A 72,089-nucleotide genomic window follows, 5' to 3' on the forward strand; every position below is an offset into this window, starting at 1 on the left:
CCATGGGTTCAGGACCATGCACCACCACCTCATTGTAATGATTCATTTGAACTGATTAGCAATGGATCTTAAAAATGTATTTTTCTCTCTCCATTCAGTCCTGTTGATTTGACTTTAAGCCCCAAGTTCATCTTGCTCTCCGTTTCCCCGTCCCCATGCTTTATTATTTTGCCCTGATGCAGGCCGTGTCAATAAAAACACACTGCCATAAATCACCAAAGTCTGTACACTTAAATAACTCTCTCAGCCAGGCCAACTAGTCATTTGACACACACAAGGTCATCTGGGTTGTATTCATTAGGCACAAACAAGAAAAAAAACTCCCGAACGCTTAGGAACTGTCTGTCCAATAAGAAATGCTCGTTTTCATTTTCCATGATTATGAGCCTGCTGAGCACTGGGCCTATCTTGCTGCTCTGCTCGCAGCTCAGTGGAGAGGCGGGGTGAGGCAGGTAACCAAGGTGCAGAAAGAACATACACAGCACAGAAGCCAGACGTTTTATGAGTCGGTCTACCTAGCTTCACACTTCACACAGAGGGCTTCACAGTACAGTACATTAGCACCTGATGATTGATTGAGATGATGGACATAGCTCATGGTGAAATAATCTACATGGTGATTTTCAAAGGTTAACCTATAGCCTACAAGGTGTGGACGTGTAAGGACTAATTGCTCATGTGAGTAATACTCTTTACTCTGTGATATGTAGTGGCTGTGATGCATTGGCCTGTGTCCAATATGGAACATAGCCAAATATCTTTCACAATGCTGTGTAGACGAGAGGTGGTTAAATAATCATACTACTCAGAACAATGGACAAACAGTAAAATTATTTAATTTATAATTTTCAGGGAAGAATTCTTGTGAAACCTTGACTGCCTTCTTCTGCTCTGTATTCTATTCTGACCAATTGAATCTGTGCTGTTTTCCTTTCCCTCCATCTCTCTCTAGGGGATCGCTACATATCTCATTACCTGTATCATGGCCCTGAGAAATACCTCTGGAACTAAAGCGGTCCCCAGACTAGTTGTCAAGATCAACAAAAGATCAAAAAACAAAACTCCCTAAATTCTATCAGCATATCGATTGTGCTACCAGGGCTGGAAAAACCCTAGATCATTGTTATACTAATTTCCGCGACGCATATAAGGCCCTCCCCCGCCCCCATTTCGGAAAAGCTGACCACGACTCCATTTTGTTGATTCCAGCCTACAAACAGAAACTAAAACAACAAGCTCCCGCGCTCAGGTCTGTTCAACGCTGGTCCGACCAATCTGAATCCACGCTTCAAGACTGCTTCGATCACGCGGATTGGAATATGTTCCGCATTGCGTCCAACAACAATATTGACGAATATGCTGATTCGGTGAGCGAGTTCATTAGGAAGTGCATTGACGATGTCGTACCCACAGCAACGATTAAAACATTCCCAAACCAGAAACCGTGGATTGACGGCAGCATTCGCGTGAAACTGAAAGCGCGAACCACTGCTTTTAACCAGGGCAAGGTGACCGGAAGCATGACCGAATACAAACAGTGTAGCTATTCTCTCCGCAAGGCAATCAAACAGGCTAAGTCCCAGTACAGAGACAAAATCGAGTCGCAATTCAACAGCTCAGACACAAGAGGTATGTGGCAGGGTCTACAGTCAATCACGGATTACAAAAAGAAAACCAGCCCCGTCGCGGACCAGGATGTCTTGCTCCCAGACAGGCTAAACAACTTTTTTGCCCGCTTTGAGGACAATACAGTGCCACTGACACGGCCCCCTACCAAAACCTGCGGGCTCTCCTTCACTGCAGCCAAGGTGAGTAAAACATTTAAACGTGTTAACCCTCGCAAGGCTGCAGGCCCAGACGGCATTCCCAGCCGCGTCCTCAGAGCATGCGCAGACCAGCTGGCTGGTGTGTTTACGGACATATTCAATCAATCCTTATCCCAGTCTGCTGTTCCCACATGCTTCAAGAGGGCCACCATTGTTCCTGTTCCCAAGAAAGCTAAGGTAACTGAGCTAAACGACTACCGCCCCGTAGCACTCACTTCCGTCATCATGAAGTGCTTTGAGAGACTAGTCAAGGACCATATCACCTCCACCCTACCGGACACCCTAGACCCACTCCAATTTGCTTACCGACCCAATAGGTCCACAGACGACGCAATCGCAACCACACTGCACACTGCCCTAACCCATCTGGACAAGAGGAATACCCATGTGAGAATGCTGTTCATCGATTACAGCTCAGCATTTAACACCATAGTACCCTCCAAACTCGTCATCAAGCTCGAGACCCTGGGTCTCGACCCCGCCCTGTGCAACTGGGTCCTGGACTTCCTGACGGGCCGCCCCCAGGTGGTGAGGGTAGGTAACAACATCTCCACCCCGCTGATCCTCAACACTGGGGCCCCACAAGGGTGCGTTCTGAGCCCTCTCCTGTACTCCCTGTTCACCCACGACTGCGTGGCCATGCACGCCTCCAACTCAATCATCAAGTTTGCGGATGACACTACAGTGGTAGGCTTGATTACCAACAACGACGAGACGGCCTACAGGGAGGAGGTGAGGGCCCTCGGAGTGTGGTGTCAGGAAAATAACCTCACACTCAACGTCAACAAAACAAAGGAGATGATTGTGGACTTCAGGAAACAGCAGAGGGAGCACCCCCCTATCCACATCGACGGGTCAGTAGTGGAGAAGGTGGAAAGTTTTAAGTTCCTCGGTGTACACATCACGGACAAACTGAATTGGTCCACCCACACAGACAGCGTTGTGAAGAAGGCGCAGCAGCGCCTCTTCAACCTCAGGAGGCTGAAGAAATTCGGCTTGTCACCAAAAGCACTCACAAACTTCTACAGATGCACAATCGAGAGCATCCTGTCGGGCTGTATCACCGCCTGGTACGGCAACTGCTCCGCCCACAACCGTAAGGCTCTCCAGAGGGTAGTGAGGTCTGCAGAACGCATCACCGGGGGCAAACTACCTGCCCTCCAGGACACCTACACCACCCGATGTCACAGGAAGGCCATAAAGATCATCAAGGACAACAACCACCCAAGCCACTGCCTGTTCACCCCGCTATCATCCAGAAGGCGAGGTCAGTACAGGTGCATCAAAGCAGGGACCGAGAGACTGAAAAACAGCTTCTATCTCAAGGCCATCAGACTGTTAAACAGCCACCACTAACATTTAGCGGCCGCTGCCAACATACTGACTCAACTCCAGCCACTTTAAAAATGGGAATTGATGGAAATTATGTAAAAATGTACCACTAGCCACTTTAAACAATGCCACTTAATATAATGTTTACATACCCTACATTACCCATCTCATATGTATATACTGTACTCTATATCATCTACTGCATCTTGCCATCTTTATGTAATACATGTACCACTAGCCACTTTAAACTATGCCACTTTATGTTTACATACCCTACAGTACTCATCTCATATGTATATACCGTACTCTATACCATCTACTGCATCTTGCCATGCCGTTCTGTACCACCACTCATTCATATATCTTTATGTACATATTCTTTATCCCTTTACACTTGTGTGTGTGTATAAGGTAGTAGTTGTGGAATTGTTAGGTTAGATTACTTGTTGGTTATTACTGCATTGTCGGAACTAGAAGCACAAGCATTTCGCTACACTCGCATTAACATCTGCTAACCATGTGTATGTGACTAATAAAATTTGATTTGATTTGAAGATCATAGGCAGCAAACAGATCAAGTATTTCATCACAGAAGAGACAGACAAGTGAGTTGAATCAGGTCGATCAAAGATCAAGCTGTGTTCTAAGAATAGAAAATAATGGAATGGCATAAAATAGAATGGAATAGAATAACCTACAATAGAATGGAATAGAATAGAAAAACATAGAATACTATACAATAGAATGAATAGTTTACTTTTCATTCTTGTGAGAAACGGAAATCTCAAGTAAAGTAGCAGTAAAGTCTCAATGGTAATTCTGCTTCAAAACACTACATCTTACACTTGCTTATTACTGTGACTTAACTGGATCTCGATGCATATCTCTTTAACTTTGCACAAGGGTGAATGGAGCAGCTATTCCTCTGGCCGTTGTGGATAATGTGATGAAGGAACCACCAGAGAAACAGGACTCTATAGTAGCCAGATCACACAGACAACCTGAGGTTGAGGGGGATGTGGGGTCAGCTTTTCAGGCTGCGCTCCACAAGGTAAACCCTGAACCGTAATATAGTGGTTATACTTATGTTATTAAGTTATGTTATTATTATTATTATTATTTATTATCATGTAGCTTAGAAAAATATGTATATGTACATTATTTTAAAAATATAAAGGTATCTACCCTCTTTTATATGTCAAATAAAAAAAGAAAATATATAACAATAATACATAGTGAAAAAATGACATTGCATGAGTAGTATATTTCAAGATAGATAGACAAAGGTGACATACGGGATTACGGGATTTCATTGATGTATACAGTACATTGTGCACAGTGAGCTGTATCTTTCTAGTGGAGAGCTCAAAACACTGTGTGTTGGGTTCACTTGACAGGCCCCAAACAGACTGTGTGTGACAGCTCCCTCTGGTGACCGTTCCCTGTTCTACATCCATCAGAAGAACCCAGCTGTCATAAGAACTGAACTCAGAGTAGGAACAGCAGCAAGGGCATCTGAGGGGGAGAAGGTTAGTCCAAACTACGGCCTAACTGTGATCACTTGATTACATTTTTATTTTACTCAAACAAAACCGTGGTCTGCACAGTGATCCCCACTTTCATACATAAAACAGATGATACCACGCTTCATGAAGTTGTATGGCATTGTTTATTTCTACTGATTATCACGTCCTACTGGTGTGGAGCCCAACAAAGGCTTATTCTGATTCCCCACCATAGAAATAGAATCATTCTATATAAATACATTTCTATGTAGCCCACTAGTGGTTAGAGCGTTGGGCCAGTAACCGAAAGGTTGCTGGATCGAATCCCCGAGCTGACAAGGTAAAAATCATTAATTCTGCACCTAAGCAAGGCAGTTAACCCACTGTTCCCCCGGCACCGAAGACGTGGATGTCGATTATGGCAGCCCCCCGCACCTCTCTGATTCAGAAGGGTTGGGTTAAATGTGGAAGACACATTTCAATTGAATGCATTCAATTGTATAACTTACTAAGTATCCCCCTTTCCCCACATTCTCACAGAGAGATCTACCAGAGGAAGAACAGGAAGACTGTCTCTCATTGGCCATCAGTGAGCAGCTGGCTGACTGGCAGGCTTCTTCACCCCTGAGGACCATTCAGGAGGAAGTTGTTGCAATTGACCCTGCCCTCAAAGGGACCATCAGCCAATCACAGATCACTCAGGCGTTTCTGAGACATGAGGTTCCACTGAAATTACCAACATTCCGTCAGCTCCTCATAACGTTCTGTGATGCTGACCATCCAGATCAGGTAGGGTTGAAATTAAACATCACAAAGGAGTTTATTTAGGGTCTTGTTTTTTATAGGAAATACTTGTGGTTCACCACTTCAAGTATTACTGCAGCATGGCATTCAAGGTAGTGGCAAGCAGAAGGCCACAGTAAAATAAGTTGACTGTTACTACATTTTATAGTTTATAGTTGATATTTAATTCACATCAGTGCAACTGTATGAGAGCCTGAGACTTTAGTATCTATTGCATGACATTGTTCTCATACTTTAGGTGCATTACAAAGATCTTCTACAAATCCTCAGTGGTATTGTGTTACCCAAAGAGCTACAAGATGACATTAAGGTTCTCTATTCTCTACCATTTTCTTATTTTCTATAAAAATACATCTAGCCGTCTTTCTCAGCCCTTGCATCTCTATAGTTCTCTTCTGTAAATCTTGTTGAAAGTCCTCGTTGATATTTTGACAGGCAGAGTTTGGGCATGTGTCACACACATCAGAAGTCCCCAGGGGTTGCACTGAGCCCCCGCCAGCTTCTGTGTATCCCATGGAAACAGAAAGATGGCTCCAAAGGTTCCAGAGAATGGAGAGAGCCATGCACATATGTGACAGCCAGAACACTGGTACGGTTTTAAAAGTTGATAGGTCAAAATAATTCATAAGGGGCTGTTTTACCTGAAATATAGGGAACTATCATAACATAACTTGCAGTTACATGTACTAAATTCAAAAAAAAAAAAGTTTAATCACTGATATAATTCGGATGATAAATATAGATTTTCTAACTAAATGAATTGGGGATATTATTTAATGTACACTAAAAATTAATTTCAAAGAGACATCAGCACTAATGAGCTACACTACAAGTATATGACAGAATTGGGAATCTGTCTGCCATTTCAGGTTACATAGACCAGGACAAAGCCAGACGTCTGATTCAGGACTACAACCACATCTTCAACCTGAACCTGAGTCCCCTGAGGATCAGTGATGTCACCCATTATCATGGAGGGAGAAGACAGGGCAAAGTCCACCTGGACACAGCCCTACAGTACCTAAAGGAACTGTGATGAAGGTGTTTGGTGAGGACTTGAAATATGTGTGGGGTTTGGTGTGTGTTGAAGACTGTAGGTTTTTGTCTGTAAGTAAACATTGGCATTATCTTTGTAGTAGCTACTATGTAATGTGAGTCTTGTTTAGAAAGCTAAATTTGTGCAGATAATTAAATAAAAAAATCTCTATACACTTTCACTCGAATACTTCCAGTTCATTACTGTATTAATAATTTGGTGCTCTAGCTGTGAATCACATCGGACTAGTCAATCCATCCAGTGCAAGGGCTTGAAAATAACTGAAGCCTCAACCCAATGCCCATTGGTACCAGATCAGTCCCAGGTCCAGTTGCGTATTGATCATTTAGACATTTAGTGGCCCTTTTGGGTACTTTGGATTATCACAGGTGTCTGTAATTATCTCTGACTTATCACATGTAAAATATTTTACAAATAAAAATGTAATGATAATGCTGTAAAACATTATCTTAAATTTAAACCATTAACTTAGTTAATACCATTGGTGTTTAATATGAGGGTTTCAGCATGAAATGCATTTTATGTTTTTGTTTTACAATGTTAATATGTTTTGATGTCAATGTTTTGATGTCAAACTGGTGGCAGTTGTGAAAAAAGTAAACAGTTGGAAGAAATGCAGAGTTAAAAATAATTACATTGTTGATTAGATGCTTTTTTCATTAATTAGGCTATTTTCTGTTGAACCATTTGGTCTATCTACTAGAATCTCATGGACAATATGGACACAGTTATAAAACATATATACTATATATGAATACATGTTTTACAATTATCCAAGTATAACTTACCAAAGTTACCACAGGTTGCCATATATTTTCTGTTAATTACCAAAATTACTGAAGATTCTGGTAACTTTGGTAAATTACCGGTAGCTTTACAACCCTATATGAGACTCTGTACTAATACTAGCTGAAAGATAGTGGCTGTGGTCGCAATGAAGACTGGACAGGTGTAGAAACATTTATTCTGCAAGCAATGTTATCAAGTTGTATAATACTTATCCTGTCTCTTTTTGCATCTCACCTGCATTTCCTCACCAAGGCCTCACAGTTCTTCATGTTGTCCATCAGATAGTTGTGGTAGCCACGGAACTTCATGCCGTTGTCTAGGAAACGCTGGACCATCTCATCCTGGTCATCAAGGTGTCCTTTGTCCACTCTGTGGAGCATCTCCAGGTGGTTCAACTCCCGTCTGCCCAAAGACTTTCTTCACTATTTATACAACACATTTAGGTTTCCTTTGTGAACAGTGCATTCAATTGCAAATGACTGTGTTCCAGTTTCATGAAAATGTAAATAATAGTGCACCGACAGGCCTTCCATAAGACTCCTACAGCCTACCTGCTCTTGGTGCTGCAACCCACTCCAATAGGCGTGCACTGCTCCTGTTCCACATATCCTCAATGTCCCATATATATGAGTTCAGCCTTCCCGTCCACCCTACCCAACGCTCTCTGATGTGACCCATCATGGTCCTAACCAGACGCATCCTGTTGGCCCAGGTACAGAGAGACTACAGCCAGGACAGCCATCCCAAGCAGGGTGGATATGATCAGAGTGAGCAGAGACAGACCCTCCTGCAACCCTGTCCACACCTAAATAGAAGAGGCTATTTCAGCCACTCATGGAGGACAAAGTTGATTTTAAAATAAATATTTGTTTTGAAAAACCAATTTGTTTCAGCTTGTAGCCTTCATCTGGGTTTTACAGACAGAAGAGGACATTTGGGACATACTGTATAAAAAAATAGTATTTTCGTCAACACCTCCTATGGCTCTCCCCGTCAGGCTCCACAGCAGGTCAGGGGCTACCAGGACAGTCAGTATAGCCTGGGCTAACAGCCACAGCATCAGTCTCACCAGATTCAGCACACACCACTGGGCCCACCGAAGCATTGTATCTGGATAGAATAGGTCCTAAGGGTGGTCAATATAGTGGCATCAATACAATGATCCTATTGAATTATTTTGATCCTATGTGGAATTCTCTGTGCATCAATGTGGGGTGAAAACAGAGAAAATGAAGCAGAACATGAAGGTGTTATGAATAGTGTCTTATCTTTTGTCCACTCACCTTGCTATCTTGAAATAAAACTGTGCCTGATGTTGTTGTTGTTGTGATTTTCCGAACATTGTGCTCTAGAATTCAGAGGGAATTTAGAACGTCGGGTGGCTGGTTCATTCTACTCCTATGTGTTCAAGCGCCAACACGGGTTTTGGCTGTACCTTCGATTTCAGCACTATCTAGCATTGGTCAGCGACACTTCCAGTTACGAGATGGGAAAATAACAATTATGCAAACTAAACCATTTGTATGGATTAACGCAAAGACATTTAAAATCTAGGCTAGCCGACTGCTTGAAATCATACTATCTTTCGGAGAAGGTGTATTGCTAAGAATGTTAGTAAACCACTCCCATGAAGCGATGGACAACGAGGATGTATTTGATTGTTTCGTTTCTGTGAAACCGAAAGTAAAATATCGACTTGAGGTGAGCAACTGAAAAAACTGTTTGGTAAGCTTTATTCTACAACTACGTTAAGTATTCGTACCTGTTGTTTCTTGTTTTATATGTTGCAGCTTTTACATATTTAGTTATAACTTTAATAAATAGCAAACGAAGAATGAGCCAGTGCTCGAGAGCCTATGCCTGTAAAGTTGTCTGCCTAGTGACGACAGGTAGCTCAGTAAACGCCTGAGTTTTGAACTTCATTGAACAAAACTACATTATTGTACTACAGTAGCCGTAAATGCCTGAGGTTTGAACATCATTGAACATAACTACATTGTTGTACTACAACAGATATTCATTGTTGAAGTATCCAGCAGCAAAGACAGATGATGGAGAAAGAGAACCAACATAGACCATTAATCATGAGCTATAGAGACGCCCTTCAAACACAACCTAACAAAGGTGAGCTTTCTTTTTTAAATGAGTTAGGGTACTGTATTTTGTAAGGCCAGTATATGGACAACCCAACCTTTTTGCTTTAGGGAGGGTTGTGCGTTTTTCCCTGGTTTACATTCACTCTTTTGCAGATTTTACTATATAATGTCTTCCATCCTAGCCAACTTTCCTTGTCTGCTTGCATGCGCCTCCACTATATCAAGGTGTTTTGGTATTTCCCTTATGCGCTATGGTTTTCCTGCTCTCTAACTTTTATTATAAACTGGGTGTTGTTCGAGCCCTGAATGCTGATTGCCTGACAGCGGTGGTATATCAGACTGACAAAACAATTATTTGTACTGCTTAAATTACGTTGGTAACTAGTTTATAATAGCAATAAGGCACCTCAGGGGTTTGTGGTATATGGCCAAAAAATGGCCAATGTTCTTATCCGCAATGCTTCGTGCATAAGAACAGCCCGTAGCCGTGGTATATTGGCCATATACCACACGCCCTCGTGGCTTATTGCTTAACTATACCACAGGTCAATATAGTCTACCAGTCTAACCGTCTATCCTGCCCTCTATCCACCATTCATCGTGACAATAGTGTTAAGGTTGATCGTTTCTCCAGATCTGCAGAAGGCTAACTACTAGCAGTCATGCAACACATAAAAGCAAGCTGCATCAATGTTCAATATGAATCCACTAGAACAAATAGGAATAGCTAATAGGCAGTGGAGGCTAGGTGCATCATTGCGCATGAAAGAACAGTGAAGAAATGAGACAAGCAGCTCAAAAGGCTTGCCTAATGATCTTGTTTAGGGACAATACAATTATCCAGTGGCGTGTATGCTTGGATGCCAGGGAAGCCAGGCTTCCCCAAAACATTTACCAAGAACAAAATACAGTATATATACCATTTTTTAATCTTTCATCTCTCTATGTTTTATACATGTTCTTCAATTCGCAAGAGGCTGAATGTATTTCACTGGAGAAAGCAGCCGAGCGAAAGAAAAAGCACCTCTCTGTCTTATTATGTGAAGCACATCTATCTGATGCTGTCTGGTCAAAATTAATATGACATTGTTTACGCCCGTTGCATTGAATGCAATGGAAGCCAGCGGGCGTTTGGCCTCCCTTGATAAAAAATAAAGCTAAACTGAGTGAGCTCAACTGTGAATGGTCCTGTTGCACAAAGAAAAATGTCAAGCTTGCTAAAATCGTCCCTTTCTTAAATTAGGCATGGATGGAGATAGGGATTTGAACTTGTGGTTTTATTTAATTCTCCGTATTGGCCAATGATTATAACAGCAATTCTGATTCAACCATACATTCATATATTGTGCCCCTGGCCTGAGAGGATGGAAGTTCAACATGTAGCTAAATGTAGCTAGCTGTCAACTAGCTGGTAGCCTAGGACAACAACAACTAAAAGCATGAAGAGTCATAGACCGTTTGAGTAACATGAAAGAGAGGATGGCATTGGCGTTTCTCTTTTTGTACTTACACACACACATAAATTAGTACCATGGACAGCCGCATGATATTTTGCTAACGTTGATTGGACTAAATTGTTTTTGGTATCTTTGTTGTCACTGTACTAGACTAAGCATAGGTGATTTGATGATGTTGAAATGGTGCTGGAATAGTGGAGGCAGCTCCTGTTTTCTTTGCGACTTGTAGTAACTCTTCTGTGTTCTAAATCAATAGTTGTTTAGTAGTCCGAAAAAGTCGGAAATATTAACTTGATTGGCCATGTAAATGTATGTTACATGCAATATGCTTTGTGGACTCCACCACTTATTGTCTCGGCCTTAGGCCTACAGTGCATTCGGAAAGTATTCAAACCCCTTCCCCTTTTCCACATTTTTTTACGTTACAGCCTTATTCTAAACTGATTAAATTGTTTTTTTCCCTCATCAATCTACACACAATACCCCATAATGACAAAGCAAAAAACAGTTTTTTAGAAATGTTTGCACATTAAAAAACAGAAATACCTTATTTACATAACTATTCAGACCCTTTGCTATAAGACTCAAAATTGAGCTCAGGTGCATCCTGTTTCCATTGATCATCCTTGAGATGTTTCTACAACTCGATTGGAGTCCACCTGTGGTAAATTCAATTGATTGGACATGATTTGGAAAGGCACACGCCGGTCTATATAGGGTCCCACAGTTGACAGTGCATGTCAGAGCAAAAACCAAGCCATTAGGTCGCTGGGTTTGTCTGTAGAGCTCCGAGACAGGATTGTGTCGAGGCACAGATCTGGGGAAGGGTACCAAAAAATTTCTGCAGCAATGAAGGTCCCCAAGAACACCGTGGCCACCGTCATTCTTAAATAGAAGAGGTTTGGAACCACCAAGACTTTTCCTAGAGCTGGCTGCCTGGCTAAACTGAGCAATCAGGGGAGAATGTCCTTGGTCAGGGAGGTGACCAAGAACCTTATGGTCACTCTGACAGAGCTCCAGAGTTCCTCTGTGGAAATGGGAGAATCTTCCAGAAGGACAACCATCTCTGCAGAACTCCACCAATCAGGCCTTAATGGTAGAGTGCCCAGACAGAAGCCACTCATCATTAAAAGGCACATGACAGCCCGCTTGGAGTTTGCCAAAAGGCACCTAAAGGACTCTCAGACCATGAGTAACAACATTATCTGGTCTGATGAAACCAAGATTGAACTCTTTGGCCTGAATGCCAAGTGTCATGTCTTTAGGAACTGGGACTGGGAGACTAGTCAGGATCAAGGGAAAGATAAACCGAGCAAAGTACAGAGAGATCTTTGATGAAAACTTTCTCCAGAGTGCTCAGGACCTCAGACTGGGGCAAAGGTTCACCTTCCAACAGGACAATGACCCTAAGCACACAGCCAAGACAACGCAGGAGTGTCTTCGGGACAAGTCTCTGAATGTCATTGAGTGGCACAGCTAGAGCCCGGACTTGAACCCGATCGAACATCTCTGGAGATACCTGAAAATAACTGTGCAGTGACGCTCCCCATCCAATCTGACAGAGCTTGAGAGGATCTGCAGAGAAGAATGGGAGAAACTCCCCAAATACAGGTGTGCCAAGCTTGTAGCGTCATAGCCAAGAAGACTCAATACTGTAATCAGTACCAAAGGTGCTTCAACAAACTATTAAGTAAAGGGTCTGAATACTTATGTAAATGTCATGTTTTTTATTTGTAATAAATTAGCTACAATTTCTAAAAACCTGTTTTTGCTTTGTCATTGAGGTATTTTGTGTAGATTGATGAGGATTATTCTTTTTTAAATCCATTTTAGAATAAGGCTGTAACGTAACAAAATGTGGAAAAAGTCAAGGGGTCTGAATACTTTCCGAATGCACTGTATATATCACGGTGGCAAGGCATATGAACTAACAGGTTATAGAGCAAACAACTCAATTATCACAACACATAGGTTGTAATATGGCTTTTTTCACTCTGGTTTGCCTTCCCTGATGATTTTACCTAAGCACCGCTATTGCAATTATCCTACCTAGAATTTATTTTCCAATTTACAGATTTTTATGTGAATATTCTAAAATCTACATACAACAATATACGCATTTTCCTACTGGAGATGTGTTTCCAACTGACTTATTGTGGATAAAAGGCTGTGCGTGATGACCTAGTGCACATACAAATAACTTCTGCAGTTAAATTATTATGTACCAAATAAAAAATACAAGTTAAATGGGTTCCATGGCATTATCAACATTACTGATGGTTTTGTCACAAAAACTGTAGCGTTCAATAGCAAATGTGTGCATTATTAAAGGCAGCCAAGCATCGATCATCATGTCACCAGAATAAGACCCTCAATATTGATTGGACACTCACCACCTTGGATACTCACCACCCTGTGAAGTTCAGAATTTCTTTAATCTGCTAATCAACTGCATGCTTTCACGAGTCTTAGTGGAAGGACCTCTTAACATATCATCGCATGACTCCCGAGTTTACTTCGACATGGTCATTATATCAATATTTGTGCATAAAGGCGTTTCCACTGCCATTTCTCACATAAATCATTTTACACACAAAAATAGCCCACCATGTCGACCAAACAAATTGTCTGTTGGCATTTATAAAATTGTAACGGCATTTGCTGTTTCATCAGCCCAGTTAACATTTTTTCATGCGTCAGGTAATTAATCCTCATGAAATGTTTATATGGATACCTGGTAAGTGTCTGCAGCCGGCTCAGTGTAATGAGACAGACAGGGAGAGCGAGCTCGTCCATCGTGCTGTATGAACCCTCAACCTTCTGGCCGTTACATGCTGACCACACCGCTCACATTACGTGTGCGAGCTTTGCAAAATAAATGTACACATATATGTTATTCAATCATTGCATCCACACTGCTAGCGTAACCAGGTGCTAAAATAGAACTTGGTTCTATTTGTGATGCTTGATGCGCTGCAAGTCCCGCCTCTCCCATCTCCTCATTGGAGCATATACCCACGTGGGTGATTGAAAGATGAACTGAGGTGCACACTCCAGTCCAGTTGGTGGTAATGCACCTTAAAGTTGGTTACCAACCACCATATAAATTCTAAAGAAGAAGCCTGAAGGAGGAGAGATTACTAGAAACAAACTCGGTTTACACTTTTATCTGTGGATTAATTGTCAGAGGACCTTGTGCAATTCAGATAAAATAACAACCCAATGTTTATATCCCAGGACATTAGCTAGCAACAGCAAGCTAGCTAGCTAAATAGGGAGCACCCCCCTATCCACATTGACGGGTCAGTAGTGGAGAAGGTGGAAAGTTTTAAGTTCCTCGGTGTACACATCACGGACAAACTGAATTGGTCCACCCACACAGACAGCGTTGTGAAGAAGGCGCAGCAGCGCCTCTTCAACCTCAGGAGGCTGAAGAAATTCGGCTTGTCACCAAAAGCACTCACAAACTTCTACAGATGCACAATCGAGAGCATCCTGTCGGGCTGTATCACCGCCTGGTACGGCAACTGCTCCGCCCACAACCGTAAGGCTCTCCAGAGGGTAGTGAGGTCTGCAGAACGCATCACCGGGGGCAAACTACCTGCCCTCCAGGACACCTACACCACCCGATGTCACAGGAAGGCCATATTGATCATCAAGGACAACAACCACCCAAATCACTGCCTGTTCACCCCGCTTTCATCCAGAAGTGAGGTCAGTACAGGTGCATCAAAGCAGGGACCGAGAGACTGAAAAACAGCTTCTATCTCAAGGCCATCAGACTGTTAAACAGCCACCACTAACATTTAGCGGCCGCTGCCAACATACTGACTCAACTCCAGCCACTTTAAAAATGGGAATTGATGGAAATTATGTAAAAATGTACCACTAGCCACTTTAAACAATGCCACTTAATATAATGTTACATACCCTACATTACCCATCTCATATGTATATACTGTACTCTATATCATCTACTGCATCTTGCCATCTTTATGTAATACATGTACCACTAGCCACTTTAAACTATGCCACTTTATGTTTACATACCCTACAGTACTCATCTCATATGTATATACCGTACTCTATACCATCTACTGCATCTTGCCATGCCGTTCTGTACCACCACTCATTCATATATCTTTATGTACATATTCTTTATCCCTTTACACTTGTGTGTGTGTATAAGGTAGTAGTTGTGGAATTGTTAGGTTAGATTACTTGTTGGTTATTACTGCATTGTCGGAACTAGAAGCACAAGCATTTCGCTACACTCGCATTAACATCTGCTAACCATGTGTATGTGACTAATAAAATTTGATTTGATTTGATAAATTGTCATAAATGTTTGCTTTTAAACCTGTCCCCAAATTAATAGTTGGTTCAGAGTTTGTTTTGATATTTCAACCTGCATGTCCTGATCATGTCTGTTGTGGGTGGAGAAAATCAACATGCGCGCTATGGCCCACACGCGCACCCGGCCTAGTCAGCATGTTAGCATCGACTGTGCAACAAAAGCATGCGGAAGTGGCGAAGTCGATATCCACGTTAATGAACACAGGGTCATTACTCGTTTGTGGTTGTAAACATTGCATTAATTCTGAGGGAGAGATTCTGCAAGTGACTTTCAGTACAAGGGGAGTCGTGATTGGATCAGACCCACCCCCCAGTACATTTTTAACTATCCCTAATTTGGTTATATTTCAACAATGAGAGGATAGCACCTGAGTGCAACCTCATCAGATGATTATTTTTTCTTTTTCTTAAAAAGTAAGGACTTCTGCTAGACCAGCAGCCCCTACTACTGCCCAGAACAGTTACCTGACCAGACTGAAGAGCAGCCTGCATGACCTGATGAACCAGCACCCAGAGGGAGTACCCCTGTCCCGTATGAGTCAGGCCTGTTCTCTCCTCCTGCACCCGGAGGTACTTAAGCCCTACCCCTCCACCAGGTACCTCTTGGCCTCCCTCCCCGATGTGGTGAGGCTTCAGGGGATCGGGGTACAGACACTGGTGCTCCCAGCACTAAACCATTGTGGAGGTGGGACCGATGCTGGTCGTGTTGGTTGTCGCTAGCCTTCTCGACCTATGCCAAGCAGGGACCAGGCCGTCCGCAAAGAGACTGATTTCAAGATTCCAATCAAAGCCAAGACAATGGTAGAACCTCAAATGTACACAGCCCATAACGATATCAGGGAAAAGCATTAGGGAAGTCTACATACAAGACAATGGCGTGTCTTACAAGACGGGATACACACAATCAACACATTCTTACCATGAAAGCACACACCTGTGAATTACAGATTGATGATTTTTTACATTTTTAGACTGTGGCAATACAATTCATTCAATTATTTTATATTTATGATACAGCATGGCAAACAAGATTTCACTTTAAAGTGTACATGTTTGAACATAGATACTTTGTACCCAATTTTATTCATAATTGACAGATTATAGACAAGTAAACCTAGAACAGTACATAAACCAATCATTGTTGTACAGCGTCAATTTGATTCTATTTTTCTTAGGTAATTACTTTATTTTTGATAGAGTGATAACTAATTATTATATGGTAAAGTATGTAGCTTTTCTAAACATTTAAATAAAACATTCTGAAAAACATGGACCGTGCTTTTTTTTTGCCTCAAACTGAACAGGCAAGGTCTATTCTATCATGTTAAGGTCACATCCATTCAACAGCACTGTACAATAACACACCCACTACCTCTAACACTCTAGTCATCTTACAGGCTGTGTGGGAAAGTAACATACAGTACAATAAAGTCAAAATAAACCAAAAACTTTGAATGACACAGGGGCAACGTTGTTACATTTAATGCCGGTTTGCCTGAGGCTGATGCCGTGCAGGTGTTGGTACGCATGCATACACACACTCATTCACATGTAAATAGTGCCATACATGCACTCAAACGTATTCAGTTGTCCTTGATGTCTTGTTTTATGGGGGGGGGGGGGGTCTCTGATGATTGAGGGGCAGCTCTCGGAAACTGTGGGGGGGATCTTGGAGGGCTGGTGGCTGATAGGTTCCTGGGTTGGGTCCCTGTTTTTGACCATGTAAAAAGTGCTCACGGTGCTATACGGCAGTCTCCATACCGATTCACCTTTAGCTCCTCTCCCTCTAGTCTACTCTTTTTTAACTCCACCACAGGGCAAGCTGTAGCAGTTACCCAAGATGGCTATTTAACTCTGTCAACATCATTTGTCAAAGGGCAAGGAACACCGTCACTACCTTGCTCTCCAACCAAGGGGCATTAATTAAGGAGCAAACTGAACTGAAGATAACATTCTGCAACTCTTGGAAGACGGTGGAAGTTGATAGAAATGTGTCTTTATTGTTCAAACCAGCACATTTCGGCTCATATACACTGTCCTTCAAGAGTTGTTGAATTTCCTCTTCACTTCAACATCCTATTAGTTATAAAAAATCCCTTGATAATTAAAGTCGTTCACACAGCATGTTGAGATGAGCAAAGTTTAATTCCATTATTCACCCTGCTGCCCTAGCATTTTCATTAGCTAGCATTTGGTGTTAAGACTAAAGAAGACCCTTAGTTTCATCATATTATTCACTCATTGGTAGACAATCTTGGCCTATGTGCTTAATAAACTCAGGTTGGGTTTTGATACAGATGCGTGATACATACGGCCCTGGTCTCAGTGTTTGGTGCCTCGGCTGTGACAGAGCATGGTGAAGGGTTTGGGTTTGTGGATCAGGTTGAAGAATACCCTCCGTGTCCGGGGGAGAAGTGTGGGGGGGCCAGGATAAACACAGGCTGGCCAGCTACTCCCCCAGACACACCCACGGGCCTTCAGAGGAGAGGGAGCCAGTCAAATCAGGGTTGGGGTCCTTTTCAATTCAGTCAATTTAGGAAGTAAACTGAAATTCAAAAAAATACTCAATGCTACTCAGAGAAAAAAAATTATATAATTTCAGTTTACTTCTTGAAATGACCCCAACCCTGGAGGGAGCAAGGCAAAATGCTGTAGAGATTAGGAACTAGGTAAAGAAATGAGATGCCCACACAGAATACTGCTGCTCCCTGGTGCTTTTCATTCCTGCAATATGATTACAAACAATATTCCGACTGACCCCAACCCTGGAGGGAGCAAGGCAAAATGCTGTAGAGATTAGGAACTAGGTAAAGAAATGAGATGCCCACACAGAATACTGCTGCTCCCTGGTGCTTTTCATTCCTGCAATATGATTACAAACAATATTCCGACTTCACAGAAGTCTTCCTCAGGTGGAACTAGGATGTGTGTTCCTCAGGTGGAACTAGGATGTGTGTTCCTCAGGTGGAACTAGGATGTGTGTTCCTCAGGTGGAACTAGGATGTGTGTTCCTCAGGTGGAACTAGGATGTGTGTTCCTCAGGTGGAACTAGGATGTGTGTTCCTCAGGTGGAACTAGGATGTGTGTTCCTCAGGTGGAACTAGGATGTGTGTTCCTCAGGTGGAACTAGGATGTGTGTTCCTCAGGTGGAACTAGGATGTGTGTTCCTCAGGTGGAACTAGGATGTGTGTTCCTCAGGTGGAACTAACCACAATAAACACTCAAAGATCACAGACAAACAGTTTCAACACACAAGCACATACCTTGATGCAAACACATACAGTGCATTTGGAAAGTTATTCAGACCCCTTGACTTTCTCACGTTAGTCTTATTCTAATATTGATAAATGTGTTTTTTCCCCCCTCATCAACCTACACACAATACCACAAAGTGACAAAGAAAGAACAGGTTGTTAGAAAATTCTGCAAAAAAAACTGAAATATTAAATTTGCATAAGTATTCAGACCCTTACTCAGTACATTGTTGAAGCACCTTTGGTAGTGATTACAGTTTAATCTTGGTTTCCTCAGACCAGAAAATCAGCCAAGCGGGCTGTCATGTGCCTTTTTACTGAGGAGTGGCTTCCGTCTGGCCCCTCTACCATAAAGGCCTGATCAGTGGAGTTCTGCAAAGATGGTTGTCATTCTGGAAGGTTCTCCCATCTCCAGAGAGGAACTCTGGAGCTCTGTCAGAGTGACCATCAGGTTCTTGGTCACCTCCCTGACCAAGGCCCTTCTTCCTTGATTGCTCAATTTAGCCGGTCGGCCAGCTCTAGGAAGTGTCTTGGTGGATTCAAACTTCTTCCATTTAAGAATGGCGGCGGCCACGGTGTTCTTGGGGACCTTCAATGCTGCAGACATTTTTTGGTACCCTTCCCCAGATCTGTGCCTCGACACAATCCTGTCTCGGAGCTCTACAGACAATTCCTTCAACCTCATGACTTGGTTTTTGCTCTGACATGCACTGTCAACTGTGGGACCTTATATAGACAGGTGTGTGCCTTTCCAAATCATGTCCAATCAATTGAATTTACCACAGGTGGACTCCATTCAAGTTGTAGAAACATCTCAAGGATGATCATTGGAAACAGGATGCACCGGAGCTCAATTTCTAGTCTCATCGCAAAGGGTCTGAATACTTACGTAAATTACGTGTTTGATTTATAAGAAATTTGCAAACATTTCTAAATACGTGTTTCCGCATTGTCATTATGGGGTATTGTGTGTAGATTGAGGGGGAAGAAAACTATGTAATCCATTTTAGAATAAGGCTGTAACGTAACAAAATGTGAAAAAAGTCAAGCAGTCTGAATAAATCCACAATTCACTGTGTAATGCATTCAGAAAGTATTCAGACCCCTTTTCCACATTGTTACGTTACAGCTTTACTCTAAAATGTTTTAAATAAATAAATCCTCAGAAATCTACACAATAACCCATAATGACAAAGCAAAAACAGGTCTAGACATTTTTACTAATTTATTAAAAATAAGAAATACATTATTTAAATAAGTATTTAAACCCTTTTCTATAAGACTCGAAATTGAGCTCAGATGCATCCTGGTTTCCATTGATCATTCTTGAGAATAAGGCTGTAATGTAACAAAATGTGGAAAAAGTCAAGGGGTCTGAAAACTTTCCGAATGCACAGCACATACAGTTGAAGTCAGAAGTTTACATACACCTTATAGGCTGACCACAACTCGCGTTGCGTGTGCTGCAAATTAAATTTAGAAATCTATGTTATTCAATTATTGCACCCACACTGCTCGCGAGCGTCAACGAGCGTCTGCGTTGCCAAGGGCTAAAATAGAAGTCATTCCTATTTCTGACACAGATAGCGCAGCAGGTCCTGCATCTCCCATCTTCTAATTGGTTTATAGAAGCAGGTACCCACGTGCCATCTCCTCATTGATTATACCCACGTGGGTGATTGTAAGACGAACTGTTGCCGGTTGTCGTGGTAATACTAAGAAAGTTTAGATGCCAATCACCATATAAGTTAAACGATGAAAAGGCCTGGAAGGAGGAGAGATGACTAGAAACGATTTGGTTGACCGTTTTATGTGTGGATTAATTGTCGGAGTAGAGGACCTTGTTATTTTACCTGAAATGCACAACTCAATGTTTATATCCCAGGACAAATTAGCTAGCAACAGCAAGCTAGCTAAATAGGACAAATTAGCTAGCAAGTGCAAGCTAACTAGCTAAATTGCCATAAATGTTTAATGCTTTTCACCTGTTCCCAAATTAATGTAATTGGTTCAGAGTTTGTTTTGATATTTAAACCTGCGTGTCATTATCGCATTTGGTGTAGGGGGACAAAATAAATGTATGCACGATGGCGCAAGCGCGCAGCCGGTTTGGGTTCCGTGTTAACCAAAAAACATTTAAACTCAGTTTCACAATTCCTGACATTTAATCCTAGTAAAAATTCCCTGTTTTAGGTCAGTTAGGATCACCACTTTAATTTAAGAATGTGAAATGTCAATAATAGTAGAGTGAATGATTTATTAGGACAAATTGGAGGTCTACCATTTATTTTCCTGAGGTCTTGGCTGATTTCTTTTGATTTTCCCATGATGTTAAGCAAAGAGGCACTGAGTTTGAAGGTAGGCCTTGAAATACATCCACAAGTACACCTCCAATTGACTCAAATTATGTTAATTAGCCTATCAGATGCTTCTTAATTAAGCCATGACGTAATTTTCTGGAATTTTCCAAGCTGTTTAAAGGCACAGTCAACTTAGTGTATGTAAACTTCTGACCCACTGGAATTGTGATACAGTGAATTATAAGTGAAATAATCTGTCTGTAAACAATTGTTGGGAAAATGACTTGTGTCATGCAAAGTAGATGTCCTAACCGACTTGCCAAAACTATAGTTTGTTAACAAGAAATTTGTGGAGTAGTTGAAAAACCTAAGTGTATGTAAACTTCCGACTTCACTGTACTGTACATACAACAATATTCTCTATATGGACATATTGTTCTCTCCAAACAAAAAAGATCATTTGGGCCAATGAGAAGAGGGACTCACCCAGAGAAAAGGCCAGGAAGGAATCTTGCTTGCAGAACTGGCCCTTATCATCCAGAAAGTTAGCAGGGTTAAAAGGTATCTGGGTACTTCCGGTGGTCTTTTTCCCATCAGTCATGTTGACGAAGTTGGTACACTTTCACAGTAAGGTAGTAGGACACAGGTATCAAATAGCCTGAATTCAGCACTAACTACTGCAAGTAAGTAAAAGCCAACCCTACAATAATTATTTGTATAATACTATTGACTACTGTGGTTTGTGTTCGACTGTGTTTCTATGTGGTGCGCGTATTTGTGAGCTGTGAAAATAATTATTGTAGGACAGTAAACATCAATCAATATTTGTAATGTAAGGCATCAGCTTATGGGATTCCACATTATTTTTTAAACAAATAAATCAAACTTCATCTTGGACAGGTGGAAGCCACTGAGCTGGCGGCATGGACCACCCCTAGTGGAACGCCGTTACCGCCCCTCTGGACCTCATGGACTGTGGCATAGACGTAGGGAAGGGATGCCCTGTTGTCCATTGAGGGGGTGCAGTCGAACCCCAACACATGAAAAATCTAATGACATTGCTCTGGGATTTTTAAATAAACACAGATAGGCAATAGGACAGCAGGACTGAGTCTGAAATGGCTGCCTATTCCCTACATTAATATCAGCACTTTTAATCTCACACACGTACCTTGAATGTATGGGTGCTCCATCATGTTGATGAGTCCCCATCTGATGGTGGTGAAGGTGGTGTCAGTCCCGGCCAGGAAGAGATCAGCCACCGACAACAGCATGTTCTCCTCAAAGTACGCTGAGTCCGGACTCGAGTCCTGCTGCTCCACAGAGATCAAGAAATAGTGACTGATATGACATCGAATTTATGACAGACAATTGAGACTTGATCAAAACTGTAGTCTCTATGGTTTCCATGTTTGATAACAGCTAAATCAGCCAGGATTCAAAATGTACAAAAATACCTGTTCATTTTTAGTTTTTCTTATTTTTTATTCCAGACTGTAGCTTTAAGGATGACCTCGAGAGCCTTCTATTCACAGATTTACCACTTATAGGAAAAAACAAGCATTATATAAAAGATAGTGTTTGGAGAGACCTATTCGTCACTTAGTTACTCTTCATCTTCTATGGGTCACTTACTCTCTCCATCAGGTAAGAGTCTATGAAGTATCAGAGGTTGTCCCTGTCCAGGGTTTTCCAGTGCTGCCTGTCCACCTCCGATATGAAGCCTTTCAGCTCTGACACATTCCTTTGGATCCTCTGGTGAGGCCCCGGGAAATGTTTCATAAACGGGAACAGATTAAAGATCTAAAGAACTGTATCATGCCAAATATTTTGAAAGAAACTACCTGAAAATACATCCGTTAAATACGGTACACCGGATGCTAAAATCTTATTTTGAATCTCATTAGCTGTTAAAAGTTCCTGTTACTAATAATATGGTCATTTTTCACCTATTGTCTCTACACATTTTTAGAGTAGGAGTAAGGTACTCCCATAGTGATACATTACCAAAGTGGCCCATGTCATAAACCTTCATAACTCTAGAAGGGCAGACATTTTGGTCAAAGATCAATTCCAAACAAGTCAAATTGCAACCATTCAAATTATTTATTTATTTCTATGGGTACTCCGTACTCGTACCTGGCCGAGAGCAGATCCAGTCAGGAAGAGATTTTAATTGCGGATGTCCAGGAGGCTGTGGAAACTGTGTTTTTGTACTCATAGCAGTCTCCGAACACCACTAAGCAGATTATGTTGGACACGGCCTTCACGATCACGTGTTGTGGGTCGAATGGATTCTCTTCATGATAAACAACCACCACAGATCACAGTGAAAACTTTACAGTTGGTCAGCTTCCTTCATCACACAACAGTAGATATAATATTCCACTGACAAGATTCCAATAAGTCAATAGAAAATGTCTATGTGGCACAATCAGGATGACTTTGGGGCAGTCCTGCCAAACAAACTAATTACCGCCATCCTTCTGTAGCACCTGTATAAGGTAGTGGGCCTCCTCTGTGACCCGATGATCCAGAGATTTCTTGCCCAGACTGAAGGCCTTAAGAGTGAGAAAGGCACACTTCCTGTTGACGCCAACTTTCCCCTGTAGACATCAAAATCCCTGAGTGGCAAAATAAATCATATAGGGTCTGTCCAGCTGGCACACTATTCACTATGTAGTGCACAACTTTTGACCAGGGTCGATTGGGCTATGGTCAAAAGTAGTGCACTTGTGATACAGACTTTGTGACTTGTCAATGCTTTATATCCATCCTAGCACTTGAGTGCTAGAGACCCAATCAAAACCAGCTGTTCCAGCACTGCAATAATCTTTGATTAATGAAAAGGAAAATGTGTGCTTTTTAGTTACACCTGGTGACAAATATTGCAGAAATAATTCTGGTAGTATCTCAAATATGCTTTCTTTTAGCACAGCAAAAGTGGGGTATACTGTCTCTTCAGTGCATGTTTGATTGAATTCCAGCCTCATGAAATGCTGTCTCAGGCTGCGGTCCAAACACTTAAGACACACCCTATCCCCTCAGCCCTTAAATCAAGTGGACACTTCTGATGCCGCCTGACGAGTATACACTTAAATGGACCACCCTTGGCCGGAAATTCACTCCATCCCGCAATTATTGTTTTTTCAGCCACCGGTAGCTTGTGGCTGCTTTATATGCGCTAGTCAATTGACTGCATGTCTACTTATATTAAATATATAATTATTAATATACGCCTACTGTATGATAGCTAGCAAATTAATTAGCTAACTAACGTTAGCATGCCTAGCTGGAACTTCTGAAGGAACAAGTTTTAATTCTACAATTTCCAAAAGATAACCAAACAAAAACATATTTACTTTTTGCGAGTCGTGTTTGTGCCGTCATGTGCATTAGTAGCATAATTTCTAACTTATTTGCATTCATTTTTACTTACACTTGTAGGTTGACTTCTCCATTGATGTTGTTTTTAAGTTCTCACAGACTTTTCTTAGCGAATGTACAATTGTCGCAAATTGAATAATGGGGAGTTTCAGGCCCCGGAGTGAACATAAATTGTACATTCGCAAAGCTGACTAAAAACGAGGGCTGAGAGGCTTACGTTGCAAACTTCCCTTGCTTGGCTAATCATTTGGACCGCCCTCCAAGATGACAATGAGGATTCCTCCAAGGGCATAAGGCGAGGTTAAGTGGACGAGAGTGTCTTTTAAATGTTTGGACCACAGCCTCAGGTTACCACACTTCATGAGGAAGCCTGGGCTATGACTGTATTATCTCTCCTTCCTCCCTAAAGTGTGCACTTGCTCACTTCCCTTCACTCACTGATTTGAAAGGAAATGACTGGTAGCCCATGCCTCTACCAATCCAATGCTTTTCGATTTGTGTGAAGTAGTAAACAAGTGTACACTTCAAGATAAAAGGGGATAATATTGTGAAAGCAGAGGCTACAGGAAATGTAATGTGAATGACCAAATGGGTTGCGTCCCAAATGGCACCCTATTTGGGTTCTGGTCAAAAGTAGTGCACTATATAGGGAAAAGGGTGTCATTTAGGACACATTTGTGATCATGTCACTGACCTCCTCTGTAGATGATCCAGTTCAGAACAGGTATAGATGGCCTTCCCTGAAAACATGGCTCCATTCCGGACCAGAGTCACATTGGTGACGTGGAGCGTGTTCAGCACTATAGACAGCTTCCAGCTGTTAAAGGAATACGCCACTCAAACTTTTTTTTTTCATTAGTCCCAAAATGTTTTGCATGTCAGCAGTCGCATTTTCAAGGCATAGGATTTTTCCAGAAGCAAAATGTCAATTACATCATCATGATGTGGTAAGTGATACTTCGCTTCTTGAAAATCCTAAATCTTGAAAACGTGACTGTTAACATACAAAAACATTTAATAATCACTGTATTAAGTGGACTAATGAAAAACAATTCCAAAATATAGTTTGAGGTAATTTTCCCTTTTATAATAATTAAACTCTTTCGGGGCGGTTTTCCCACACACAAATTAAGCATAGTCCTGGACTAAAGACCACTTTCAATGGACATTATCCATTACGTTTGCCTTTTAGTCTAGGACTAGGCTTAATCTTGTGTCTGAGAAACAAGTCCTTCGTCTATAATAGTTAGGAAACTGCAGAAAGTCAAACTGACTTGACTTAAACCCTTTTAATAAGTAATGGATCATTTGGTGGGTCAGTGGCATAGCGTAGTTTCATGGCCCCACGCACGGTCCAACTTATTCCCACAAATATTTATCTTAAAATGAACATTTCAAATATATAACAAATAATTATTTTACTAACTGGATTTATGTCAACTCCATGAGACACCATAAAAGCCTTTTCATTTTTACAATGATTGTCCAACAAGTGTTTAAAGGGGCCTTGATTGGTTAATTTTAATTATTCAAATATGTAATACAAATCTCCAAACTTCTTTTGGATTAATAGCCCTATTAAATGCTCCAGAGATAATTTATTTAGCATTTTGTTGTTTTTCTAGATTTTGAACATAAAACATTTATAAAGCAAACAATATCCCTAAAGTCTAGCACAGAAAATACTTCAATGTTTTAAGCATATGTTGCAGAACAGTGATTACAATACTTATTCAGAATATTGACAAAACAAAAAACAATATTGAGTCCATCAATCGAGTTGACAACAGCTATTTGACCTAGATTGTGTATATGCGTCTAGTTCTGTCCTTGAGTTTCAGAAACTCTGTCCTTGAGTTTCTGTTTCATGTTGTGTGGACCACAGGAAGAGTAGCTGCTGCTTTTGCAACAGCTAATGGGGATCCTAATAAAACACCAAATACACATTTTTGCCTCTAAAGAAATATTTTTAAAATATGGAAAATTATTTAGTAAATTTGCTTTTCCTCAGTTGCTTTAAGACTCTAAAACCTAATTAAATGTACCAGAATATGAATTTTGGTTCAAATATATATCTTAATCTATCAGGCAGATGGAGCTGACAGTTTATGGTTGTGACCACGGGTGATTCTAATATTGTTAAAATCTATCGAAAGTAGAGAACTTCAGACTACAAGTGGTCTTGTTGCACTACATGTAATGAAGAAATTAATAAGGAGTCCTTATGGTAAATAGCTGCCCCTGCTTATTCCTAATTTAGGATTTTTGACAAATCTAACAGACCAAATCTCCATACACATCTTTAAGGAATCATAGTTGAGAGAAATATTCTTTAAAGTCAGAGGGCTATGGCAAGAAACTACATAAGATAATGGATATTAACTGAAAAATTTGTAGAATTTTAAACACTTTTTTGGATCCTTTGCTACGGACAAGGGCATTTCCAGGCAGAGCCGACATGGAAATTAATAACATTTAAAGTATTTAGAAAATACCAAAACCAAATATTTTCCCTTATAAAATCCCCCTAAATGTAAAAATTCTCAATACCATATAAATAAAGTTTCCCTGCCGGACAAGGATTGTCCGACTTTCAAGAATCTCTGGACAAATTTCCTACACATTTTGCCATACGGCTGAGAGAAAATGTTGCAATTTTAAAGCATATATAATTTAATTCTAAACATTTCTTCATGACTTATGACGTGTTCATATGCTATCTGGGGAGGCCAGACCTCCGTGGGCCATGCCAGTGTGGTGGGGGCTAATGTGGGTGTACTATTTCAAACATGACCAAGTGTGTATTATGTATTAAGTGTGTAAACGACCACCCCTCATCCCTGTCAAACATTCCCTAAAACACTTCTGCGAGCTGACCTTTCTAGTCGGTCAATAAATAGGCCATAGTGGCAAAATAATTACAATTTAGCTATTAAACACTGGAGTGATAGCTGTGCAGAAGAGGGGATGGGGTAGTTGGATGGGCTATTTACAGATGGGCTATGTACAGGTACAGTGATCTGTGAGCTGCTCTGACAGCTGGTGCTTAAAGTTAGTGAGGGAGAAAAGTCTCCAGGTTCAGTGATTTTTGCAATTCGTTCCAGTCATTGGCAGCAGAGAACTGGAAGGAAAGGCGAGCTAACGAGGAATTGGCTTTGGGGATGACCAGCGAAATATACTTGCTGGAGCACGTGCTACGGGTGGATGCTGCTATGGTGACCAGTGAGCTGAGATAAGGCGGGGCATTACCTAGCAAAGATTTATAGATTACCTGGAGCCAGTGGTTTGGCGACGAATATAAAGCGAGGGCCAGCCAACAACAGCATACAGGTCGCAATGGTGGGTAGTAATGGGGCTTTGGTGACAAAACGGATGGCTCTGTGATAGACTGCATCCAATTTGCTGAGTGTTGGAGGCTATTTTGTAAATGACATCGCCGAAGTCAAGGATCGGCAGGATAGTCAGTTTTACGAGGGTAGGTTTGGCAGCATGAGTGAAGGATGCTTTGTTGCGAAATAGGAAGCCAAATCTAGATTTAATTTTGGATTGGAGATGCTTAACTTCTCTAGGATATGTGGGACGCTAACGTCCCACTTGGCCAAAAGCCAATAAAAATGCAGAGTGCCAAATTCAAATATATTACTATAAAAACCAAACTTTCATGAAATCACACATGAAAGACACCAAATTAAAAGCTACACTTGTTGTGAATCCAGCCAACATGTCTGATTTCAAAAAGGATTTACGGCAAAAGCACACCAAACGATTATGTTAGGTCAGTACATAGCCACAGAAAAACACAGCCATTTTTCCAGCCAAAGAGAGGAGTAACAAAAAGCAGAAATAGTGATCAAATTAATCACTAACCTTTGATGATCTTCATCAGATGACACTCATAGGACTTCATGTTACACAATACATCTATGTTTTGTTCGGTAAAGTTCATATTTATATCCAAAAATCTGAGTTGAGGCGGGACGCTACTGTCTCACTTGGAAAAATGCCAGAGAAAATGCAGAGCGCCAAATTCAAATTAATTACTATAAAAATTACTATAAAATTCAAACTTTCATTAAATCACACATGAAAGATACCAAGTTAAAGCTACACTGGTTGTGAATCCAGCCAACATGTCATAATTCAAATAGGCTTTTCTGCGAAAGCAAACGATGCTATTATCTGAGTTGGCACATTTGTAAACAAAGAGAGATAAGCATATTTCAACCCTGCAGGCGCGACACAAAACGCAGAAATAAAAATATAATTCATGCCTTACCTTTGACGGGCTTCTGTTGTTGGCACTCCAATATGTCCCATAAACATCACAAATGGTCCTTTTGTTCGATTATTTCCGTCGATATATATCCAAAATGTCCATTTATTTGGCGCGTTTGATCCAGAAAAACACCGGTTCCAACTTGCTCAAACATGACTACAAAATATCTCAAAGGTTACCTGTAAACTTTGCCAAAAAATGTCAAACTACTTTTGCAATACAACTTTAGGTATTTTTTAACGTTAATAAATCGATAGAATTGAAGACGGGATGATCTGTGTTCAATACAGGATTAAAACCAACTATAGCTAGCTTTCTGGTCACGCGCTTCTATCTAACAGGACACCTCGAGTGACTCTCGTTCAAGATGGCCGTACTTCTTCATTACACAAAGAAATAACCTCAACCAATTTCTCAAGACTGTTGACATCCAGTGGAAGCGGTAGGAACTGCAAGCAGGTCCCTTAGAAATCTGGTTTCCCAATGAAACCTCATTGAAAAGAGTGACCTAAAAAAAAAAGATCTGAATGGTTTGTCCTCGGGGTTTCGCCTGCTAAATAAGTTCTGTTATACTCACAGACATGATTCAAACAGTTTTAGAAACTTCAGAGTGTTTTCTATCCAAATATACTAACAATATGCATATCTTATCTTCTGGGGATGAGTAGCTGGCAGTTGAATTTGGGTATGCTTTTCATCCAAACGTGGAAATGCTGCCCCCTATCCTAGAGAAGTTAATGAGAGTCTGGAAGGAGAGTTTACAGTAACCAGACACCTAGGTATTTGTAGTTGTCCACATATTCAAAGTCAGAACCGTCCAGAGTAGTGATAATGGGCTGGCGGGCAGGTGCGGGCAGCGATCGGTTGAAGAGCATGCATTTAGTTTTACTTGCATTTAAGAGCAGTTGAAGGCCACGGAAGGAGAGTTGTATGGCATTGAAGCTTGTCTGGAGGTTAGTTAACACAGTGTCCAAAGGGCCAGATGTATAGAGAATGGTGTCGTCTGTGTAGAGGTGGATCAGAGAATCACCAGCAGCAAGAGCGACATCATTGATGTATACAGAGAAAAGAGTCGGCCCGAGAATTGAACCCTGTGGCACCCCCATAGACTGCCAGAGGTCCGGACAACAGGCCCTTCGATCTGTAACTTCATTTGTTGACTTCTGTAACCGTAAAAGCCTTGGTTTCATGCATGTTAACATTAGAAGCCTCGTCCCTCAGTTTGTTTTATTCACTGCTTTAGCACACTCTGCAAACCCGGATGTCCTAGCCGTGTCTGAATCCTTGCTTAGGAAGGCCACCAAAAACCCTGAAATTTCCATCCCCAACTATAAAATGTTCCTACAAGATAGAACTGCCAAAGGGTGCGGTGTTGCAATCTACTGCAGAGATAGCCTGCAGAGTTCTGTCTTACTATCCAGGTCTGTGCCCAAACAATTTGAGCTTCTACTTTAAAAAAAATGCACCTTTCCAGAAACAAGTCTCTCACCGTTGCCGCTTGCTATAGACCACCTTCTGCCCCCAGCTGTGCCCTGGAGACCATATGTGAATTGATTGCCCCCCATCTATCTTCAGAGCTCGTGCTGTTAGGTGACCTAAACTGGGACAAGCTTAACACCCCGGCCATCCTACAATCTAAGCTTGATGCCCTCAATCTCACACAAACTATCAATGAACCCACCAGGTACAACCCCAAATCCGTAAACACGGGTACCCTCATAGATATCATCCTAACCAACCTGCCCTCCAAATACACCTCTGCTGTCTTTAACCAGAATCTCAGCGATCACTGCCTCATTGCCTGCGTCCGTAATGGGTCTGCGGTCAAACGACCACCCGTCATCACTGTCAAACGCTCCCTAAAACACTTCAGCGAGCAGGTCTTTTTAAATCGACCTGGCCCGTGTATCCTGGAAGCATATTGACCTCATTCCAGTCAGTAGAGAATGCCTGGTTATTCTTTAAAAAATGCTTTCCTCACCATCTTAAATAAGCATGCCCCATTCAAAAAAATGTAGAATCAGGAACAGATATAACCCTTGGTTCACTCCAGACCTGACTGCCTTTGACCAGAACAAAATCATCCTGTGGCGTACTGCACTAGCATCGAATAGCCCCCGCGATATGCAACTTTTCAGGGAAGTTAGGAACCAATATACACAGGCAGTTAGGAACGCAAAGGCTAGCTTTTTCAAACAGAAATCTGCATCCTGTAGCACAAAATCCAAAATGTTCTGGGACACTAAAGTCGATGGAGAATAAGAGCACCTCCTTCCAGCTGCCCACTGCACTGAGGCTAGGAAACATTGTCACCACCGATAAATCCACTATAATTGAGAATTTCAATAAGCAATTTTCTACGGCTGGCCATGCTTTCCACCTGACTACCCCCTACCAACAGCTCAGCACCCCCTGCAGCAACTTGCCCAAGCCCTCACCCCGCTTCTCCTTCACCCAAATCCAGACAGCTGATGTTCTGAAAGAGCTGCAAAATCTGGATCCCTACAAATCAGCTGGGCTAGACAATCTGGGCCCTCCCTTTCTAAAATTATCCACCAAAATTGTTGCAACCCCTATTACTAGCCTGTTCAACCGCTCGTATTTTCTGAGATACCCAAAGATTGGAAAGTTGCCGCGGTCATCCCCCTCTTCAAAGGGGGAGACACTCTAGACCCAAACTGTTATAGACCTAGATCCATCCTGCCTTTGTAAAATCTTCAAAAGCCAAGTTAACAAACAGATCACGACCATTTCAAATCCCACGTACCTTCTCCACTATGCTGGTTTCCGAGATGATCATGGGTGCACCAGCCATGCTCAAGGTCCTAAACGATATAAACACCATTGATAAAAGACAGTACTGTGCAGCCATCTTCATCAACCTGGCCAAGGCTTGACTCTGTCAATCACCGCATTCTTATCAGCAGACTCAAAAGCCTTGGTTTCTCAAATGACTGCCTCGCCTGGTTCACCAACTATTTCTCAGATAGAGTTCAGTGTGTCAAATCGGATGGGCCTGTTGTTCGGACCTCTGGCAGTCTATGGGGGTGCCACAGGGTTCAATTCTCAGGCCGACTCTTTTCTCTATCGCACCCGCCCGACTAGCATCACTACTCTGGACGGTTCTGACTTAGGCATTTGTAGTTGTCCACATATTCTAGGTGTCTGGTTAGACTGTAAACTCTCCTTCCAGACTCACAGTATCTCCAATCCAAAATTAAATCTAGAATCGGCTTCCTATTGCACAACAAAGCCTCCTTCACTCATGCGTATACTAGTGTAAATTGAACATTTGTGTTTTGCATATCCCATAGTGCATTCAAACTGACATTGGGTTTTCTGCATGTAGTCGAAGTATGCATTGCAGTACATAAGCACTATAGCAAGTTTAATTTTAGGCAGTATGGCGATGTTGTTTGGTGCTGCTGCCTAAATTACACGTGTTATAATAAAATACCCTAATTGCCCACACTGATCATAGAACTGTGTGATTTCAAGTTCCAAGTCTTGTGCCATGCAAGTTCAAAGTAATAGTTTAAGCTCTATAATGATTAAATAAGCCTACATGTCCCGATTCATTTTTATTACAATTTGTATCCACTATTACTTGACCCTCACCCACAAGAATGTGAGTGTTTACAGAGGAAATAAATAAAAGGTAGGCTAAATCAAACAATGGAACCCTTACAAACGTATGGAAGGGAACGCACCCTAAATTGGCAGTTAAATATAGGTGGTTATTAGGAGGCTAATAGGAGAAGTCCTAGCTGACTGTACAGACTACTTCTACTGCCTTCCTTTCAGTACAAGAGCTCTGGGCTGGGCAAAGGAGGGAGTGCCCAAGCTCAGTTCAGATGGTTTTTCCATCAGTGCAGAACAATAAACTACAAGAGCTTGTTTATACTGCTAGACTGGTGTGACAGCTCCTGCCATTGAACATTGAGAAAAACACATGCCAGGGGTGTATTCATTAGTGCACACCACAGGAAACTGTTGCAAAACGTTTGCAACAAAAACAAGAGTTCCTTACTGGAAAAGTTCAGCTGATCCCTCCGGCATTAAGGCCAGTTTGGTTCGGAGTAATACACCGCAGGGGCTTTTCTAGGAAAAGGTTCACTTTGGTGACACAACCACTACCATTATGTAATAACAGAAATCCGTGAACCAAAGTAAAGTTTACTATCAACGAACAATATGAATAATAATAGTACAGTGACTTTGCTATAAAAGTCGATAGAGTCCATGTCCTGCTGATTATAACTCATGCTCTAGTAGTAGAGCAACTGCAGTTCTGGCCATTATTACTAAAGCTGGATTGTAAACATCTGTACTCATATCATGAGTAAAATCATAAAACTCACCGATCATAAATGATGTGTATTGATACTATACTGAATTGTATGTAGAGCGGCCATGGTTTGCGGTCCTGACCAGGCTATATCAGGGCATGCAATTGTGTAAAAAAAAAAGAAAAAAAGATTAAGAATCTCGATTGGAAATACTTTTAGAACAGGAATAGACTTAAGATGCCTAGGAAACTGACCGAAATTGTCTGCAGTCAACAAATAATGTCACCAAAAACAAAATGTTTGCTTTAACTTTATTTATTTTTTATGGCTTTGTTTTTTTCCCCTTCTTTTTTCCCCCCATTACTATAGGTCTTTTTGGCCCTACATAATTATCTGATAGGAGTGGACATGTTAAAATGTTGTTTTTTGTTTGAACAAATGTCTATTCAAAGCTTTGATCCTTAAGCAAGCAAAGTATGAACACAGCTAAAAAAAATAAAGGATAATTTTTACCTCCTTACTTTACACAAAATAAAAACACTTTTTGGACCCCTTCAGAAATGGGGGTATTAAAATATTTTACATTTGTATCACAAATCAATGTAATGAGACAAAACACGTAAAAACTGTACAAAAATGATAAAATTCATTTTAAAAAGTATTGTGACCAGATGATGCAAAGTTAAGATATAGTTTTTGTTTTGTCAGGGTGAAGGACCATGACGCCTAAATGAAAGAAGATGCTATGGGAGCAGAGTTCACAATTCATTTCTTCTGCTGGATGTAGTTGAGGTTGACGTGATGTTGTCCGTGGGGGAGGAGCGGGAAATGCTGATTGGGGTGCACCACAGAACCTGGGGCGGGGCCAAGACAAAGAAGGAAGTAAAGTTAACTACAGTAGGGGCATTTTTGTAAGATCGAAGGGGAATTATTTCGAGTAGACCAATCAATGAACAATTATTACAAATTATTCTAAATGATCGGTGGATAGGTGGCTTTTCCACCACACCAGATATGCAATAATTAATTCTATTTTTTAAACGGACACCCGTTCTGAATGGACTCGAGGACAGTCCGACCCGTTCCGAAAAGGACAGTGGTAAACTGATTCAAACAGACCCATGCTGGTTCAGGTTCCGAGAGACCCGTTCGGATTCTAAAGAAAGCAATTTAAAATATCCAATTGAGCGCTGCCAGCGCCATCAATAAACAAGCGATGTTGGCCAAATGAACTACAGTTACGTGTCAAACTGCCTATAACAAATTATAAAAAACTATTAGTTGTGTTTCGACGTGTAGCGTATGGACTATACTTTGTTAATACAAAAGTTGTTTACCTCACGGTTCAGCTGTCAGCGATTTGAGCGATAAATGCATCAGGGCATTGCATAGGCCTAGGCGTTCACGTCATGATATTCATATATTTTTTTAAAGAGACAAGTTTAGGCCTAGCCCTAGAACGACAGAAAACAATAGGTATGCCGGTGTTGTGCTGAAAACCCCCCCCCCCCCCCCCCATCTTCTAATTTCCTTAAATTTTGTGGCTAGAGTCAAATACTTTGTGACACGCATCAGTCAAATACTTTCTATAGAACTTCACGTCAGCATAGGCAACCAAAATGAATAATTCATGTATGTGTGTTTTATTAAACATAGAATAAAATGTTGGCAAGCAATAAACCTTTCAGAACAACTACGGCTGAATTATTATCCATAGACTTTCAAAAATACTAGTCGAATATGGGAGAGATGACCAATTTTGGCAAAGAGATTTATTTATAGACCAATACAAAAATCAGTAGCCGATTTAGGTACGGGCGACAAGAGCAGCCACCCATGGCAGCATCTTGGCGGGGGCAGCACGGGGCGCCCCCGGGTGTCTGCGCTGAAGGAGGGGTTCGCCCAGGGCGCTATACAAGCTAGAACCGCCACATACACTTGAAACAAATAGCCAAACCGAAAACTGCAGACAAAAATGCTTTCTGCTACTAAGATCAGTGAATGTAGGCTAAACTGACAAAGGAGTGAAGAGCAGAAATCTCAACTAGGAAGCAAGTCGCAGCAATGAAGAACGCGAAGGGGGGGGGGAATTCTGGCAGGGGGAGATTTGGAAAAACACTGGCGCCATGTTCGACATCATTTTTTAAATCCTTGTCAGATTGCTATACAGATATAGGCTGACGCAGTAGCTTAATTCGTACATTTTCGATCCAAATATTTTTTTTATAAAGATAAGCATTATATTGTTAGATAAAAGGTGTAACTCGGGTAGGCATAAAACATTCTTCCTCACCTCAAGTTCAACTGTCGGTGTGCACTGCCTTCATAGGTCTGCAGTACCTAAGCCGAATAGGCATACCACACCAAACCATCACAAAAGTTGTTTACTTTTGATATTACCCTAATAAAGTTAAGTCACTGTTCCCCGGGAAAATACTAACAGGTTATTATATTGCAGCAATAAATTCAATACCAACAAAGGCGACTGCCTACCGCAGGCCTACCCAACAAATGACAGTAATAGGTTAATGCTATTTCTTTTACAACAGGCCTACAGAACTTAAACTAAATACATAGCACAAAATTATAGATAATTTTCCTTGACAAAAAAAATTAAACAAAATGAAACACTTTTTGCATTGGCTATTTAAAGAACTGGTTTAGATAATTAAAATAGACCTACAATAGTAATAAATAAACAATAATGGACTAGACAATAAATGAAAATAAATAAGGTAGAAAATTGCATCATACCTGAATAGCGAATTGCACAAAGTCCATTTGGCTGTGCCAACATTCTCCTCATCTTTGTCAACTACAATATCACAACTTGTCCCTGAGGACATTCCCCTTGTCGACTTCTTTTCACTATACTCTTTTGCCTCTAACTTTCGTTATACTTCAATGAAAAAGGACTCAATCTTCACGATCAACAGTAGACACGGCTAATTAACAGAAGACAGGTCCAAATCGGAACCAATTGGTAATACATTTTAATTGCACATACCTGGTACCCGTGGCAATTGTGTCAGACCCGACCCAGAAGTCAGATTTTAGGGCCAGGACCCAATTGGGTCCCGAGTCAGATCTCGGAATTTCAGGTCTGTTGAAACCGTGAAGACCTCTAATTCGCATCTCTCTATCGCAGAGCCTCTTACCTTGGGACATGAAGGGCTTGCCGGGTTGTGGGTAGCCCCCGTTGCCCTGCTGGATGAAGTTATGTGGCATGCGGTAAGGCCAGGACGGGGACAGGGAGTAGTGGGCCGCGTTGCTGTGCTCCCAGGTCCTAGAACCCTGCTGGCTCACACCCCCAAACTGGGTCTTGTAGCCTGGGTCTACAGGGAAAGGGAGGTCTTTAAATTTGGTCCACAAAACATAATTGGAAAATTGAAACAAGAAACTACTCAGCCAACCACAATAATTTGATATCATCCTTTCGTCCCAGCACCAGTTTAAATGCACAGTGAATTAAGTGTGTAGCCCAAAACCACTGGTGTCTCTTACCTGACCACACAATCAGCACCGTTAACAAGGAAACAGACAGTTACTGCTAAAGACAAGGACAGAATCTGACCAGTTAGTCAGACAAACCAACAAAGACTGACTGTTCCAACAACTAGCAGAGACAGAAAGCTAGCAGAGTTGTGCACTGGCACAACTAGCAGAGCCCAGACAGAGACGGAGCCACCCAGTGTGTACCTGACTTGCCCACAGTGCCGTTAGCCACCATTGCCCCCTGTTGTGCCAGGTGATTGTGCCAGTGCCTGTCCCGTCCCTGCCCTCCTCCCAGGCCCATGGGCCTCCCCGCCGGCTGGGCGAAGATGATGCTAGGGTCGTTTAGGTTCATAGGGCTAGGGCTGCCACCCCCCAAAGATCCCCCTGGCCCTGTGTTCCCGTTCCCTGGCCCAGGGGCCTGGCGCAGAGGGAATTTAAGGCCGGGCGGGGAGGGCCCTCCAGGGCCGCTGGAAGTCTGGAGGATGGGGCCGTGGATGGGCCAGGAGTTGGAGGGGTGGTGGTGTTGGTGATGAACCTGGTGCCCCTGGGACTGATGTGACTGGTGCTGGTTGTGGTGGGACGGCAGCAGTCCCAGAGCAGTGAGAGCTGCAGAGTGGTGGTACTGGCCCGGGTGGGAGGGAGGGAAGCCGAAGAGAGAGAGGGGAACCTGGGGGTGTTGGGGCTGCTTAGGGGGTCCCACTCCAGCAGAGGTCTTGGAGGAGGAGGATTGGGGGGAGCTGGAGGATTGGCTGGAACCCTGGGAGAACAGGTTGGGCTGGGGGGAGTAGGGCGGAGTCTGGTGGGAATCAGACTGAGGGGGGGGGGAGAGACAGCAGGGTAAGGATGTAGTGGGAAAGACAGGAAGGGAAAGAGAGAAATCAATTAAAAGGCATCACCATACATAGAGGTCTGTACTGATAGATAAAGAAGCTAGCTGCAGCATGTTTGAACATGGTAAGGGTGGCTAAGGGAGAGAGACAACGCCCAGTTGTACTCACACATTCGGAGGGTTGTCTGGTGCGTCCGGGGCGGTCCTGTGGAGGCTGGGGGATGGGGATGGACTGGGAGCTCACCATGGCTTGCACCATGTGGGGAACTGGAGGAAACGGAAGCAAACCATTACATCACTCATCACTCAGTCAAATAGCCACTGCTGTCCTCTGCTGGGAGGTAGTAGTCATGACAAAACACAGGGCTTTAAATCAACAATTACATACTGTTAATGGGCTCCTATACGATACAGGAACGATACGTTTTAGTTTGAAACGATTCGGTGCCATTCGGTTTGATTACAGAACGAATCGATGCGATTCGATGCAATACGATTCAATACACTAACATTTGTTGCACAAACACATTCATTTTCCATTCTAAATTAAAATCTGCTGCTGATGGAGCTCATGAGCTGGGACTCTTGGAGCTGGATCTGTCTATTTTTTGCAGATTCGTGTTTGGGATTTTAATATTTATAATTTACAAATTAGCTATGACATAGCCAGTGAATATATAGCACAACTTTGGATTTCACTCCCATCTCAAAATCAAATGGTTTTGACCGTTTTTACAGATTGATCTTCTCGTCGTCTCTAGTTTTGGCCATGCAGTGCGACTCGCAAAAGTGATTGCTGGCCTCCCGAGTGGAGCAGTGGTCTAAGTCACTGCATCGCAGTGCTAGCTGTGCCACTAGAGATTCTGGGATCGAGTCCAGGCTGTCGCAGCCGCCCGCGACCGGGAAACCCATGGGGCGGCGCACAATTGGCCGAGCGTCGTCCAGGATAGGGGAGGGTTTGGCCGGCAAACCGACTCCTGTAGCGGGCCGAGCGCTTGCACGCTGACACGGTCGCCAGGTGTACGGTGTTTCCTCCGACACATTGGTACGGCTGGCTTCCCGGTTAAGTGGGCATTGTGTCAAGAAGTAGTGCGGCTTGGTTGGGTTTCGGAGGACGCACGGCTCTCGACCTTCGCCTCTCCTGAGTCCGTACGGAGTTGCAGCGATGAGACAAGACTAACTACCAATTGGATACCACGGAACAAACAGGGTAAAAAAATATATATATTTTTTTTTAAAGTGATTGCTGTCCTCGTTATGAAATAATGAACTTTACCCTGTATATCCAAAAATTACCATATACACTGATTGTTCGAAGCAAAACTACCAAAAATATTGCTGATGGTGAACCTGAACAATCAAAATAAACTCTATTTTAAGCACTATTCAGCAGGTAGGCCAACAGCCAGTTGTCTCTCCGATAGCTTACTTTTAATCGTTACATTCCTACCTGAAATTGTCCAAATGAAACTCTTGTTTTGCTCTGTTTGCTTCTCAAACGGTAGACTGTTTATGTAATGAATTCACCCCAGAGGTGTAATTATTAGACCAAGACGGTAGCAAACAGTTGGAAAACCCTTTGCAACGGAAACAGTTTACTCCAAACAGAAAACGGTTTGGCAACGAAAACAGGAGTTTCTATTCGACAAATTCAGGTAGGTACACCTGAATACACCCCCGACCCTGTTTCATTTCTGTTTTCTTCCTAGCGGATACACCCCGATCAGGTGTGTGTGTGTGTACCTAGTCCCCCTGCGGCTCTCTGTCTAAGATGACGGTACTCTTGGCAGTCCCTCCGTACGTGACCCATGTCACCACACTGGAAACAGCGACGCTCCCGCGGCTCATGTTCGTCTCCCTCCTTCACATCCTCCTCTTTCTCGTTCTCCTTCTTCCTCATCCCCCTGTTCAGACAGACACAGAAGCAGAGGATTAGCTCACTCAAACATGCAGCCACCACTTGACATAGGTTCAAATACTATTATAAATCATTTAAAATACTGTATCTGTGCTCGTCTTCCAACAGAACCAATGCAAAAAAAGTTTCAAAAGTGCAAAGCCCTCCCACCTGGAATTATTTCAAATATTATTTGAACCCAGGTGTCACACACACACACACACACACACTAGTTCCGAAAGAAACTCACTGATGTTCTCTCCCAGTGTACCTGCGTCTCTTGGGGCAGTCCTTCATGTAATGTCCGATCTTGCCACAGACCCGACAGCACCTGTCATTAGGTGCCAGCTCCCCGTCCGTTAGCACCTTGGAGTCAAAGAAGTAGTACTGCACCACAGAAGAAACAACGTTAGACATGAGAACAGGTCTTCTGTAGACAAATGGAATAATTTGACATCAACAGTGTACAGCCCGGGCAACAATGCCCATAATTACAACGGGTCTCAGAGTGCGAATCTTGGACCAGGTCCCCCTCTTGTTCATTATTTTAAAAAGGCAAAAATGATCCTATATCAGCACTCTGAATACAGCCCTGTATCTAGTGTGTGCCGTACCGCCTCCAAGCCAGGCTGGGGGTAGAAGGGAGTACCAAACAGCTTCCTGCCGTTGATAAAGGCCTTCATGATGAAGTTAGTCACTAAGGAGAGACAGAGAAGGGGTGTGTTGGGGACCATGATCACTGAACTACTACAGGGAGCACAGACATAATCACTGAAATACTGAGGTAGATGACACATACTTGGCCTGATGAGGATAACTTAGGAGTAGGGTGGCAAAACCCTCAATAAATTCTGTGATTTCCAGAAATCCTGGATGGCATATTCCGGATTTCCTGCTTATCATCTCCTGACTCCGGGGCACCTCCAACCGGGATTTCAGGAAAACTAGGGAATTTATTGAAAGTTCCTGAAATGTTGCAACCCTACTTAGGAGACATAGTTCACTTACTTTTGCGAGAAACTCCAGCACCAAGATTGTGATTCAAGTCAAAGGGATCTAAGGAACAAACAAAAAGTAATCAGTGATCAATCGGTCCTTTCATCATCACAACCATGTGAGTGAGAAGGAAAGTTTCACTACCTTCAATAGCGATGCACTTGGAGGTCCACTGCTTCTCGAAGGTGGTGAGTCGTTTCCTCTGGCGGATGCTAATGACATGCTCCTTAAAGTCAAACTCCTCGGTGTAGAACCTGAGCAGGCCCAGCCACAGCTCCCCCACAGACTCACGGTTTTGCTGCAGCTCTGGCAGGTGACGACGCTATGAGGGAGGACAAGGGACAGTGAGCTTTATCAGAACTCTTTAATAGAATGCTTTAGACTACAATGACTAGTTAATAAAACAACAAACGTATTCAAGGTCATCATTTAGGAGAGGCAGGTGTGTGAAGGATTTGCTACATTCACTTGCGTTGATGACTTAACTCACCAGTTCCTCGAGGTCATCACAGAAGAAGGCATTCCAACCATCCACCATCCTCTGTGGTACAGTATGTCCGTCAAAGATCTAAGGAACAGGTCGACATTGGGTTATTTCCTAAAGCTTTTACAAAGACTTTGAGTGGGTTCTGTTGGTGTCAGCTACATCCACACTGACTGGATATAACAGGATGTACCTGTAACAAGGGTTAGCAGAGGGTAAGTGAACAGTACCTCTTGGAGAACAGGGATGACGGGGGGCTGTCTCTGCTGCAGGAAGTAGAGCACCATGAGGATGTATGCATAGGACGACAGACTTCCTCTGGATGCGTCACCTATGTCACAGCGCTTTGCAAACACCTTCATGGTGTATCCAAGGAACTGCACGCGAGGGTCGAGAGCCGCGTAGGTAGCCAGCATTCTGGTGTTGTGTTGAGCCTGAAAGAGGACCGACGCCAATGAATCCATACAGATGGATAGTACACAATCACTGATTACACATCAACTTAGCTTGACTTACAAAGGACATGTTACCCAATGATAGTACTCTGTCCCTTACCAGTCCTTGTTATGGCTATCTGTAACGTTAAGTAATGATCTCCGTTTACTCACCAGCGTATTGTAGAGGCTGATGTCTGCCTCCAGTCCGCTCGGTCTGTGTTCAAACTTCACAATAGGCACTTTGGCTGTTGTAATAGGCAGGATGTTCCTCAGACCTGACAGAGGAAAACACAGGTCATCAATCACCAAGTCACAAAATATGACAGTCTGCATTCATAACAAGTAGTCAAACCAAACATCCTGAAAGGGGTCAATGTAATGTGCTATGAAAGAACCTCTTTTACCTGCGTGTTTCTTTAGCACCTTGGCTAGGTCTTCGATGATCTCTTTGCAGTTCAACTTCTGTTGAGTAGAGGGGTAGACAAATATACATCTCAGAACGACTGGGGAGACAAAGACCTGAGGGAATGAGTTTCACATTCAAAATGGACACTAATCAGTGAGCCTACGTACCTCTCCGGTGTCGTGGCCCTCCAAGGTCATGCAGATGTCCAGGTCACTGTCACGGAAACCAAAGCCGTTCTTGGAGGAGCCAAACAAACACAGCTGGGCCTTGTCTGTGGGATGATATCATAAATGTTTTATAATACTGAGGTGGTACTACACAGAATAGTAAGTTCCATATTCTTGTGAACTGCTGTTACATATGCAATTCAGTACGTACCATTGTATTCCTTTCGTATAAACCTCTCCAGACTACCCATGACCTGCTCTCTCTTCTGCTGCTCTCCAAGAGAGGGGGACAGCTCATCTACAAACAAACAATCAGAAAAAGTATATTTAGCGTGTTTGAGTATTCCTATTTGTGCATGTGAAGTCTATATATACACAGGTTTTACCAGTGTAGTGTTTAAGACACGTCTTAGCTCCATAATATAGAAGATCCGCTTGGACAAAATCTGGACCTAATCACTCAAACAAACTCCTTCCAAGACAGCAGAATGATGTTAAGCAGCAAATGACTTACGGTAGCAGAGTCTACAAAGGCCATCCAGGATGTCTCTGAAGCGATCGGTCATGGGAGGCAGCGGTTTGAGCTCGATCTTCTTGAAGTCATCAGGACAATCGTCCTTCAGATGGCCATCTCTCTTACAGATGCTGCACACGACTGTAGGAGGCTGCAGAGGAGATAAATAAAGATAATTAAGCAAAGCCTGTGAACTTAATTCTGGAACTTACACTAAACTTCTGTCAAAGCAAGTCTAGAATTTTCATTATCCAATTGAAAACAATCAAAAAAAGCATTTTGTACAGGTACCTTTCCTCCTGTGAAGATCATCCTGTCAAATATATAATGCAGGTCTTCTGGTGCAATATGTCCCTGCATCTCAAACACAGGCTTAACTTCCTCTTCCTCATCACTGTCCAGCAGGCCGTTCTGGGGCGAGGGGGAGGCGGAGGAATGCTCCAGGGTAGCGCCAGGCTCAGCTCCAGTCCCATCTGTAGAACTGTCCCCCTCACTGAGGACCAAGTCCATAAGGCCAGCGTTTAATGCCCGCTCTGCTCCATCCTCTTCATCACTTTCACCCTCATCATCCTCATTCTGTCCTGTCTCAGAGCTCAGACCGTTCCCTTCCTTCCCATTGCGCTCTCCACCTCCACTCTTCTCAGCCACCTCTTCTCCTCCCTTTCCGTCTCCTTCCTCCGGTTTCATGTGGCCATGTTTGCATGTCTTCTTGCCTCTCTGGCGCCCTCCTGTGTCCCTGTCCTTGCTCTGCGGGCAGGCAAAGTATTTGTAGGCAGTACGAAAGCGCTCCTGGACGTACTCAAAGACCATCTGACTGTTCAGGCTGCGGGCAACATTCCTCTTCAGGGCAAACGGATCTGAGAAGAAATGGAGGAGGATAACTTTAAAGGCGGTAGAGCAGTGGTGTGTAGAAACTGACTAAAATAACTAGCCATGAAAAAGTCGATTCTGACCTTTCCACCACATTACTTTAATAAGTTATTCACACCTAGTAAGTCAGCAGTCTCATTGAGGGAGACAAGTAGAAAGGACAAAAGTGGTAACAATCGAAGGGAGCTAGTCATATAGAAAACAAATCTGACTGTCTGCCATTTAGAATTGTGTGTGGAGGGGTCACAGAAATAACCTCTAACCCTGGCAATTTAACTGGTAAACTCATGGGTACACTCGCAATGGCTGTCTGGTATTGTGATGCAATAATTTCCATGTTAATGTAGAATGTTCATTCAAATTATGTTAACTGATGTGGTTCATGCAATGGTATGTATTTTTTGTAATGACATTTGAGTTGAATCAACAAATCACAGCACAAATTGATAGGTACACTTCCTGCTTTGCTCCTATGGGTACACTCACAATGGTTGCTGGACCACCCATTATGCCATAATTGACTTGAAAGGGGACGACCGTTCTATTCATTCTTATTTCTATGGGTGATCATGTCAGCTCTATTCATTACATTTCTATCTGCAACATTCTGAATGTTTCAACTCTGAATACCCTGTTCAGTGGTCTCTCTCCCTCACCCTTGATGGCCCGCCTGTCTGTTCAGTTGTCCGTCTCCCTCCCCCTCCCCAGCCTGTCTGTTCAGTAGTCTTACCCTCGATGGCCAGCCTTCGTCGGGGCCAGTTCTTCATCTCTCTGGAGAGGAGCTCTTTGAGGCGGATGCTGATGATGCGTTCCTCCAGGGCGAACTCCAGAGTGTAGAACCGAAGCAGCTCCAGCCACAGCTGGCCCAGGGACACCCCCTTACCCAGGTCCAGGGCCAGGCGCGTCTGAGAGGGAGCAGAGCGAGAACACAGAGTGAGATGGGACATATGAACTAAGCCTAAGACTACATGGACAGTAGCCACAAAGAAGAACAGAGGCACTCTGAATGCCATAGGTGGCATGGATAAAAAAGGAAATGGACTGGTATAAGAAATATGGTGAGTAATCAGTCGAGCTAACACACCAATACAATGCTTTGTAGCACTTCTGAGAAAAGGGGATACACTCAGTCCCTTGAAGAACTCTGCTTTTAGCACTGCAGAATATAAACATATTACATTGTGCAGTCATATCATTTCTTGAATAAAAAAAACTTTGAAAAAGGAAATTAAAGCCTTGTCTAGAGTACTCACCATTCCCTCTGTATGCTGGTTCTTCACAGCAGTTTTTTTCTGCTCAGGCTTGGCCTTCCCTCCTTCCCCCCTGCCGTCCCCCCGTCCCTCTGTACTGGGGGGCCGGTGCTCCCACCCCACAAATATATCCATCTCTATCCCCGTCAGATGGTACTCATCCACAGCCTTCACATCAAAGCCTTCGATCTGAAATCAACCACAAAGTTAAACAGCATTAACAAAAACAGCAACAAGCACAGTAAAAACATCTTAAACAAAAGCAAAAAAAATATGACCTGAAAGAAAATGAATCCGTTCAAATGTGTGCAGCAATAGTGGTGACTATTTTAATAAAATCTCAACCTTTGTGTGGTGTCACCTACCCAGTAGCCGAAGTAGACAGGAAGGATGGGCTCTCTGCGTTGTTGGAGGAAGAAGATGACCATGAGGGAGAAGGAGTAGGACGGGATTCCCCCTTCTGCCTGGCAGTCAATATGGCACAACTAGAGGGACAAACAAGCACACAAACGACATAGTCTTTATTTAAATCAGGTAAGTCATTAAGAACACATTCTCTCTGGTCAGGGGCTGTCGTTGTCATCAAAACCACTAAAGCGACAGTATTCTAAGCTAGGTAAAGCAACCATATAATTTACAATGAAATCCACTCTACTCATAAATGCTGAAGAAAACATCGGTATGGTTTAGGTTTAGTCATCAAAGGCCAAAACATTTAGTTACATTTACTATTTCCACTAAAATCACTAGCGTCAACTAGACAGATGCTATTTATATCATATGCTGGTATCCATAAAATACTATTTTCCCCAGACCAGCCTTACCTTAGCCCAGAGGCGGAAGGCCAGGACCAGAGGCACCAGTCTGGGTTCCAGTCTAGCTAGGGCAGCCAGGTGGTTGGTGGTGAGGCAGGCCACATCGTTACCTGCACTCACCTTGCACATCAACCCACTGTGGAGATACAACACACTGATCAGGGTTGTATTCATTAGGCACCAAACGGAAGAAAACGCACTGAAGCAGAGATGGGTTACCTGAACTTGTCCAATAAGGAACTCTAATTTTTATTTTGTTGCAAAATGTTTTGCTATGCTGTACCCAGGAATTAAAAATACACCCAGGAACCACTAACTCAGAAGATATTTCAAAAAAGTAGGTTGTAAATGGATAACAGTAGAGCTCATGGAAAACAGTAGAATCGACCTTCCACTGACCTGTTGACATCTCTGCAAAACACTACTGGAACTTTGGCGTGAAAGTCAGACTCAACCTCAGAATATTGAGCTGGAAAAAAGAAAGGCCAACATTCTTTGACTGCTCCCAAACCCAACAATTATCTCCTGGCTGGCTACCCAATTTACATTGATTAATCCTTTTCAGGCGTTAAACTATCTAATTTACCAAAGGGGGTTGTATTAAAACTACTGTGCATTAGTTCGGATTTCTATTAATTTTATTTTCTCATAACCTTCATTCGAGGTGGTTAATATGAGCTCTCCAAGCTAACAAATAACTCAATATAGCTTCTTATGCCGAATTTACAGTCTCTCTCAACACTGTGTGTGTGTAGGGCTGTTTAACACACCACTGTTCTTCACGATTTCCAGTACTTGTATCAGCACATCTGGTTGAGTCATCTAGAGAGACAAAAACATTACATTTATTATTAGGAGTCAAGGCATCCAACATTTATCATATTCAATCAAATGTCTTCATAAAGCAGTTTATACATCAGCAGCAGTCAAAGTGCTTTTACTGTGACCCCAGCCTAGAACCCAAAGACCTAACAGGAGTGGAGGCAAATAATATTCAGTCCACTGTTAATTTGAGTCCTGTTTTAGTGTCCTGTCTAGGAGTCCAATCATTCACAGGTTCTTGGATCCCTCCAACTGATAAATATACCCAATCAGTTAAATCCTATCCAAGACAATCAAGGTGAAAGCGATCAGAGATCATCTGATACAGACTGACAATAAGGCGATAATGCAAATCAAGGCTGTGTCCCAATAGTCTTGAATAACCTCCTTCCTGTTTCCTACGTTGATTACCACTGGTCTTACAATCATTTGACTTGCACCCACATTGCATTTAACACCTGCACACTTCCCATTTACACTCAGTGGCCAATCTATTAGGTACACCCATCTAGTACTGGTTCGGACACACCTTTGCTTCCAGAACAGCCTGAATTCTCAGGGCCATTGCATCGTTGCTCAATTGGTATCAAGGGACCTAACGTGTGTCAGGAAAAAAAACATTCCCCACACCATTACAGCACCGCCACCAGCCTGTACCGTTGACACCAGGTAGGATGGGGTCATGGTCTCATGCTGATTTAGCCAAATCCTGATTCAGGAACCGGAATTCGTCGGACAAGGCACTGTTTCTCCACTCCTCAATTGGCCAGTATTGGTGATTCCATGCCCCCTGGAGCCGCTTCTTTTTGTTTTTAGCTGATAGGAGTGGAACCCGGTGTGGTCGTCTGCTGCAATAGCCCATCCATGACCAGGACCGACGAGTTGTGCATTCCGAGATGCCGTTCTGCATTTGTGGATGCCGTTCTCCATTTGTGGCCCGACTTACCTTGCATGATTCTCCTTTGACCTGTCATCAACAAGCTGTTTTCACCCACAAGACTGCTACTGACCGGATGTTTTTTGTTTGTCGCACCATTCTCGGTAAACCCTAGACACTGTCATGCGTGAAAAGCCCAGGAGGACGTTTGAGACACTGGAACCGGCTCGCCTGGCACAGATGATCATACCACACTCAAAGGTCACTTGTTTTGCCCACTAACGTTCAATCGAACTGGATGCCTGTCTGCCTGCTTTATATAGCAAGCCAAGGCCACGTGACTCACTGTCTGTAGGAGCGAACCATTTGTGAACAGGGTGGTGTAGCAAATAAACTGGCAACTGCGTAATTATAATTTGCATTAGTGAGTTGTTAATCTCTCTTGGATAGGGGGCAGTATTTTCACGTCCGGATGAAAAGCATGCCCAAAGTAAACTGCCTGTTACTCAGGCCCAGAAGCTAGGATATGCATATAATTGGTAGATTTGGATAGAAAATACTCTGAAGTTTCCAAAACAGTTAAAATAATGTCTGAGTATAACAGAACTGGTATGGCAGGCAAAACACAGAGGACAAAACATAAAAAAGAATTCAGCCTACCACTGTTTATTATGATGTCAACAGTCTTTAGAAAGAGTTTCAGGCTGGTTTTTGGAAAAATTTGCTAGAAGTTGTAGTTTTTTTAAGTGGCTCCCATTTTGGCTGTAGTGTTTCATTGCGCGTGGATGAAAGCGCATTCCTTTTTATTTATCTCCGGTAATGAACATACTATTCTCCATCTTACATTTTATTGTTTATTTACGTATTAGGGTGCCTGAGGTTTGATTATAAACGTTGTTTGGATAAGTTTATTGGTAACGTTGGGAATTAATTTTGTATACATTTTGAAGGAGGGAAACCGGTGGATTATTGAATGAAGCGCGCCAGCTAAACTGAGTTTTTATGGATATAAAGGACTTTATCGAACAAAAGGACCATTTGTGATGTAACTGGGACCTTTGAGTGCCAACAGAAGAGCTTCAAAAGGTAAGGCATTTATTATATCGCTATTTCTGACTTTCGTGGCGCACCTGCATGGTTGAAAAATGTTTTTCATGCTTTTGTATGCGGGGCGCTGTCGTCAGATAATCGCATGGTGTGCTTTCGCCATAAAGCCTTTTTGAAATTTGACACAGCGGCTGGATTAACAAGAAGTTAAGCTTTATTTTGATGTATAATACTTGTATTTTCATGAATGTTAAATATTTATATTTCTGTCATTTGAATTTTGCGCTACCGTCCCACATGCCCATAAAAAGTTAAGAAACAGACAAGACTTACAGTGGAGGGGTAGGTGACGTCAATGTTGATGTCACTTGTCTTGAAGGCAAATCGGGTGAGACAGGAGCCGTAGAGGCGGAGGGCGCAAACTGAAAAAACAACACCAACAAAAGCCATAAATTAACCAGGAATCTATTGATACCATACATTAACCAGGGATCTATTCATGCCATACATTAAACAGTATTCTATTCATGCCATACATTAAACAGTATTTCATTCATACCATTTCCCTACTATTGCATTTTATTTGTTTATTGCCACCCTGGGAACCTTTGCCACTCCTGTACGCCTATACTTACAATAAGCTACTTTCAACCATCTAGACATGGCAGATGTGAACAGTCTAGATGACAGGAAGGAGACAGGAGGATAGAAATACTTGGTTACCTGAGAGGTGCTGCTGGATGATGATCTCCATCCTGGTGACCACTTCCTTTCGCATCAGGAAGTCCTGGTCAGAGATGCCATGTTCTTGGGTGACCTGAAGGACGGCTGCGTCCACGGCTCTGAGCTGGGCTGGGGAGGGGGCAGGCAGCGCACGCAGCTCGTTCTCCTCCTGCTTCTCCTAAAAACAACACAGGGGAGAGGGACAAAGGCAGGGTGAATCCAAATCCCCTCTAATGGCACTGTCTAATCGATTGGAGAGAATGTTGACCGAATTTGGAGTTTGGGGGAGATACAAAATGGCCGACGTAGGCTTAGGAAGCAGCAAAATAGTAAGAATGTATACAGATACACCAATAAGCTCCACCTCAACCATTTCCACTTCTGAAATAACAAAGATGGAAATAACAGCCTAGGATTTTCTTTCAAGTTACAGTACACATCAGTTGTTGGAGAACATGACAATTATGACAAAATAAATAAAAGTTGCTAACTTTTTCTCTCACCATGATGTTCTTCTTGTGTCTCTTTTCCTTGATGTGTTTGTGTGCCCCCTGTACGTTCTCTATGTGTATTGAACATAGCTTGCATAGGTACTGGAAGTTAGGGTACTCTGGAGACGGCTGTAGAGACAGAAAGCAGTGAAACCAATTATATATGTGAGAGACCAGCCACTGATAGTGCCCCTCACTGTACACATGCAAATTATTATTTTTTTTAACCCCTCAGCGATGTGTTGAACTGTTGACTATTAACATTGTTATTGTTTTTCCTGGTGGAGGGTTCTCAGCAAGGAACAACAGTTGATAAGACATCTGACCTAAGAAGTTGCCTTAAAATGTAAAACTGTGTCCACAAACACCAGTCAACTGTTACAGACAATACAGTGGCTTCAGGAAGTATTCACACCTTGACTTTTTCTACATTTTGTTGCGTTATAATCTGAATTTAAAATGGATTAAATTGAGATTTTGTGCCACTGCTCTATACACAATATCCCACAATAATCAAAGTGGATTTTTTCAAAGAACAGTTTACAAATGAATAAAAAACTCAAAGCTGAAATGTCTTGACTCAATAAGTATGAAAAGAATGAGAAAAATATTCCAAAACATGCATCCTGTTTGCAATATGGCACTAAAGTTACACTGCAAACTTTGTCCTGAATATAAAGCATTATGTTGGGGGAAAATCCAACACATCACCGAGTATCACTCTTCATATTTACAAGCATGGTGGTGGCTGCATCACATTATGGATATGCTTGTCACCTGCAAGGACTAGGGAGTTTTTTTAGGATAAAAATAAATAGAAGAGCTAAGCACAGGCAAAATCCTAGAGGAAAACATGGGTCAGTCCGCTTTCCAACAGACACAGACAAATTGACCTTTCAGCAGGATAATAACTGAAAACCCAAGGACAAATATATTGGAGTTGCTTAGCTTACAAATAGAGGACAGTGAATGTTCCTGAGTGGCCTAGTTACAGTTTTGAATAACATCTGCTTGAAAACCTATGGCAAGGCTAAAATGTCTTTCTAGCAATGATCAACAACCAACTCGACAGAGCTTGAAGTGTTTAAATAATCCAGGTGTGTGAAGCTCTTAGAGACTTACCCAGAAAGACTCACAGCTGTAATCACTGCCAAAGGTGTTTCCAACATGTATTGTCTCAGGGGGTTCAATACTTTTCTAATCACGGATTATTAGCATTTATTCATCTTTAAAAATGTTCAAAATTTTCTTCCACTTTGACATGAGCATTTTGTGTACATCATTGACAAAAAAAAGATTAAATCCATTTTAATCCCAATTTGTAACAAAATGTGGAAAAAGTTAAGGGGTGTGAATACTTTCTGAAGGGATTGTAAATACAGACAACTGATAAACAAACTGAAGTAACTTTTGTTCTCGCCTCACCTTGACCAGTCTGTGTATGTAGTCTCTGTAGAGGCGATCCTCAGCCTGTCTGAGACCCAGCTTCTGCTCAGAGGTCATGTTCCTCCCATGACCCTCCTCATTGACCCCTGACACCTCCACAGCAGGTTGCCCTGTCTCCAACACAGCACCGGCCTTCACGCCTGCAAACACAGACAAACCAACTCTTCACTTACAGTCAGCATGTAGATTAACAAATGTTATGACCAGGAAGTGTTTATATGACAAAAAAACAGCAATAGGACTCTAACACAGACATATTGTAGCAGCAAATGGCTCAAACATTAAACAGCTATGTAGCTAAAGTATAGAATAACGCACCAGGTGACTTCTCCTTCAACGGCCCCATCTTGGGGGTCTTGGTCTGTGCAGTAAGGACTTCGTCGGATGAGGTGGCCACCGTACCTGCCCCTGTGTCTCTCCCTCCACCAGCCGGGCTCCTGCCTGTAGCCACCATGGGCCTAGCGTCACCCCCCTGCCCAGCCTGCTGCTGGCCTCCCAGTCCCACCTTCCCCTTCCTCCTCTCCCCAGAGCTGGCCCTCCCAGTCAGCCTGCGAGGCTTCCCTCTCCCTGGGTCCTGAGGGGTAGCTGTGGAGGATCTGCCTGTCCCACGGTTACTGCCTTGGTCCTTATGGTCCTCCCTGGCTGTGGTGATGTTTTCCTTGCTCCGGCAGGCAGTGGCAGGCTTGGGGCCAGGCCCCTCTCTCTGAGTCGCTGGAGCCTCTTTCAGGGACCTGGTGGAGGATGGAGCTGTGGCTCCCCTGGCCTCATTGTGAGAGGGCTTGATTAATTTTAGGGGGATTTTTGATTCCTCCATGCCTCGATCCAGTCCTCTCCCTCACCTGGGCTGAAGAAAACTAACTACTACTCTGTATTGAGAATGGGGAGGCAGCTAGTCCAATGAAAATCTGAAGAGATGAAAGTCATACATTTTTGGCATTACCTACATTGATCTTAAAAGAACAATAGCCTAAACTATTCATAGACACCTAATGCTATCAAAACATAACATATTTTACTAATTCTGCATCTGCTGGGAAGAACTGAGAAAGTAGCCAGTGGCAAAACATTTAGCTTGCAATGAAGCCCCAAAGGCCTGATCAAAACAAGTACATCCTAGTTATGAACATATATGGGTTACAGTAGTTAGACCAGTGCATAAAGGGTAGTAATAAAACTTGCTAATTTTATTATTGCAAATATACATTATTACGATGAGTGGCTAGCTGAGAAAAACCTAGGCTGAAGCACTTGTGTTTCTTATGAAACGAAACCAACCCACAATATACTGCAAGGGCCTTCTCGCGTAGCGAGACACCCTGCAGATGCAAACAAACGGGGCAAGTGACATTTAAAATAACTAGACAAATAAATACCGTGCAGCTAGAGCAGACTTGCTAGCTACCTGACAAATGTTTGTATTTGCTAACGGTAGCTAACTAGCCACCTCGTATATCGAAGTACCTGATAAATGGCTAGCTTGCTAGCTAGCAAGTTAGCCATCTATCCGCTAGCTGGCCAGCGGCTGGTAAGCCTTTCTATAGACAAGTGTTTGACTAGCCACCCGACCCTATAAAAAAACTGACACACGACAAAAGCGCCAGAACATGAAAAATAATATACAATGCCTTACTGTAATATGCAGATTTTAGCTCTAAAATACGTCTAATTTCTCTTAATCTTCCTGCTCAGTATTTTGTTGTTTTCATTCACGGATCAAAAACATTGCGGTATGATCAAAACAGCACCATAGACGCCATGTTAATTCTTGCATAGGGCATTGTGGGTACCTTTACTGAATGTAGGTGTATCAAAGAATATGTATATTCTGACAAGAAACTTCTCTCCGCCCTAACAATGGGAGTCGGCACCGCGGGCTGTCTTCCTCCCGCCTATCTTTCTTTGGATTCGCGCATACATCTCATTATTTTAATACTTTTTGAATATTCGATGAGGGTTGTCGTCAACCGCCAGTAAATCCACGGCAATAGATGGTATGCTGCCAACCTCATGCCATGAATATCTATATCTATCTGCCGCTTCCTCTCTGGTTGTATTCATGAAACCATTATGGGATGAAAGCCATTGACATTTTAAGGAAGTATTTTTAATGTAAAGTACATTTAAATTCATAGAAAATTGCCAAAAATACAAAAGTATTTGGAGGGATGGGGTACCTGAACCATTTACAGTGGGTTGTATTCATGAAAGTCTTATTGATAGAAAATAGCCAAATCCCAAAAATACAAAAGCAGGGTGAATTCAGAAGGGAGACACGTTTTGCTTTTCCATTATATTAGCGCAACACCTGATACATTTCTGAAATGCTCAAGATGTTTCCTAATCACACATGTTGATATGATATTCGCAGGAGGCATGACACACACGTGTACACAACCAAAACCATATTTTCTGTTCACATTTGGTAAACTGGGACAGCAGGTTAGATCAACTGGGACACAATTATCATAGTCCTAATATCTTTTTTATTTATTTTTCACCTTTATTTAACCAGGTAGGCTAGTTGAGAACAAGTTCTCATTTACAACTGCGACCTGGCCAAGATAAAGCAAAGCAGTGCAACACAAACAACAGAGTTACATGGAATAAACAAACAGTCAATAATACAATAGAGAAAGTCTATATACAGTGTGTGCAAATGAGGTAGGATAAGGGGGGGTGAGGCAATAAATAGGCCATACTTGCAAAATTATTACAGTATGGCAAATTAAACACTGGGGTGATAGATGTGCAGAAGATGAGTGTGCAAGTAGCGGTACTGGGGTGCAAAGGAGCAAAATAAATACAGTGGGGCAAAAAAGTATTTAGTCAGCCACCAATTGTGCAAGTTCTCCCACTTAAAAAGATGAGGCCTGTAATTTTCATCATAGGTACACTTCAACTATGACAGACAAAATTAGAAAATCACATTGTAGGATTTTTTATGAATTTATTTGCAAATTATGGTGGAAAATAAGTATTTGGTCAATAACAAAAGTTTCTCAATACTTTGTTATATACCCTTTGTTGGCAATGACAGAGGTCAAACGTTTTCTGTAAGTCTTCACAAGGTTTTCACACACTGTTGCTGGTATTTTGGCCCATTCCTCCATGCAGATCTCCACTAGAGCAGTGATGTTTTGGGGCTGTTGCTGGGCAACACGGACTTTCAACTCCCTCCAAAGATTTTCTATGGGGTTAAAATCTGGAGACTGGCTAGGCCACTCCAGGACCTTGAAATGCTTCTCACGAAGCCACTCCTTCGTTGCCCGGGCGGTGTGTTTGGGATCATTGTCATGCTGAAAGACACAGCCACGTTTCATCTTCAATGCCCTTGCTGATGGAAGGAGGTTTTCACTCAATCTCACGATACATGGCCCCATTCATTCTTTCCTTTACACGGATCAGTCGTCCTGGTCCCTTTGCAGAAAAGCAGCCCCAAAGCATGATGTTTCCACCCCCATGCTTCACAGTAGGTATGGTGTTCTTTGGATGAAACTCAGCATTCTTTGTCCTCCAAACACGACGAGTTGAGTTAACCAAAAAGTTATATTTTGGTTTCATCTGACCATAGGACATTCTCCCAATCTTCTTCTGGATCATCCAAATGCTCTCTAGCAAACTTCAGACGGGCCTGGACATGTACTGGCTTAAGCAGGGGGACACGTCTGGCACTGCAGGATTTGAGTCCCTGGCGGCGTAGTGTGTTACTGATGGTAGGCTTTGTTACTTTGGTCCCAGCTCTCTGGAGGTCATTCACTAGGTCCCCCCGTGTGGTTCTGGAATTTTTGCTCACCGTTCTTGTGATCATTTTGACCCCATGGGGTGAGATCTTGCGTGGAGCCCCAGATCGAGGGAGATTATCAGTGGTCTTGTATGTCTTCCATTTCCTAATAATTGCTCCCACAGTTGATTTCTTCAAACCAAGTTGCTTACCTATTGCAGATTCAGTCTTCCCAGCCTGGTGCAGGTCTACAATTTTGTTTCTGGTGTCCTTTGACAGCTCTTTGGTCTTGGCCATAGTGGAGTTTGGAGTGTGACTGTTTGAGGTTGTGGACAGGTGTCTTTTATACTGATAACAAGTTCAAACAGGTGCCATTAATACAGGTAACGAGTGGAGGACAGAGGAGCCTCTTAAAGAAGAAGTTACAGGTCTGTGAGAGCCAGAAATCTTGCTTGTTTGTAGGTGACCAAGTACTTATTTTCCACCATAATTTGCAAATAAATTCATAAAAAATCCTACAATGTGATTTTCTGGATTTTTTCTCTAATTTTGTCTGTCATAGTTGAAGTGTACCTATGATAAATTACAGGCCTCTCATCTTTTTAAGTGGGAGAACTTACACAATTGGTGGCTGACTAAATACTTTTTTGCCCCACTAACAATATGGTGATGAGGTAGTTGGGTGGGCTATTTACAGATTGGCTATGTACAGGTGCAGTGATCTGTGAGCTGCTCTGACAGCTGGTGCTTAAAGCTAGAGAGGGAGATATGAGTCTCCAGCTTCAGTGATTGTTGCAGTTCGTCCCAGTCATTGGCAGCAGAGAACTGTAAGGAAAGGTGGCCATAGGAGGAATTGGCTTTGGGGGTGACCAGTGAAATATACCTGCTGGAGCACGTGCTGCGAGTGGGTGCTGCTATGGTGACCAGTGAGCTGAGAAGGCGGGGCTTTACCTAGCAAAGACTTAGATGACCTTGAGCCAGTGGGTTTGGCGACGGATATGAAGCAAGGACCAGCCAACGAGAGCATACAGGTCGCAGTGGTGGGTAGTATATGGGGCTTTAGTGACAAAACGGATGGCACTGTGATAGACTGCATCCAATTTGCTAAGTAGAGTGTTGGAGGCTATTTTGTAAATGACATTGCCGAAGTCAAGGATCGGTAGGATAGTCAGTTTTACGAGGGTATGTTTAGCAGCATGAGTGAATGATGCTTTGTTGCAAAATAGGAAGCCGATTCTAGATGTAACTTTGGATTGGAGATGCTTAATATGAGTCTGGAAGGAGAGTTTACAGTCTAACCAGACACCTAGGTATTTGTAGTCAGAACCTTCCAGAGTAGTGATGCTGGACGGGTGGGTAGGTGTGGGCAGCGATCGGTTGAAGAGCATGCATTAAGTTTTGCTTGCATTTAAGAGCAGTTTGAGGCCACGGAAGTAGAGTTGTATGGCATTGAAGCTCGTCTGGAGGTTAGTTAACACAGTGTCCAAAGAAGGGCTAGAAGTATACAGAGTGGTGTCGTCTGCGTAGAGGTGGATTATAGAATCACCCGCAGCAAGAGCGACATCATTGATGTATACAGAGAAAAGAGTCAGCCTGAGGATTCAACCCTGTGGCACCCCCACAGAGACTGCCAGAAGTCCGGACAACAGGCCCTCCGATTTGACACACTGAACTCTGTCAGAGAAGTAGTTGGTGAACCAGGCGAGGCAGTCATTTGAGAAACAAAGGCTGTTGAGTCTGCAGATAAGAATGTGGTGATTGACAGAGTCGAAAGCCTTGGCCAGGTTGATGAATACAGCTGCACAGTATTGTCTCTTATCGATGGCGGTTATGATGTCGTTTAGGACCTTGAGCGTGGCTGAGGTGCACCCATGACCAGCTCGGAAACCAGATTGCCATTCAAAATGGTCGGTGATCTGTTTGTTAACTTGGCTTTCGAAGACCTTAGAAAGGATAGATATAGGTCTGTAGCAGTTTGGGTCTAGAGTGTCTCCCTCTTTGAAGAGGGGGATGACCGCGGCAGCTTTCCAATCTTTGGGGATCTCAGTCGATACGAAAGAGAGGTTGAACAAGCTAGTAATAGGGGTTGCAACAATTTCGGCGGATAATTTTAGGAAGAGAGGGTCCAGATTGTCTAGCCCTGCTGATTTGTAGGGGTCCAGATTTTGCAACTCTTTCAGAACATCAGCTATCTGGATTTGGGTGAAGGAGAAATGGGGGAAGCTTGGGCAAGTTGCTGTGGGGGGGTGCAGGGCTGTTGGCCGGGGTAGGGGTAGCCAGGTGGAAAGCATGGCCGGCCGTAGAAAAATGCTTATTGAAATTCTCAATTATCGCAGATTTATCGGTGGTGACAGTGTTTCCTAGCCTCAGTGCAGTGGGCAGCTGGGAGGAGGTGCTCTTATTCTCCATGGACTTTACAGTGTCCCAGAACGTTTTGGAGTTAGTGCTACGGGATGCAAATATGTTTGAAAAAGCTAGCCTTTGCTTTCCTAACTGCCTGTATATATTGGTTCCTAACTTCCCTGAAAAGTTACATATCGCGGGGGCTCTTCGATGCTAATGCAGTACGCCACAGGATGTTTTTGTGCTGGTCAAGGGCAGTCAGGTCTGGAGTGAACCAAGGGCTATATCTGTTCCTGGTTCTACATTTTTTGAACGGGGCATGCTTATATAAGATGGTGAGGAAAGCACTTTTAAAGAATAACCAGGCATCCTCTAATGACGGAATGAGGTCAATATCATTCCAGGATACCCGGGCCAGGTCGATTAGAAATGCCTGCTCGCTGAAGTGTTTTAGGGAGCGTTTGACAGTGATGAGGGGTGTTCGCTTTACCGCAGACCCATTACGGACGCAGGCAATGAGGCAGTGATCGCTGAGATCCTGGTTGAAGACAGCAGACGTGTATTTGGAGGGCAGGTTGGTTAGGATGATATCTATGAGGGTGCCCGTGTTAACGGATTTGGGGTTGTACCTGGTGGGTTCATTGATAGTTTGTGTGAGATTGAGAGCATCAAGTTTAGATTGTAGGATGGCCGGGGTGTTAAGCACGTTCCAATTTAGGTCACCTAACAGCACTAGCTCGATTGTACCGCCCTATTGTAGAGCAATAACAATTAAATTCACACTTTTTTGTTATATTATCATCTTGAGGATTTCAGAAATGTATCATGTGTTGGGTTAATATGTTGGATAGATGTCGAAAGAGGTTACAGAAGACAGAAATGGTATATATATATATATAAATTAAACAGGATAACGGTACTACAAGAATCAGAGCCCTGCCTAACATAAGTACAAGGGGTCCCTATAAACAGGATCTGTCCCACTTTAGGTACTCAATGCTATCTTACTTTAGCTAGCTATGGTTGGTAAAGTGGGACAACAAAAATGACTAAATTACAAAATTGAAACATATCAGCAACTTGTTTTTATTTATTTTCAAGCACCAGTAGATTGTATGACCATTTACATCACAATTTGGCACAGTTCATTATTTATGACTGTTTTATTTATAACTAACCCAAGATAGTTAATCTGTGTCATTTTATATGGGAGCAAATGAAGCATAGTGGGCAGAACAAGCAAGGAGGTGGGCAGATCCTGTTGGTGTGTTCTAGCATGTTGTTGCATATTTCTGTTAGGGGACGACTTCTCTGTGAAGTGCACGTGTGCAATAACTCAATTCGCTCTAGAACTTCTTGTAAACACTTTCTTTTCCTTTGGCAAAAGGCCATGTCTACAAAACGTTGTGCACTCTGTTCGTAACAGATTTTAGTTTTGGCAACAGAAAACTGTATTGCGATGAGACTTTTCTTCGATCAGAAAATCAGCAGAATGTTGGCCCAGTTCCATCTTGTTCCAACCAATTGGAAGCTGGGGTGTCTGATCTGTGTGCCAGTAGTTCAAACAGACAACTCGGTGCATTCAACACCTCACAAATACAATCAGTGATGAAGTCAATCTCTCCTCCACTTTGATCCAGGAGAGATTGACATGCATATTATTAATATTAGCTCTATCTTTCCATCGAAAGGCAAGCCGTGCTGCCCTGTTCTGAGCCAATTGCCATTTTCATAAGTCCCTCTTTGTGGCACCTGACCACACGACTGAAAAGTAGTCCAGGTGTGACAAACTAGGGTCTGTAGGTCCTGCCTTGTTGATAGTGTTGTTAAGAATGCAGAGCAGCGTTTTATTATAGACAGACTTCTCCCCATTCTAGCTACTGTTGTACCAATATGTCTTGACCATGACAGTTTACAATTTAGGTTTACTCCAAGCAGTTTAGTCACCTCAACTTGCTCAATTTCCACATAATGCATTACAAGATTTAGTTGAGGTTTAGGGTTTAGTGAATGATTTGTCCCAAATACAAATACAATGCAAAATATTTAAGACTAACTTGCCACCCATTCTGAAACTCACTGCAGGTCTTTGTTAAGAGTTGCTGTCATTTCAGTCGCTGTGGTAGCTGACGTGTATAGTGTTGAGTCATCCGCATACATAGACACTTTACTCAAAGTTGTTAGTAAAGAATGAAAAAAGTAAGGGACAGCTGCCCTGGGGAATTCCTGATTCTACCTGGATTCTGTTGGAGCCTCCATTAAAGAACACCCTCTGTATTCTGTTAGACAGGTAACTCTTTATCCACAATATAGCAGGGGGAGTAAAGCCATAACATATACGTTTTTCCAGCAACTGACTGATCAATAATGTCAAAAGCCACACTGAAGTCTAACGAAACAGCCCCCACAATCTTTTTATCATCAATTTCTCCCAGCCAATCAGTTGTTGAATGTCCTTCGCTATTTTTAACTAGGCAAGTCAGTTGAGGACAATTTCTTATTTACAATGACAGCCTAGGAACAGAGGGTTAACTGCCTTGTTCAGGGGTAGAACAGATGTTTACCTTGTCAACTCAGGATTTCAATCTAGCAACCATTTCGGTTACTGGCCCAACACTCTAACCACTAGGCTACCTGCCGCCCGAATAGGTGTGCCCTATAGGTGTCCCTATAGGTGTGCTGAAAGTCTGCTGTCAATTTGTTTACTGTAAAAGAGCATCGTATCTGGTCAAACAGTTTTTTCCAAAAGTTTACTAAGGGTTGGTAAATGGGTCAGGTATTTGAACCAGTAAAGTGGGATGAACTATTCTTAAGTAGGGGAATAACTTTTGCTTCCCTCCAGGACTAAGTGTGATAAGGTGCGTCTCGGTGAGAGGTGTAGGAGTCAGGCGCAGGAGAGCAGGGATTTCTGAGAAGCGTGTTTAATATATAATTATATATACATAGTCCACCAATACAAAATTGGCACAGACGAAAATCCCAAACTACGCTCTTGAAGGAACAGAAACTCGTGCCAACACACGGAGGAACAACCACAGTTCCGACACTACATACAAGTGCCTAAATAGTGAAAACAATACAGAAACTCGTGCCAAACGCACGGAGGAACAAACTCAGTTCCGAAACTTAACTACACGTACGTAATAACGAAAACAAGAAACATCAAAGATAATCGAGCACAAATACACACAAGCTTAATCCCGCACGAAATAAGGCAGGTAACAGGTGCCCTATATACACACAGAAATAAACGCAATTGAAACCAGGTGTGAAAAGGAACACAGACAAAACAACCAGAAAAGGAAAAAGGGATCGGTGGCGGCTAGTAAACAGGCGACGCCGAGCGCCACCCGAACAGGGAGAGGAGTTACCTTCGGTAGAAGTCGTGACAGTACCCCCCTCCTGACCCGGCGATGCCGGCCTCGAGGACGACCTGGAGGACGAGGCGCAGGGCGATCCGGATGGAGGCGGTGAAACTCCCTTAGCATAGGTGGATCCAGTACGTCCTCCACCGGCACCCAGCATCTCTCCTCCGGACCGTACCCCTCCCCGTCCACGAGGTACTGAAGACCCCCCACCCGACGCCTCGAGTCCAGTATGGACCGAACTGCATACGCCGGCGTCCCCCCGATGTCCAGGGGGGGCGGAGGGATCTCCCGCACCTCATCTTCTTGAAGCGGACCAGCCACCACCGGCCTGAGGAGAGACACATGAAACGAGGGGTTAATACGGTAATAAGGGAGGAGCTGTAACCTATAACACACCTCGTTTATTCTCCTCAGGACTTTGAATGGCCCCACAAACCGCGGACCCAGCTTCCGGCAGGGCAGGTGGAGGGGCAGGTTTCGGGTCGAGAGCCAGACCCGGTCCTCGCTGCGGTGGCGGTCGGCACTGGCCTTCTTCGGCCCGTGGGCGGCCTCCCAGGTTTCCCTTGAGCGTCTCATCCAATCGTCCACCACAGGAGCCTCGGTCTGGCTCTGATGCCATGGTACCAGGACCGGCTGATAGCCCAACACACATTGGAAGGGCGACAGGTTCGTAGAGGAGTGGCGGAGTGAGTTCTGGGCCATCTCTGCCCAGGGGATGTACTTCGCCCACTCCCCTGGCCAGTCCTGGCAATACGACCGCAGAAACCTACCCACATCCTGGTTCACTCTTTCCACCTGCCCATTACTCTCGGGGTGAAACGCAGAGGTAAGGCTGACCGAGACCCCCAAACATTCCATGAACGCCTTCCACACCCTGGACGTGAACTGGGGACCCCGATCAGAAACAATATCCTCAGGCACCCCATAGTGCCGGAAGACGTGAGTAAACAGGGCCTCCGCCGTCTGTAGGCCTGTAGGGAGACCGGGCAAAGGGAGGAGACGACAGGACTTAGAAAACCGATCCACAATGGCCAGGATCGTGGTGTTGCCCTGTGATGGTGGCAGATCGGTCAAGGAGTCAACCGACAGGTGTGACCAAGGCCGCTGTGGAACGGGAAGGGGTTGTAACTTCCCTCTGGGCAGGTGCCTAGGAGCCTTGCACTGAGCGCACACTGAGCAGGACACAAACCCTCACGTCCTTGGCTAAAGTGGACCACCAGTACTTCCCACTAAGACATCGCACCGTCCTACCGATCCCCGGGTGACCAGAGGGGGACGTGTGAGCCCACCAAATTAGCCTGTCTCTAACCTCCAGCGGAACGTACACCCGTCCCACTGGACACTGTGGTGGAGTAGGCTCAACACGCGATGGTCGCTCAATGTCTGCGTCCACCTCCCACCTCACAGGTGCCACTAGACAAAAAGCCGGGAGGATGGGCGCAGGATCGATGGCCCGCTCCTCCGATTCATACAGTCGGGACAGTGCGTCTGCCTTAGTGTTCTGGGAGCCTGGTCTATAGGAGATGGTAAACCTAAATCGGGTGAAAAACATGGCCCACCTTGCCTGACGAGGGTTCAGTCTCCTCGCTGCCCGAATGTACTCTAGATTACGGTGGTCAGTCCAGATGAGAAAAAGGTGTTGGGCCCCCTCAAGCCAATGTCTCCACACCTTCAGGGCTCTGACAACAGCCAGCAGCTCCCGATCCCCCAAGTCATAGTTTTGCTCCGCCAGGCTGAGCTTCCGAGAAAAGAAAGAAAAGGGGCGGAGCTTCGGTGGCGTACCCGAGCGCTGGGAGAGCACAGCTCCAACCCCAGCCTCGGATGCGTCCACCTCCACTATGAATGCCAAAGAGGGGTCCGGATGCGCCAGCACGGCAGCCGAGGTAAAAAGAGCCTTCAGGCGACCAAAAGCCTTGTCCGCCTCAGCCGACCACCCCAGACGCGCCGGCCTCCCCTTCAGCAGTGACGTAATGGGAGCAGCCACCTGCCCAAAACCCCGGATAAACCTCCAGTAGTAGTTGGCAAACCCCAAGAACCGCTGCACCTCCTTTTTCTTCACAAAAGAAACTCGAGGAGGCAGGTGAGATGGAGGGCCGAATGTACCCCTGCCCCAGAGATTCAGATATGTATGTCTCCATAGCCACCGTTTCCTCCTGGGACAGGGGATACACGTGACTCCTGGGAAGTGCAGCACCTACCAGGAGATTTATCGCACAATCCCCTCGTCGATGAGGTGGTAATTGGGTCGCCTTCTTTTTACAGAAGGCGATAGCCAAATCGGCATATTCTGAGGGAATGCGCACGGTGGAGACTTGGTCTGGACTCTCCACCGTTGTAGCACCGATGGAAACTCCTACACACCTGCCTGAGCACTCCTCCGACCACCCCTGTAGGGCCCTCTGTTGCCACGAAATCCTGGGGTTGTGACGGGCCAACCAGGGGATCCCCAACACCACCGGAAACGCAGGAGAATCAATGAGGAAGAGACTAATTCTCTCCTCATGACCCTCCTGCGTGACCATACCCAGTGGAGCCGTGGCCTCCCTGACTAGCCCTGACCCTAATGGTCGGCTATCTAAGGCGTGCACTGGGAAGGGTTTGTCAAGCTGAACAAGGGGGATCCCTAACCTGTGCTCTAAACCGCGGTCAATAAAATTCCCCGCCGCGCCTGAATCTACTAGCGCCTTATGCCGGGAAAGAAGGGAAAATTCAGGATAAACAATCCATACATACATGTGACCAACAGGGGGCTCTGGGTGAGCCTGGTGCCGACTCACCTGAGGTGTCCGAGCAGTGCTCGGCCTGGCGTCTCGACTCCCTGGAGGATCCCCCCAGCACCGGTCAGCAGTGTGCCCTCTGCGACCACAGCTGGCACAGGAAAGGCCCCCTCCTCCGGTCGCCCTCGCTGCAGCACCTCCTAGCTCCATGGGTGTTGGAGTGGTGGAGCTGGGGGATGGAACTGACAGAGCCCGATCTGGACGTCCGCGGGTCGCCAGCAAGTTGTCCAACCGAATGGACATGTCGATCAACTGGTCCAAGGAGAGGGTGGTGTCTCTACAGGCCAGCTCCCTACGGACGTCCTCACGCAAACTACACCTATAGTGATCGATCAAGGCCCTGTCGTTCCATCCCGCGCCAGCGGCCAAGGTCCGGAACTCTAGAGCAAAGTCCTGAGCACTCCTCTTCTCCTGCCTCAGATGGAACAGCCGTTCACCCGCCGCTCGACCCTCAGGTGGGTGATCGAACACGGCCCGAAAGCGGCGGGTGAACTCTGGGTAGTGGTCCCTCGCCGAGTCAGGATCGTTCCATACCGCGTTGGCCCACTCCAGGGCTTTACCTGAGAGGCAGGAGACGAGGGCGTTCACGCTCTCACCTCCCGAAGGAGCCGGACGAATGGTCGCCAGGTATAGGTCCATCTGGAGTAAGAACCCCTGGCACCCGGCCGCCGTCCCATCGTACTCCCTCGGGAGGGCGAGTCGAATCCCACTGTGCTCAGGCAATGAAGGAGAGGGTAGTGGTACTGGTTGGGGTGTGGCTGATAAAGGTGTGGGGAGGCCACCTCTCTCCCATCTCTCCATCACCTCCATGGGGGTCCCCAGCCGGTGTAACACTGCCGTGTGGTGTTGAACTCGCTCCTCCACGGACCCTGGGAGTGCGTCTGCTCCTGCTGACTCCATAATTCTGGTGCGGGATTCTGTGATAAGGTGCGTCTCGGTGAGAGGTGTAGGAGTCAGGCGCAGGAGAGCAGGGATTTCTGAGAAGCGTGTTTAATATATAATTATATATACATAGTCCACCAATACAAAATTGCCACAAACGAAAATCCAAAACTACGCTCTCGAAGGAACAGAAACTCGTGCCAACACACGGAGGAACAACCACAGTTCCGACACTACATACAAGTCCCTAAATAGTGAAAACAATACAGAAACTCGTGCCAAACGCACGGTGAACAAACTCAGTTCCGAAACTTAACTACAGGTACGTAATAACGAAAACAAGAAACATCAAAGATAATCGAGCGCAAATACACACAAACTTAATCCCGCACGAAATAAGGCAGGTAACAGGTGCCCTATATACACACAGAAATAAACGCAATTGAAACCAGGTGTGAAAAGGAACACAGACAAAACAACCAGAAAAGGAAAAAGGGATCGGTGGCGGCTAGTAAACCGTTCGGGCGGCGCTCGGTAGAAGTCGTGACACTAAGGGCACACACTTTCTAGTAGGCTAAATTGAAGATATGACAAATACAGTGCCTTCAGAAAGACCCCTTGACTTTTTCCACATTTTATTAATTTACAGACTTATTCTAAAATCGATGAAATAAAAAACAATCCTCAGCTATCTACACACAATATCCATAATGACAAAGCGAAAAAAAGTTTTTGGAAATGTTTGCAAATGTATAAAAATAAAAAAAAGACAGTAATATCCAAAGTTTGAACACAACTACTCTTTCCAGTTTTTTCATTTTGTTTTTACTAGTTTCTACATTATAGAATAATAGTGAATACATCAAAACTATGAAATAACACATATGGAATCATGTAGTAACTAAAAAAGTGTCAAACAAATCAAAATATATTTTATATTTGAGATTCTTCAAAGTATAGTCGATGACAGCTTTGCAAACTCTTGGCATTCTCTCAACCAGCTTCATGAGGTAGTCACCTGCAATGCATTTCAATTAACAGGTTTGCCTTGTTAAAAGTTAACTTGTGGAATTTCTTTCCTTCTTAATGCGCTTGAGCCAATTAGTTGTGTTGTGACAAGGTAGGGGTGGTATACAGAAGATAGCCATATTTGGTAAAAGATCAAGTCCATTAGATGGCAAGAACAGTTCAAATAAGCAAAGAGAAACGACAGTCCATCATTACTTAAAGACATGAAGGTCAGTCAATCCGGAAAATTTCAAGAACTTTTAAAGTTTCTTCAAGTGCAGTCACAAAATCCATCAAGCGCTATGATGAAACGGGCTCCCATGAAGACCGCCACAGGAAAGGAAGAACCAGAGTTACCACTGCTACAGAGGATACGTTTATTGGAGTTACCAGCCTCAGAAATTGCAGCACAAATAAATGCAGTAACAGACACATCTCAACATCAACTGTTCAGAGGAGACTGCGTGAATCAGGCCTTCATGGTTGAATTGCTGCAAAGACCACTACTAAAGGACACCAATAAGAAGAAGAGACTAGTAAAGACACATTCACATATGAAGACAATGTTCCATTCTGTCCTCTTCCCTTTCTGATATTCTGCATAGCACCAGGGACATGTGAAAGACAAGCCTGACCTCTCCCCTCTCTGGGCCCCAAGTGACTGAGCCCTAGAGAGGAAAAAGTGCAATTGCCAACACTATAGTCCAAAAGGATACATTCTAATGACAAGTATCTCACATAAGCATATTATATGAATAAAACATCTTATTTATCTATGTTACCAAACTAATTCTGATTCATCCGCGACACTACATCATTATTTAATCCAGTATTATATATGTATATGAGCAGTAGATGAGAATGTAGTATCAGTAGACAAAACATGAACCTGAACTAATAAGTTACTGTTCTCTCTTTTCAGCTGTGAGAGAGCCTCAAAAATGATACTCCTGTGTAAGGGTCTGCAGCGAATCACAGCCAGCCGCCAGAGAGAAGCAAATGTAACCACAGGACATGTGGCAGAGTTGATGGACACCCTATGTTCATAAATGGACAGAAAGTTCCACAGAATGGAATATAATCACGTGCTATAAGAAACTGCTGCACTTGACCCCAGGTTTAAGAAGTTAGCCTTCCGTGATGCCAGAGCGATTGATGAGGCTCTTCAAAGAATAACCTCAGCAGCAGGGAGGAACAGCCCCAGCAGTCAGCTGGCTCAGGCACCAGGGCAACAGAAAGAAGAGGGATCAGATGGAGCAGAAGCACCAGTAGTAGTGCCACAAACGACTGTTGTTTGAATGCTGTTTGACGAGAAAGCCACTGGGGATACAGCACGAAGGAATCCCTCAGCAGATGCCATAATGGAGGTCCGATCCTATTTGGAGGAGCCACTCCTCCAAAGATCTGCAGATCCTCTGAGCTGGTGGAAGAACAAGGCCTCTGTCTACCCACGGCTTACTAAAATCATGTCAGGGAGAATCTGCATAGTGGCCACATCCGTTCCCTCTGAGAGGGTCTTCTTGAAAACGGGACAAATAATTACTGAGAGAAGAAACCGCATCAGCCCCTCGAAAGTGAGGCAGCTTGCATTTCTGAATGCAAATCTCTCATAAAAGCAGCATTGGTCAGCATTGCTGTGTGCTGCTGGTTATAACATGGCAATAAAGAAGAGAGAAAAAAGAGGGACCAGTTTAATGTTTTATGTGGGATGCTGCAGTTTTGCAAATTGTTATTTATTTTTCTTTGATATGGTGCAGTATTCTATTATGCTGTTCAGATTGTATTCGTTTTGAATGGTTAGATTTATATGCACTTTGTTTATATACATTAAAAAGTTATACTTTATACTTTATACTACTTTTATATGTTTAATAGCATTATTTTTCATAACAAACCAATGCATTTCTAAATACATTGTGGTTAAGGTAGAGTATGATTTCATTTAATAATTTAATTAGAATCGTTTTAACACGTTTTAACACCAAATAATCAAACTATCGCAACTGTTTGACTTGAAAAAATACAAAACATATTTTTTTTAAAGAGCCGTTTGGGAGCTAAAAGAGCTCACTGAAAAGAACCGGAATGCCCATCACTAAACCCGGTACAGTAGGTGGCGGCAATTCACCAAAAGATGTAGTCTGCCATAAAACCTTGAAGAAGAAGAAGAAGTTCAGCGCACAGAAGCTTCTACAGTAAATAGCTTACGTTGTACATTGATAAATAAGAAGACATGCTTTCTGTCCTCACATTGCTATTGATCTTATTCAGTCTAAATGAGGCCAAACAGAAAGATTTGTACACTTTCAAAGTTGTTAATAGCAGAGGGAGATTAGTCTCTTTGGAAAAATACAGGGGTTCGGTAAGTTTGAAACTCGAGCCTACCAACTTTTGCACGGTAGCCTATGCAAATGTGGCATTTGTTTACCAGTGAATGCATGCTGCGGATTTTCCTTTCATACGGGATGTATGATCTATGCATGTTTTATAACAATAGCATCTTACTCTTATGAATAAAATGCTAAGTTTAAGACCAAATTATTTGTGTCTATCGTCTGTATACGTGGCAACTGCTGCTGGACTCCAACGTTGCTAAATTAAATTGTTTGGCCAATACTAAATGTATTGTTTGGCCAATAGCTAGCCTTAGTTTGATCCAACTGTTATGTCTGGTTGTATATTACTGACTATAACGTAACCTGCATAAAGTTATTTCATATGCCTTATAAAAGAGAGGTAATATTCCCTTCTGTAGTCAGTGATAATGTAATATTTTTAAAACATCAAGGTGGGCCATTTTAATACATATTTAAAACTTGTATTTATTAATTGTCAACTTTTTTCATTGGGTATAACCATATCACAGGACACATTCTATAGACCGTCTGCATGCTGCATAATCTGAACAGAATTTAAAGTGATACAGTAGAAAGAGGCGTTCCCAAATCTGCCCATTTTCTATCCTTACCACGTGTAGTTCCGTCGTATTGACACTAGAGGACAGCAATACCATATGAGCACTACAGGTAAACACTTTTTTTTCTCGCAGTGTTTCGCCACGAGCTGCATTTATTTAAAGGCCGGGTGCACCGCCAGGGATACTGATGCAAACACTTTTTAATAAACGGAAACACAATGCACAATGAAAAGTGCATGTCTGCTAAATGGAGCATTTATTGCGAAGCATTTATTTATTTATCCTTTAGAGTTTATTATTGTGCAGTATTATTCTAGCGCTTTATACAATTTTACAAAAGGGATTTATAAAATCATAGAAGCTCAATTAAAAAATAAATAATGAAACAGTCCTGTGTAGCTCAGTTGGTAGAGCATGCAATGCCAGAGTTGTGGGTTTAATTCCCACGAGGGACCAGTATGAAAATGTATGCACTTACTATTGTAAGTAGTTCTGGAGTAGTGTAAAATGTAAATGAAACACTTTAGAAATGGAATAGCAACTTTTCATTTTGATGGATACAATTATAGACCTTGAAGAGGAAGGGAGATGTATAGAAAAATACAGAAATATAAAGTTGGCCATAAACATGGCTCACAAAACCAGGCTCACGAATCACTTTTGTTGTTGCCGTCTCCGATGAGTCACACATTCACATAAGAGAACATAGGACAGCCCACTGGGCACAGACATTACTTCAGCATCTATTCCATGTTGGTTCAACATAATTTCAATTAAATAAGATGGAAACAGCATTGATTAAACCAGTGTGTGCCCAGTGGGAAGTAATGGCTCAAACATTCACCTAAAGGATGTTTGGAATGTGTTGGTGCAATTCTATAATTCCAGTGTTCAAGTGATTCATTAGTCCTGCATTAGAGGCCCGATATAGCCATCTGTAGTGCAGGCAAAAAAACATGTGTCATAGCAAATCACATGTAATGTAATATATCTTCTATTTGATCAAAATGTCACTGTATCTGTTCAATACTAAAACTGAGCTATTGGCCCAGAATTGCAAAAATATTTTTATGGATATAAAGAATTTGACTTGACCAAACATTATTGCAACGAGTGACCATTTTCCAGGGCTTCTTTTACTATCACCCTCATTACTATCTGGCCTGAACCTCCACTATTCACACTGCTCAGAGACTCCTCATCACTTACAGTGGGGCAAAAAAGTATTTAGTCAGCCACCAATTGTGTAAGTTCTCCCACTTAAAAAGATGAGAGAGGCCTGTAATTTTCATCATAGGTACACTTCAACTATGACAGACAAAATGAGGAAAAAAAATCCAGAAAATCACATTGTAGGATTTTTAATGAATTTATTTGCAAATTATGGTGGAAAATAAGTATTTGGTCACCTACAAACAAGCAAGATTTCTGGCTCTCACAGACCTGTAACTTCTTCTTTAAGAGGCTCCTCTGTCCTCCACTCGTTACCTGTATTAATGGCACCTGTTTGAACTTATTATCAGTATAAAAGACACCTGTCCACAACCTCAAACAGTCACACTCCAAACTCCACTATGGCCAAGACCAAAGAGCTGTCAAAGGACACCAGAAACAAAATTGTAGACCTGCACCAGGCTGGGAAGACTGAATCTGCAATAGGTAAGCAGCTTGGTTTGAAGAAATCAACTGTGGGAGCAATTATTAGGAAATGGAAGACATACAAGACCACTGATAATCTCCCTCGATCTGGGGCTCCACGCAAGATCTCACCCCGTGGGGTCAAAATGATCACAAGAACGGTGAGCAAAAATCCCAGAATCACACGGGGGGACCTAGTGAATGACCTGCAGAGAGCTGGGACCAAAGTAACAAAGCCTACCATCAGTAACACACTACGCCGCCAGGGACTCAAATCCTGCAGTGCCAGACGTGTCCCCCTGCTTAAGCCAGTACATGTACAGGCCCGTCTGAAGTTTGCTAGAGAGCATTTGGATGATCCAGAAGAAGATTGGGAGAATGTCATATGGTCAGATGAAACCAAAATATAACTTTTTGGTAAAAACTCAACTCGTCGTGTTTGGAGGACAAAGAATGCTGAGTTACGTCCAAAGAACACCATACCTACTGTGAAGCATGGGGGTGGAAACATCATGCTTTGGGGCTGTTTTTCTGCAAAGGGACCAGGACGACTGATCCGTGTAAAGGAAAGAATGAATGGGGCCATGTATCGTGAGATTTTGAGTGAAAACCTCCTTCCATCAGCAAGGGCATTGAAGATGAAACGTGGCTGGGTCTTTCAGCATGACAATGATCCCAAACACACCGCCCGGGCAACGAAGGAGTGGCTTCGTAAGAAGCATTTCAAGGTCCTGGAGTGGCCTAGCCAGTCTCCAGATCTCAACCCCATAGAAAATCTTTGGAGGGAGTTGAAAGTCCGTGTTGCCCAGCAACAGCCCCAAAACATCACTGCTCTAGAGGAGATCTGCATGGAGGAATGGGCCAAAATACCAGCAACAGTGTGTGAAAACCTTGTGAAGACTTACAGAAAACGTTTGACCTTTGTCATTGCCAACAAAGGGTATATAACAAAGTATTGAGATAGACTTTTGTTATTGACCAAATACTTATTTTCCACCATAATTTGCAAATAAATTCATAAAAAATCCTACAATGTGATTTTCTGGATTTATTTTCTAATTTCGTCTGTCATAGTTGAAGTGTACCTATGATGAAAATTACAGGCCTCATCTTTTTAAGTGGGAGAACTTGCACAATTGGTGGCTGACTAAATACTTTTTTGCCCCACTGTACATTCACCTCCAAACCTTTGATCTTGTTTTCCTTGAAACCATGCCCACTCAATTAGTCTTGTAGCTCTGTGGTAGTCCCTACACACAGAGCAGGAAGGATTAAAGGGTCAAACTATTTTATGGAACAACCCCTGTGCCCTTACCAAATGTGTCATCTGGTCACATAGCCAACAAATCATCACATTGAAATAGCCAGTACGTGACTTTGGCAGGAGCTCACTGGAGCTGAGTACCGGCACCTCAAATGTTCTAATGCTTGAGCTCCTGTCCCTCTTATAGAATATTTGTTCAAAAGTATTGTGGAGCTCCTCCACCTAACTATAAGAAGTACCAGTACCCAAAATGAGTACCGGTACCTATTTCAGTCAAGCACTGGAAATAGCATTCAGCACCAATGAAAGGCTACTGGTTATTTTCATATTATCGATAACAGTTTTCATCAGTACAACGTTTATATTTTTAGTATTATGGTTGCCTGCAGGTGTCTCTTGTGGTGAATGTGGCCAGTGACTGTGGCTTCACTGAGGATCACTACACGGACCTTCAACAGCTGCAGAGGGACTTTGGGCCGTCCCACTTCAACGTCCTGGCCTTCCCCTGCAACCAGTTCGGCCAGCAGGAGCCTGGCAGCGACATGGACATTGACGCCTTTGTCCGGCGTGTCTACGGAGTCTCCTTCCCCCTCTTCAGCAAGATTGCTGTGGTGGGCACCGGGGCCAACAATGCCTTCAAGTACCTTGTGGGTGAGTGAACAGATGAGGGATGGATGGGGGCAGAGGCATATACACATACACACATATACATCTAGATGTATCGGCGGCAGGTAGCCTTGCGGTTAGGAGCGTAGGGCCAGTAACCGAAAGGTCAATGGTTGAAATTCCCCAGCTAACTAGGTGAAAATCTGTCAATATGCCCTTGAGCAAGGCACTTAACCATAATTGTTCCAGGGTCAATGTCAGTAATTGGTGATTCCTTGCTCTGACCCCACTCTCAGGGGGAGTGGGATATTCATTTGTGAAATAGGACAAATGTAAGCACCCACCTAATTATCTTTATAAGGTGTCTGTGTATCTTTATAAGGTGTCTGTGTATCTTTATAAGGTGTCTGTGTATAGTTAACTGGATATCCTTTGGGTGGTGGGCCATTCTTAGTAAATTAAAAAGAAAAGGGGAGCTCTAGGACCTCAGATGTAATCATTTAATAACCTAATATCCAATGTTTCCACAGACAAGCTGTCTTTATCAGGGTATAATGACAAACACTGCGGGTCACTAGTTTATATAGTGTCAAAGGACACACACAGGTGTCTGTAATCATGGCCGGGTGTGGCCTGATATCATTGGTTAATTCTCATATAAAAATAACATACAAAAAACATGAATGGATAGCATTTGATCATAGATAGAATTTGGCTACATAGGCCTACAAATGTTTACAATGAATAGCAAAATCACAATAATCACAAGAATGGCTTCAGATCAAAGTCTACATTGAGACCAAAGGGAGCAAGGGTCTTTAAATTAAAGATCCAGGCAGCCTCTCGTTTTAATAATAAATTGTCGAGGTCACCGCCTCTCCTAGGGAGGTTGACATGTTCGATGCCGATATAACGTAGGGACAAAATCGAGTGGTTCGCTTCCATAAAGTGGGCCGCAACTGGGTAAGTCAAGTTTTTGCACCTAATGGTGCTACGATGCTCCGAGATTCATACTTTTAATTCACGCTTATAAGTTATAAGATAAATAACTGCCTTAGTGGAGCCCGTGATAACACCTTTGATTGGGATCTGTTTCCCTGTTTGGGGGTGTTTGAAAGATCTACATTTGTAAGTGCCATTGCATTGAGCACAGCCATTACACTTGTAGTTTCCATCCGGTAGAGGCGCAAATAGACGTTGTGCAGGGATATTTTAGGGTGGTATATCAGAGTTTACCAATTCATCTCTGAGATTTCTGCCCCGCGAGAATA

At 43.2% G+C, this 72,089-nt stretch overlaps 3 protein-coding genes and 1 pseudogene across 9 annotated transcripts in view; 2 read left to right on the forward strand and 2 right to left on the reverse strand.

Annotated features, from left to right (window-relative positions):
* The first annotated feature begins 5,081 nt into the window (after positions 1-5,081).
* Positions 5,082-6,678, forward strand: LOC139540621 (uncharacterized). The gene is made up of 5 exons (XM_071344433.1): positions 5,082-5,120; positions 5,204-5,452; positions 5,706-5,777; positions 5,903-6,056; positions 6,337-6,678. Exons 1-5 carry the CDS (start codon positions 5,082-5,084, stop codon positions 6,501-6,503), a joined length of 681 nt encoding a protein of 226 aa, XP_071200534.1. The 3' UTR covers positions 6,504-6,678.
* An 8,904-nt stretch (positions 6,679-15,582) lies between these two features.
* Positions 15,583-31,254, reverse strand: LOC139540622 (cytochrome P450 2J5-like; annotated as a pseudogene).
* A 1,803-nt stretch (positions 31,255-33,057) lies between these two features.
* On the reverse strand, positions 33,058-52,266 carry LOC139541463 (terminal uridylyltransferase 4-like). 7 transcript variants are annotated; one of them, XR_011668352.1, is made up of 29 exons: positions 51,925-52,092; positions 50,613-51,199; positions 50,274-50,434; positions 48,849-48,977; positions 48,358-48,535; positions 47,968-48,056; positions 45,659-45,710; positions 45,288-45,357; positions 44,898-45,024; positions 44,439-44,558; positions 44,077-44,262; positions 43,554-43,728; positions 42,245-42,810; positions 41,954-42,104; positions 41,651-41,737; positions 41,440-41,543; positions 41,271-41,328; positions 41,038-41,141; positions 40,660-40,863; positions 40,436-40,513; positions 40,090-40,267; positions 39,958-40,005; positions 39,564-39,646; positions 39,200-39,336; positions 38,796-38,956; positions 37,222-37,319; positions 36,891-37,034; positions 35,887-36,063; positions 33,058-33,582 (listed from the first exon to the last, which is right to left on the reverse strand). XR_011668352.1 is itself a non-coding variant. In XM_071346132.1 (29 exons), exons 2-29 carry the CDS (start codon positions 51,106-51,108, stop codon positions 33,494-33,496), a joined length of 4,713 nt encoding a protein of 1,570 aa, XP_071202233.1. In that variant the 5' UTR covers positions 51,109-51,199; positions 52,082-52,266; the 3' UTR covers positions 33,058-33,493. The 7 variants fall into 7 exon arrangements, 6 of the variants coding, with proteins under 6 accessions (XP_071202233.1, XP_071202238.1, XP_071202236.1 ...); XM_071346132.1 differs by having other exon boundaries at positions 36,428-37,034; positions 52,082-52,266; XM_071346137.1 differs by having other exon boundaries at positions 36,428-37,034; positions 39,221-39,336; positions 48,861-48,977.
* A 14,230-nt stretch (positions 52,267-66,496) lies between these two features.
* The window catches only part of gpx7 (glutathione peroxidase 7), a 14,405-nt gene continuing 8,812 nt past the window's right edge, over positions 66,497-72,089 (forward strand). The window contains exons 1-2 of the mRNA XM_071346138.1: positions 66,497-66,755; positions 70,602-70,863. Of these exons, the coding sequence (XP_071202239.1) occupies positions 66,627-66,755; positions 70,602-70,863 (391 nt within the window). The 5' untranslated portion in view covers positions 66,497-66,626. The remainder of the gene's footprint in view (positions 66,756-70,601; positions 70,864-72,089) is intronic.

The sequence above is a fragment of the Salvelinus alpinus genome, chromosome 16 (genome assembly GCF_045679555.1).
Source record: "Salvelinus alpinus chromosome 16, SLU_Salpinus.1, whole genome shotgun sequence".
In the NCBI taxonomy this organism is placed as follows: Eukaryota; Metazoa; Chordata; class Actinopteri; order Salmoniformes; family Salmonidae; genus Salvelinus; species Salvelinus alpinus.

Bases quoted from the DNA above. Each gene is read 5' to 3' on its own strand.
- LOC139540621 (XM_071344433.1), top strand. From the start codon at position 5,082: ATGGCAGCCCCCCGCACCTCTCTGATTCAGAAGGGTTGG. The intron at 5,121-5,203 runs GTTAAATGTGGA...ACATTCTCACAG, and splicing joins CTCTGATTCAGAAGGGTTGG to AGAGATCTACCAGAGGAAGA. The intron at 5,778-5,902 runs GTTCTCTATTCT...ATATTTTGACAG, and splicing joins AGCTACAAGATGACATTAAG to GCAGAGTTTGGGCATGTGTC.
- LOC139541463 (XM_071346132.1), bottom strand. From the start codon at position 51,108: ATGGAGGAATCAAAAATCCCCCTAAAATTAATCAAGCCCTCTCACAAT. The intron at 40,864-41,037 runs GTGAGTAAACGG...GTCCTCTTTCAG, and splicing joins TCAGCCTCTACAATACGCTG to GCTCAACACAACACCAGAAT. The intron at 37,320-38,795 runs GTACACACACAC...CGTTTCCTCCAG, and splicing joins GAGAGCCGCAGGGGGACTAG to TTCCCCACATGGTGCAAGCC.